This window comes from Carcharhinus amblyrhynchos, chromosome 8, assembly GCF_965287045.1.
Source record: "Carcharhinus amblyrhynchos chromosome 8, sCarAmb.v2.hapA, whole genome shotgun sequence".
In the NCBI taxonomy this organism is placed as follows: Eukaryota; Metazoa; Chordata; class Chondrichthyes; order Carcharhiniformes; family Carcharhinidae; genus Carcharhinus; species Carcharhinus amblyrhynchos.
This window is the reverse complement of record NC_137331.1, coordinates 64,680,653-64,752,741: the sequence shown is the minus strand read 5'-3', so window position 1 is coordinate 64,752,741 and position 72,089 is coordinate 64,680,653. Positions and strand designations below refer to the sequence as shown.

At 41.0% G+C, this 72,089-nt stretch overlaps 1 protein-coding gene and 1 long non-coding RNA gene across 2 annotated transcripts; one reads left to right on the top strand and one right to left on the bottom strand.

The window, feature by feature from the left end:
- Positions 1-21,482: 21,482 nt before the first annotated feature.
- Positions 21,483-50,995, bottom strand: bpnt2 (3'(2'), 5'-bisphosphate nucleotidase 2). Its single transcript, XM_080194203.1, has 5 exons — positions 50,420-50,995; positions 42,589-42,751; positions 32,842-32,937; positions 28,877-29,038; positions 21,483-24,703 (listed from the first exon to the last, which is right to left on the bottom strand). Exons 1-5 carry the CDS (start codon positions 50,765-50,767, stop codon positions 24,429-24,431), a joined length of 1,044 nt encoding a protein of 347 aa, XP_080050329.1. The 5' UTR covers positions 50,768-50,995; the 3' UTR covers positions 21,483-24,428.
- On the top strand, positions 50,976-57,334 carry LOC145346659 (uncharacterized). The gene is made up of 2 exons (XR_013887726.1): positions 50,976-51,084; positions 57,192-57,334. It is a non-coding gene; the product is annotated as an uncharacterized LOC145346659 (long non-coding RNA).
- Positions 57,335-72,089: the final 14,755 nt, after the last annotated feature.

The following is a 72,089-nucleotide window of genomic DNA, read 5'->3' as shown; positions in this document are numbered from 1 at the left end:
TTGACAGCCTGCTTCAAAATAGCACTGGGTATTTGGCAGTGAGCTGGTGTGGGGTCCAACCCAGGAATGGTCGCTACCCTGCAATCAAGTTTTTTTTCTGTATTTCAGTGTAATTATTCAACATTAGCAATTCATATTCATGGATAGCAATGAAAGAGACATAGAAGATAAATAAAAATAAAGAAGCAAAGTGCGAGATACTGTGAAGAAAGAGAAATATCCCCACTGACTCCACAGGTCTAAAATCAAAGAAATGGTTTTATAAGGAGAGTCTTAGAACCAGAAAGACAGCAGAAATTAGGGAGAAAATTCTAAAGCTTTAGTCTGAGGCAGCTCATGATGAAGGGAGACGCACAAAAGGTGAGAGTGTGGAGGAGACACTGTAGCACTGGGAAAGTTTAAATAGCACAAGAGGGGCAAAACCATAAAGAGCTTTGAACCCAAGGAAGGGAGTTTCAAATTTAAGGCAGCTAACTGAGAACAGGGTGGTGGCTGAGTTGGATTTGATGTGAGTCAGATATAGGCAGCAGAGCTTTGAATCAGCTGAATCTTACATGGAGTGGCGAATCTGAGGCTCGCCAGGGGAGCATTGGAATAGTTGGATCTGGGGGTGGCAAAGATGTGGATCAGAAGTTTAGCAGCAGATGAGATGTGATCGAAGCCATGGAGGGAAGTTTTAAAATAGAAATAGACAATATTTGTAATGGAAATGATACAAGATCAGGAATTTTGCTCCGAGTCAACTAGGATGTGAGATTGCAAACAGTCTGGTTCAGCCTAAGGCAATGGCCATGAAGGGGAATGGGGTTGGGGGGTGGGGGTGGGGTGGGGGGGGGGGTGGGGTAGGGTTCAAATTGTGCTTGAAGTGGAAGCCAAAGCTTATGGTTTTGGTCTTCTAAATGTTTAGCTGGAGGTCAGTACAGCTCATGCAAGATTGGAGATCCAACAGTCCAGATGCGGTGGAAAACTTGAAAAGGTTGGCGAAGAGATACAGTTGGGTGTTATCAATGCAAATATAAACAAGCTCTAATAAATTATTTAAGCAACATTTTTCAGCATGGTATTATTTAAATCCTTAAACTTCTACGATGGTAAGAGGCCAGTTTTGTCTTCCACTTCATCTGATCTGTTGAAGATTATTTGATTATTTCAAGGACGGACATATTACAGCTAGTTTATGCTTGTGTAAGTGATGTGTTATGGAAGTCAATGTAATTACACTCCTGCAGCATTTCTCACTCAGTACATGATCACATAATTTTCAAAAATTGAGTTTCATTTATCATATAGATTATTGGATGTCATACAATACAATGTTTGAAAATTAAACCAATTATCCATCTGAAAAATATATCTAATCAACTGAAATATGTTGATGAACATAATGGATTTAATATCTTTTATTTTACTTACCAGAAATAAATCCCTTCTTTTGCCCCATTTCTGTGAAACGAAGTAGGATTGTGTGAAAGTAGGATTACCTGATCAACCTCTTCTTGGGCAATGCTTCATGAAAGTTTGCTGCCTCTCTGTGACTTTATTTGGAACTGCAGCTTGAGATAGTTTTTTTTATTAGGAGGTTTACGATATATAAGGAGACCACTTGGCCCATCAAATCTGTGCCAGCCAAGAAATGAGCCATTTAGCCACATTGCAGCATTTGGTCCATAGCCCTGCCAGTTATGACTTTCGAGGTACATATCCAGACACCTTTTCAATGAGACGAGAGTTCCTGCCTTCTCTACTCTTTCAAACCGTTAAGTCCCAGACATCCACAAGCCTCTGGGTGAAAAAGGTTTAATGCCCCCACCCACCTAATATTTCTACCAATTACTCTAACACTTTGATCACTGACGTTTTTGTTGAAGTAAATATTCAGTAAATAGCCACTTTATCCAGGCCCCTTACAATTTGAACATCTCAACAAAATCTCCCCTGAGCCTTTCTCTTCCAAGGAGAACAACCCCAACCTATCCAACCATTTTTCATAGCTACAATTTTAACCCTGGCAACATCCTCTGCTCTATATGCTTGATAATGCAATTACATCCTTTCGTAATGAGGTGACCAGAACCGTACATAGTACTCAAATTGTAGCCTAACTAATGTTTTATATAATTCCAGCATTATCTCCTGCTCTTACACTATCTCCTACACTACAACTAATAAATTAAAGCATTCCATATACCTTCTTAACCCCATGTCAACCTATCCAGCTACATTCAGTTATCTGTTTTCATTCATTCCAGAGTGCTTCACTTTCTCCAATCCCCTCAGTATCTCCCATTTATTGTGTAATCCTTTGCCTTGTCTGATCTCCCCAAATGCATCATCTCACGCATCAGTGTTGACTTCCATTTCCCACTTTGCCAGTCCATTGACGTCTTTCTACAAACTACAGTAATCCTCCTCGCTGTCTAGTATGCAGCCATTTTTCGTCATCTGCAAACATCTTGATAATTCTCCTTACATTTATATCTAAATTATTAATTTATACTGTTACAGCCGCTCTCCAGATGAGGTATCCCAAATTTGTTAACCTGGGGAAGATGCTGCAATTTGTTACCATGCAGCTTGGGCATCCTCAAATTATTATACCCTGGGTGAGGAGGAATGAACTGACTTCCTTTCTTTGTTCAACCCTCTCTGCTGGTTGCAACAAGGTTATTCTAAAAAGGATCCTCCCATCTCACAGTTATCTTTGCCCAGTACTAGTAGTTAGGTTTTAAAAGAAATCAATTTAACCAGTCTTTCTTAAGTTGAAAGATAGGGTGAGTTTATTATCTACTAAAGGCAAGGAAATGATAAAACACATGCACGTATACAGGTTAGAAATGAGAACTGAGTCCAAAGTAAGTAATTTGAAAAAAATACAAAACACTCCTTGACTCATGATGATTGAGCATTGCAGCCATTGTGATTGGAGATTTCAACAGTGCTGATTTCAACAGGAAAATAGTTGGTTTTGAGATACCATTAGTGTTGCCCTCAGCAGGCTAATGGTTACTTTTGAGATTGTGATGTTCTGAAGTTTGGTGCAGAAGGTTCCCTGTTTCTGTTTCAGCTGCAGTCTGCTAACGTGGCTTACTTCAACTGAGAGAGATGGAGATATACCTAGAAAAAGCTTTTGTAGGGGTATTGCCGCTGGTTTCTTCTTCAGTGTCATACATGTTCTGACATCCCAGCACTAACACACACACAGACACACACACACACACACACACACACACACACACACACACACACACACACACACACACACACACACACACACACACACACACACACACACACACACACACAGCAACTTTTCAGGTGGCTTTTATCCTAGTCTTTGTATATTCATAGAAAGGGGAATCCACAAATCTATCTGGACATTACTCACAAGATATTTCTTGATGAGATGAAACATTACCCTATTACGTACTATTGTCTCCATCGGTACCTCGCTTCTAAAGATGTAGTTTCCTTGTCTCTCAGAATGTCATCCACCAGCAATTCTACCAGTAACTGACTTTATATCCTCAGCCAGCTTTGGTTTTTAAAAAATTCACAGATCTTGTTTAAAGTTCAATGTTACTAGACATAATTCAGTGTTTTCCTTCATGATTATGACAATACCATAAAAAGCAGAGGTCCTAGTACTAAGTCCTGCAGAACCCTACCAGAAACAGCTTTCAGTCACAAAAACACACATCAACAATTAACTTTTTGTTTTCTGCCACTGAGCCAGTTTTATATCCAGCTTGCCACATTCATTTGGGTCATATGGGCTTTTTTAACCACTTTGGTATGTGAGACCTTGTCAAAAGCCTTGTGAAAACCCCTGTAGACCACATCAACTGCATTAAGAACATAAGAAGTAGGAGCAGGGGTAGGCCATCTAGCCCTTCGAGCCTGCTCCGCCATTCAATAAGATCATGGTTGATCTGAAGTGGATCAGTTCCACTTACCCGCCTGCTCCCCATAACCCCTAATTCCCCTGTCTATCAGAAACCTATCAACCCATGACTTAAACATATTCAACGAGGTAGTCTCCACCACTTCAATGGGCAGAGAATCCCAAAGATTCACCACTCTCTGAGTGAAGAAGTTCCTCCTCAACTCTGTTCTAAACTGCCCCCCCGCATTATTTTGAGGCTGTTCCCTCATCCCTCATCAATCCTCTTTATTGCTTCCTCAAAAAAGTCAGCCATAAACTTCCCCTAACAAAACTTTTGTTCAGATTTATTTTTATTTCCACTCATTGTTGGTGATAGAGAGCAGAAGGATAGCTGGATGAGAAAATGGAATGAATGAAAATGTAATGGACCTGATCATCTTTTCTTATGCTAAGTCCATAAGCAACAAAAGACTTCCATCCATTTACATGGCTCTTTCCAAATCCAGATCCTAAAATATATTAAATTCCTGTATCAATTTATTTCCCTCTTACCATGTTTATCAATGTCGTTACTGTATTAATGTGAAGATGCTGACATTGAACTGAGGTGGGCAAAGCAAGACGTCTCGCAACACCAGGTTAATGTCCAACAGGTTTATCTGGTATTATGAGTTTTCTGAGTGCTGCTTCTTCATCAGGTGAGTAGAGAAGTCGGTTCACAAACATGGCATATATAGACAGAAACTCAATTGCAGATAATGGTTGGAATGCAAGTCTTTACAGGTAATCAAGTTTTTACAGGTACAGGCAATACGAGTGGAGACAGAGATAATCACAGGTTAAAGAGGTGCAAATTGTCTCAAGCCAGGACAGTTAGTAGGATTTTGCAAGCCCAGGCTAAATGGTGAGGGTTACATGAACCCAAGATCCCAGTTGAGGCTGTCCTCATATGTGTGGAATTTGGCTATTAGTTTTTGTTTAGCGATTCTGCATTGTCGTGTGTCTTGAAAGCCACTTTGGATGCGCTTACCCGATGATTGTAGGCTGAATGCCCTTGATTGCTGAAGTGTTTTCCAACAGGAAGGGAATGCTTCCGTCTGGTGATTGTCGCGTGGTGTCTGTTCATCTGTTGTCGTAGCGTCTGCATAATTTTGCCATTGTACCATGCCTCGGGACATCCTTTCCTACAGTATATCAGATAGACAACGTTGACAGAATCACATGAGTATGTACCGTGTACCTGATAGATGGTGTTCTCACGTGTGATGGTGCTATTCCATGTCAATGATCCGGCACGTCTTACAGAAATTGCTGTGGCAGAGTTGTGTGGTGTCGTAGTCACTGTTCTTCTGAAGGCTGGGTAGCTTGCTGCAAACAGAGTCTGTTTGAGATTGTGCAGTGGTTTGAAGGCAAGTAGTAGGGATATGGGGATGGCCTTGGAGAGATTTTGTCTTCATCAGTGACATATTGAAGACTCCGGAGAAGACATCATAGTTTCTCTGCACCGGGGAAGTACTGGATGATGAATGGTACTCTGTCAGTCCTGTCCCATGTTTGTCTTCTGAGGAGATTGATGCAGTTTTTCACTGTGTTGCCCAAAACTGTCGATCGCTGAGTCAAGCACCATATCTCGTTTTTACAGGGTCATCTTTCAGCATCTGTAGATGTCTGTTGCTTTCCTCTTCATCTGAGCAGATCCTGTATATACAGAGAGCTTGTCCATAGGAGATGGCTTCTTTAACATGTTTAGGTGGAAGCTGGAGAAGTGAAGAATCATGAGGTTATCCAACGGGCTTGCGGTACAGTGAAGTGCTAAGATGACAGACCTTGATGGAGATGCATGTGTCCAAGAATGCAATCAATTCTGGAGAGTAGTCCATGGTGAGTCTGATGGTGGGATGGAACTTGTTGATGTCATCATGTAGTCTTTTCAGTGATTACAGCATTATCAGAGCCTGGCAAATATTGGATTGATGTGGAACTGAGTACAGCACTGTCCACACAGTGATGTAAGAAATCATATGATCCACATCCAGAGTCAGCCTACTGTTGGACAGAGCCTTGCATACCCACAAGCATGGAGACAGCTCCTACCTTGTACTGCATACTTGTAATAGTCCTAATAAAGACTTACAGTTAATATACGCATGACTAACAAAGACTTCTTCAAACTTATCAAGCTGTAACCAATATCCTACAACATGGCGGTAGCTTGTGGAAAAACTGAGACTTCACAGAAAATGCAGAGAAAAACAAAAATTCTGGAAGACTGAGAAAAAAGCAGTCTGGCCTGAAAAGAAGATCCAATGGCAGAAGTACAGAGGAAAATATGCCAAAAAGAAGCTTAAAGAAAGACTTGCCAGTTTACGGCAGAATTTTTTTTCCTGCAGCATAAGACTTCAATGCAGTGCCTTTGAAAGTCCAGCTTCAAATCCCAGGGTTATCTGGGTGAACTAACTCTTTTAAAACACCAGGCTGCAATAACGTCTGAAAAATCTTTCAACAATTCAAAGTCAGAAATACAGTTTGAAAAAAAACCCATCACTAAACCCAAATTCCCTAACCTTGCATTGAAATGGGAAAAAATAATGATATTAACTGGAAGAATTATGACATCTAAGCTCAGACGAGTGAAAGCCGAGGTTCAGGGTTCACGACTTTGAAGTAAAACACTGAGCAAGAGAATTCTGCAGGCACTTGATCCATGGAACCGTTGTTGGAAAAACCTATTTTCAAGTTAAGCACGATTGCCATTGCAGCAGAGCCAACAAAAGTTGGCAAGAGTTGGAAATCTCTTTGTCTCCAGGTATATGGTGACACTATCTTAAGCTCTTAAAGCAGAACCTACTTTTCTAAAAATGCAACCAAGGATCACAATCTCACATTTCAAAATTTATTTGGTCTAATCCAAGGCGCAAATCAATCATACAATTGGGGACTTTGAAGGAAAAGATTCTTACGATACAAGATTGTTTCAAGTTTAGTCAAAATATCAGAAGCAAAGCAGGTTAACATACTGCTTTACTCAGTAGGCCTGATGGTGAATGACATTGCAAAACAGGGAATCAATGGAGTTTCTGTTAAATTTGAAGAAGTGCTAAAATATTTCAACATGTATTTTAATCTAAGAAACGACAAAGCACTCAAAATAACTTGATTTAACAAACAAGTCCAGTAACCAGGAGAACCTGTTGGTTCATTCATCCATGACCTGTACAGGATGGCAGAAGGTTGTGAATATGGACACTCAAGATCAGAACTCATGAGAGACAGAATAATGGTAGGAGTACGAACAACACACACTCTGACCTTGTGAAAGCAAAGGAAGGCCTAAACCTGGAAAAGGCAATCCAGATAGTTCGGCAGTCAGAACTCACACAACTGTTTAAAGGGGAGAAAATAAATTATGGTGGAGAAGCCAACCCAAAGTTCAGCAAAAGCAAGCACACCAACGCTGAGAGCAAAAGTGCCCCCATGGGAGTATTCAATGTCCTGCAATTCCAGCACAATGCATTCAGTGCAACAGGATTGGACACTACAACAAACTATGCTGGGCAAAAACCGGGAAACTCACAGAAGGCCCAAAGGTTATCCACAAGATTGAGAGAACAAGTCAGGAAGAGAGAGGATGACATACCCATGTGACTATTCACACCACTCATGAAACAGCCGTGCTGTGGCAGAGTTCCTTCTGGATGATGGCCCAGAGATCCATCTGGGCCATCACCAAGTACAGATTATGGGCCCAATCTGCTGTCCAGTGCCCAGGTACTTCCATGGTAATTGAAGACACCATTGCTGCCAGGTGCGTGAATTGTGGGGCAGGACCAAAGAGAAACCCTCATCCCCACACAATTCCTGAGCAGGGAGTGAAAGGTGATGAGGGGTGGATGGGAACGTAGAGTTAAAGATACAATCAAATAGCATGATCTTATTGAATTGCAAAACAGGCTTGAGGGGCTGAGTGGCTTGCTCCTGCTTCTCATTTGTGGGTTCGTATGTGTGTAGGTATGTTCCAGACCATGGGATAGGTTGAACATTGACCTGTTCACCTTCAACAGCAAATCATTTCTTATAGTGATGGACTACTTCTCCAGATGAGTTGAGATAAAGCAATTATATACAACTACCACTGAGGAAGTAATTAAGGAACATGAATATATGTTTACGAACTACAGCATTCTGGATGAGATCATGTGTGATGATGGCCCACAATTTTCAGATCAGTACTTCAAAAACTTAGCCACCACATCCAGCTTCCCACAGTGCAGCAACTCCCCAAGATACAGACTCGAATGGGGAGATGAAAGAAGAGTTCGTACAATAAAAGCCCTCCTAAAAGTGAATGAGGATTTCCCCACAGCTCCGCTCAGGAACAGATCCACCCCATTACAATACGTCTGTCTGCTCGGCAGGAAGTTCTGTACAAACTTCCAATCCTGCTGAAAAGTTTCATACCAGTTTGATAAGCAAGAAAACAATCCAACAGGCAGAAACAAGCTTCCGCCTACAACAGAAGGTACCACATTTTACACTTGCCACAATTATAGAAAGGTGACAATGTCTGGATTTAAGACCTTAAGAGAGAAGGTACCATCATTAGAAAGAATGTGGGCCAAAACCACTCCTGTCTGGTTGGCACCGCAGATGGCACAGTAAGGAGAAATAGGAGGAGTTTCCTGGTCTGCCCATCCTCACTGTACAATGGAGAGATACCATGGAACATACTCAGATGCCAGAACAATCTCCAAACCTATAAAAAAAAAGCAGTAACTAAGCCTACCACTCCTTTGACAGCAGTGTGAATGGGATATGGAAGGGTTATGAAGCCACCTGAGCCTTTGAATGCAAAGACTTGAAGAGGGGGTGGGGGAGAAGGGGTGGTGATAGCATTCTAATAATTGCAATATATGATGGGAATAACAATGTAAGACATAAGCAAAATTATGGGCACTTTAAACAATGTTGCGGGCTAGGTTGCAGTGTTGGAAAACTGGAGCAGGTCCTCTATCCAGCTGACCTCTACATCCATACTTCTCACAAACTTCATCAAGACTGTCAAAATGCACTGTGAACCTGACCCCATGTGAAAAGATAACATTCCTGGGCAAAGTCACACGAGGTGGGTGTGCACCTTGGAAGGTGCAAAAGTGAGCAAGTCAGGTTACCCTGAAGCCACAGAAAAATCCAACCCAATGAGTATAGTTCCAAAAACACCAAAACACTCAACATCTATCCAGGGCAAAGCAGCCCTTGATCACATGCACATCCAGCACTTAAACATTTATTCCTTCTACCACTGCGACAGCAGTGTGTATCATTTACAAGATGCACTGCAGCAACTCACCAAAGCTTCTTCAACAGCACCTTCCAAATCTACCATCTAGAAGAATAAGGGCAGCAGATATATGTGAGCACCATCTCCTGCTCAATCACACACAATTCTCCAATCACACACAATTCGGACTTGAAACAAAAACGCGATTCCTTCACCATCACTGAGTCAAAATTGTAGAACTCTATTCATGCCACATGGACTGCAATGGTCCAAGAATAAAGCTCACCATAGCTTCTCAAGGGCAATTAGGGATGGACAATAAACGCTGACCCTGCTAGTGTCACCCATATCCCAGGAACATTTTTTTTTAAATCAGCATATGTGGAGTATGGTTGACTGAAAATTCATTATAAATACTAGCAATACTTGGTTTCCCCTGTAGATGGTGCTTAATATTACTGATATTAAGGGTCTCAATCTCCTTTCATATATACCAGCTGCTATTTTATAGACAGACTGTATTATGTTTGCATTCTTTTGACCTCAGCTTCTATTTTAGGAACTAAAATTTATAATGTCCAAAATGAAGGTCTTTAAAATAAACTAAAAAAAAAACCCATTTCACAATAACACGATCTAGTGCGTCCATTGGTGGTTGTTTTGTCTTTTAATGCCTTCATTAAAGATGGTGCGATTAGCACTGCTGCCTCAGAGCACCAGGGACCTGGGTTTGATTCCTGACTGTGCAGGGTCTGCATGTTCTCCCCGCATCTGTGTGGGTTTCCTTTCAGTGTTCCAGTTTTCTCCCACCGTCCAAAAGGCATGCTGGTTAGAGGCATTGATTATGCTAAAATCTCTCTCAGTGTACCTGAACAGGTGCTGGAGTGTGGCGATTAGGGGATTTTCATTGTAACTTCATTGCAGCGTTAGTGTAAGCCTACTTGTTACACTGAGTTTAAGCTTTATGTTAAGGGTTTGGTTTCTTGCAAAAAACCCGAGACTGGATTCAATAGTTTTACTCAGAACTGTGGCTTAGAGCAGAAGTTGAACGATGCAGTCTGGACAAATGCAACATGCTTCATAAACTAGAATGGATCACTGCCAGTCACCCGCACCCACAGAAGATAACGAAAGCATTGCAACCATTTCTGCTGTTTTTTAAAAAGTCAATTCAAGAAATGTGAGACAAATCTGAAAATCTGCATCAAAGTAAAATCAATATTAAATATTCATTGAAAAGTGAGTGTGTGTTTGTAGAAAAAAGACTAAGGCTGGGATTTTCAAAAAGATTACTGATTGTCGTAGCTTTGCTTTGGTATTCTCAGAAGCACCAGAAGTCATTAAGCTCAGAGACATTCTTTCTTCATTTAAACCAGCTCATTTTTTCAAAAAAGTGTAGAATTTACTAGTACCAGTTACATTGACAGTAAGAAAATTTTAAACATTCTAATTGCTAACAGTTGCTAAACAAAGACATCTTTCAACATTATGCTTCATTTGAAAGAATAAAGTTATAATTTGACAGCTTTGTGTGGAGTCAGGAAAGTGAATAGTGTGTATGAGGGAAAAATAATACAAAAACATATAAATAACCCTATTCTACTAGTTCAACCATTTAAAAAGGGAATTGCTAAAAGGCAGGACCCATGAATAGGCAAGATTGTCAACTGGCAGATGATGCTCAAAAATCAGGGCAATATTTAACAAGTGCTTAAATTGGGTTTTAATAATAAGAAATACTAGAGTAGCCAGAATGGATTTCAGAAGAAATAATCATCCTTGATAAATTCAGAATTCTTTGAGGTGGTAACAGACTTTGATTTGATTTATTATTGTCACATGTATCAGCATACAGTGAAAAGTATTGTTGCTTGTGCACTTTCCAGACAAAACATACCATTCATAAGGTATACAGGGGAGAAGGAAAGGAGAGTGTGCAGAACATAGTGTTACAGTCAAAGCTGGGGTGTAGAGAAAGACCAACTTAATATGAGGTAAGTCCATTCAAAAGTCTAATGGCAACAAGGAAGAAGCTGTTCTCGACTCGGTTGGTATGTGCCTCAAACTTTTGTATCTTTTTCCCAAAGGATGAAGATGGAAATGAGTATGTCCAGGGTGCATGGGGTCCTTAATTATGCTGGCTGCTTTTCCAAGTGGGTAGTGTCAATGAATGGGAGTCGGTTTGTGTGATGGATTGGACTACTTCCACAACCCTTTGTAGTTGCTTGCGGTCTTGGTCAGAGCAGGAATCATACCAAACTGTGATACATCCAGAAAGGATGCTTTCTACAATGCATCAGTAAAAATTGGTGAGAATTGTAGCAGACATGCCAAATTTCCATGGCCTCCTGAGAAAGTAGAGATATTGGTGGATATGGCAGATGGCAGAATGAAATGGATACAGTGTAATAACTTTAGGAAACTAGATCTCATATTAGACATTAAAGAGCATAGAATAATGGATTGAATAGTAAACTATTAAACTGGATTAAAAATGGTAGAAGCAAGAAAGCAAGTAATAGGAATCAACAATAGATTTTGCAGTGTATTCTCATCCCAAAATGGATATGGTCTCTTATATTCTAGAATTTCCTCAAATACTACCTTGTTCAAACTTATCTCAGCCACAAGACCTACCTCTGGCTTTCTCAAGTATTCTCATCCCAAAATGGATATGGTCTCTTATATTCTAGAATTTCCTCAAATACTACCTTGTTCAAACTTATCTCAGCCACAAGACCTACCTCTGGCTTTCTCAAGTCCCAGGGGCAAGTATGGATGACACAGTGACAAGGTAACAAGGTTAGCACTGCTGCCTCACAGCACCAATTGTGGCCTTGGGTCACTGTCTGTGTGGAGTTTGCATATTCTTCCCATGCCTGCATGGTTTTTCTCCACGTGCTCCAGTTTCACTCTTACTTTACCAGAGATATATATATATGATTGGATATAACTTTGGGATTTCCAAGGATGCATCTTTAGCCCTCTCATCTGCTTCTTGACAAGAATATCAGAACTTACAGGGTCAGCTTCTAGAGCTATGCCAATGACATACAACTCCGTGGTTGTTCAACCCACAGGAGACCTTCCAATTTCATGTAATTCTCTCCTACACAACCCATCTATACCCATTCCATTCCAATCCTATTTCAGGTCAAATCTCATTTAGCATCGCCAAATCTAATTATTTGTGTTTTCTTGGATGAAATTCATAAAAATTAACTCATCCAAAACTCTATGTCCTGCATTTCATCCCACATCATTATAATTGTTCTTCCAGTGCCTTAAATGTAAATTCTCATCCTTATGTTTAAATGCTCCACAACCTCATTCATTCCTATTTCTTTTAATTCCTCTAACTATACCAGTTCTCGGGTTTTCATCCTGATCAAGCATCCCATTCTACCTTCACCCATCAATGGAGGCAATGCATTTATCTATTTGCTCAGGGAAACTTTCTGGGCTTTGTCTCTGAACTCAACAATTTTCTCTCCTTTTTTAAGTTGTTCTGTAAAATTCATATCTTTGGCATACTTTTTATCATTCTAAGGTTTGGTGTGAGACATTAAAGGCATATGAACGTGAAGGCTTGAAAGATGGTTATGTTTAAACTGTCTTCTTTAAAGTGAAATGGAGAGAGTCATACAACCTCCTATTAATTTTGCCTGGAGACAAGCCTCATTTGATGTACTTGTCACAGAGAATGGATAAGATTTAATTTGACTAAGTCAGGTGCGAGGCATAACAGCTGAACACAAAGGAAAATACAACTGCCTTGCTGCTGCAGACTCTCAGAGTCAGTTCAACAGAAGGATATGGGAGAAGCAACTGCATATATCAAACAGAAGAAAAAGACTGCTATTGGGTTAATCAATCACCAAGTGAAAAGCTGTTAAGGAGGGAACCTATATTCAAGGAAACAAGGATTGTGAGAAGTTGGAGATCATGGTGTCCAGACTGAATCTTACAATGGTAGTCCATTCAATTATGCCCAAAAGGGTTGAGTGAAGACTTGGTTTTAAAGGGCACTAGAAGATTTGCCTTGGCACACCAGGGAGAAGGAATCTGTTAATGCCAGGAGATGCACTTTCAACTTAAGACTACCTGTCTATGGAGAGTGCAGTATGATGCATAAATGCAGGGTGAGGGTTTTCCATAATGTTAACAAGAGGATGCCTTTTCTGTAGTTTAATATATTAGTTGCCTCATGAATAATGTTCAGTCAATGTTAATTTTAGTTGGTTTTAATACAGTGGAAATCTTAAAATGTGATATTGTGCTGTACAAATCTTTGCATTGGTCACTGGGGATTCTAAGAGGATCATCACACAATAAGCATAACAATAACAGAACATGCTGGAAAATTTCAGCAGGTCTGAGAGTATCTACATAGAGGGAATAGAGCTAATGTTTCAAGTCTGTATGACCCTTCATCAAAGTAGGACAGATGCTGTCAGGCGGGCTGAGATCTTCCCGCATTTTCTGTTTTGTTTCAGATTCTAGCAATAATTTGCTTTACTATAAATGTAATTTGTTTTTGCTATGTGCAGTGATTGTCCTTTAGAGGCAACACAGCAGAGATTGGTTATCTGGCCTTGGTGACCAATTAAGAACTAAAGGTGGGATTCCCTAGTCATGCTTGCCTCAAAACCAGAGAATTGCACTTGTGGTCAATGGACCTTTTCATGGCCTGCCCTCCCCAACTTGCTACAATTCCCCTGGCAGGCAGGATGGCAAAATTCTCCCCAAGAGTGTGGAATCACTCAGGGAGAGGAGTTATTTTAGACGGAGGCATTCCAGAACAGCTGCTGCTCTTGTAGATCCTTGTAAATAAATCCTTTGTTGTTCATTAGTTAAATCATTGAAAGTGCATTACATAATTCGGCAACATCAATGTTGTAGGATGCTTTTTTAACAATGATTCTGCGTGTCACATGTAACACATAAAATAAAAGTTAAAATATAATACTCTTCTGGCCACTTCCTTGCAAGAAGCGTACAACAGAAACGTAAAGCTTCAAAATACTGTTCAAATTATCTATATAAGCTCTTTTATTAAAAAATTATGTTACAAAAATTTTAAATATACTACTTCCATTGGTTGCATGTGTCATCCATGGTAACTAACCACACCTAAAATCAGATTTTATTGATGCTGCACAAATGTAAACAGTATATCCATTCACAGTGACATCTAAATCCTTAATTACGAAGTATCAAAGACTCTTGCAAATATCTTTGTGAAATAAAAATACAGATAGTTTTAAAGTGCAACAAACAGCCTATATATTCATCACAACTCTTGACTTCACACATTTGGGTAGGTAATGTCATTTAAAAACATTTAATTGATAAATTTAGTGATGCAAAATTCCTCAATTTATTGTAAAATAATAAATTCTAAACCATAATTCGGGCAATATCTAAGCCTGCCATTTGGATTCTATGAATGCAGTAAGAAAATGTTTTACATAACTGAAGTAATCGGAGGAGGGAACCGAGTGTATGGTGTCGAAATTTGCTGATGACACCAAGATTGGTGGAACGGCAAATTGTGTGGAGGGTGTGGAGAGTCTGCAGAAGGATCTAGTTAGGCTGGGCGAATGGGCCAGGAAATGGCAAATGGAATTTAATGTTGGCAAGTGCGAGGTGGTTCACTTTGGTAGGAATAATGGTAGGAAGGATTATTACTTACGTGGCGAAAAACTGCAGCAGGCGACGGTGCAGAGGGACCTCGGGGTCCTTGTGCATGAGTCGCAAAAACCCAGCTTGCAGGTGCAGCAGGTGGTCAGGAAGGCAAATGGGATGCTGGCCTTCATAGCGAGGGGGATTGAATATAAAAGTAGGGAGGTCTTGCTGCGGCTGTATAGGGCATTGGTGAGGCCGCAGCTGGAGTACTGTGTGCAGTTTTGGGTGCCGTACTTACGCAAGGATATTTTGGCCTTGGAGGGAGTGCAGAGGAGGTTTACTAGGCTGATGCCGGAGTTGAGGGGGTTGAGCTATGAGGAGAGGCTGAATAAATTAGGCTTGTACTCGTTAGAGTTTAGAAGAATGAGGGGAGATCTCATTGAGACGTATAAGATGATGAATGGGATGGATAGGATAGAGGTGGAGAGACTCTTCCTGCTCAGAAAGGACAGTAGGACTAGGGGGCACAGCCTCAAGATAAAGGGGGGGCGGTTTAGAACAGAGTTGAGGAAGAACTTCTTCACTCAAAGGGTGGTGAATCTCTGGAATTCTCTGCCCGTTGAAGTGGTGGAGGCTACCTCGCTAAATATTTTTAAGACGCGGGTTGATCGGTTTTTGATAAGAGAGGAGATTAAAGGTTATGGGGAGAGGGCGGGAATGTGGAACTGAGCCACGACAGATCAGCCATGATCTTATTGAATGGCGGGGCAGGCTCGAAGGGCTAGATGGCCTACTCCTGCTCCTATTTCTTATGTTCTTAAATAAATTATCTTTGTAAATAAAATCTTTAAATCAAATGCAGAAAACCATTTTTCTAATCCTTCAGAACAGTTAGGAAGTAAGGTTTGTCCTCTCACTCTAAATAACAGCAACAAGCAACAGAACAGCGATTTCAAAACTTAGCTTCATAACGTAGTTATTAAAATGCCATTAAGGAAATTCATCCACAAAATCTCCTACCAATCTTTGTGCACTCTGCATTCTGTTGCTGGTGATTTTAAATTCAACTTTAACTCTCAAGTATTTTTTTGTTTTTAATTGAATTCAATCCAAAGTCCAATTCAGAGTCTCAGCAAGTGAGACATTCCCAATCCAAGCTGACAAGAGTGGGCTCTCACCGCCTGTCTTGGACGTGATCTACATGATCCAAGCTGATTGGAGTAAGCATAGCTCCTTCTCCAAGGCTTCATCTCATTTGCATCTTAGCCTAAAGGCCAAGATGCCACTTTTAAAAATTGCTTCAAATGAAGCCACAATCTAACCTCATGATTTCAACCAAGTACAGCATGTCAATACCGTACTTGATCTTAGCCAAAAGGCCAAGAAGTTTTTTTTTGTTTACTTTATTCCAATCCAATCAAGTCAAATTAAAGCCAATTCAGAGTCCCAACAAGTTGAGACATTCCCAATCCAAGCTGACAAGACAGGGCTCTCACCTCCTGTCATGATCCAAGCTGACTGGAGTAGGTGTAGCTCCTCCTCCAAGGCTTGATCTTATTTGCATCTTTGCCAAAAGGCCGAGATGCCACTTGAAAAAATTGCTTCAAGTGAAGCTGAAATGTAAACTAATGACTTCAACCAAGTGCAGCATGTCGATACTACACTTGATCTTGGCTAAAAGGCCAAGAAGCGTGGGATATGGCATCGCTGGCTGGCCAAAAGGCTGAGAAGTGCTTAGATTCCATTTATATAAATGCAAAAACCCAAGTGTTAACCCTTATCCAGTTGATAGGATTTTACTCTTCACTTCTAGATTGGTATTGGATAAGTACTGTTTTCATTATTTCTTCAGACTGTTTAGCACCTTTGTTATGCTGTGTGTGCAATTTATGAGTTCTATTGTATTAATCCAACAATTAACAGATCTAATCCCTTTTTTTCTGTGGCAAGAACTGAAAATTTGTTGATGAAACGCTAATCAGATCTAGTCATTACAGAGATTATAGGGATATGTTGCACTTTGTTGCAAAATGTATAAATGAACCCTGCATAAATTACAATTACCAGAAGAGGGGATTATGTAGACACACAATTCAGAAAAGCCAGTTGCATGAAGAGCACCATAATGAAGTACAGATGCAAACTATGTTATAATGAATGCCAGCTCCTATCAATATTGATCTTAAAACATTGATTAAAACCTTAATGTCATAGTACAGATGCTGCTTATGCTTCTCTATTTTTCAATGAGCAATGTGGCCCAATACAAGATAGATTGCACATTTGTATAAACACATACAGCAACACTCTATTTCTGCCCTTGATTATAACAGTAATGTTTCTAATAATAATTAGGGCATTATGGTTAACAACTTTAGCTTAATGATAATTCATATAGGACTGAAAATGGACTAATTTCCTGCAGAGTGCAAAGTAATACAGTACTTTGAAGTGCAACATGCAGTGTTCAGAGCTGAAAGATCAGTACTTTAAATCACATTTCTGAAACAATATCCAAAAAGTTTGGAACATTGTCATGAATGCCTATTAACTGAATTCTAAAACTCAAAAAAGGAGGCACAAGAGAGGGGACCTAGGAGACATGAAAGATACTAAACAGAATAGAAAAAAAAATCAAATCATGACTGAAAGATATTGGGAAGCAAGTACAAACTAGTAAAAAAAAATTGCAAATCTGAAATAAAACAACACTCAAAGATTTAATGGGTAGTTTGGGGAGGGGAGAGATTTTGGCAACATTCAACATATTATAATTGGGAAGTGAAATAAGGTTTCTATAGAAGGATGATCTTTTATACATTTGTACATATCTGTGACCAACCCCTAAAGCATTTATTCCAAGTATTTTAAGTACATTAACGAAACAATGCATTTTTGATGATTTAAGACCATTTTTATTTCACTAAAAGTGAATTAAGATTTATTTTAAAGATGTTTTAAAGCAAGCATTAATGGCAACTAAATGTTACCTTTATGTAGCCATAACTAATATATTCAGTTAAAAATACTAAACCACTGGCAAGAGATTCCGGTCTGCATGCTACTGCCCTTATTTTAGATGGTAGCTATAGTGTTTTAACTGTCATCGGACCAACAGGTGTTTAATCCACATCTATGGAGGTGGGATTTAGGAAAAAATTTTGGCAAAGCAATTTAATGGATCATGTCAGATCTAATGGCAAGAACTTTATTAGTTTGAGTACTTTGGCAGTCTCCGCGTCCCTGTGGGCACCTCAGTGTTGCTGTTTGCTTTTGTGACATTCTGGATTGCTGGCCAGAGTTGTTCTATCTGAAGCAATGACTCAACGATGTGAAGGTGCCTACCAGTTTGGCGACATTAAAAAGTCCTCTCTCACAGTTATAAAGTCAATGTGCCAAATGGACAGGGCAAGCGCTTAATCTATCTCCTCGCTTGCTCCAAAACACAATTCAAATGGAATCTAGTTCATGGTCCCCACAAGAGACATATTTTATCCAAGCTGACAAGAACATATTATAGTTAATCTTGGGCTTGATATTAACCAAACTTACAGCATTAATCAGACTTGGAGAGATAAAATTAATGCACAGAATGTGTGTATGCATTTGTCAGCCCTCATATTTTACTGTAAGTGGTAGTTGAATTTGTTCCCAAATTTTCTCTCTAACAAATGGGAGCTTCAATAGTGACCAGACCCTAGAAATGACAGGCTAGCCCTTGTGTCCAACTACTATTCCCCATTCAGCTGCCCAAATTCTTGTGCATGTAAAACTGCTATTTATCTATTCAAGATCTCTTAAAAACCATGTTGAAGAAAATACACAATTACATAAATAGCTAGGCTAGAGAACAATCATAACCTTTGTACATAGTTTTACTTCAGTTTGTTTGGCTTCTATAGAGATTGGTTTTACGAGATAAGATTTATTTAAAAATTAGTCTCAAGGTTGAAGGTGATTTTTTTAAAGAAAATATGTAGTCATTTTATAAAGTTGTTAGGAATTTAAACATTGAAGTTTCATTACAATCATTTCATTAGAAAAGTGACATTATTTCATAATAACTGATTTCTGTAGATTTTAAATGGTCTTCCATTTCAGATATTGAAATTATAATTCATTATGTTTTACAAGACTTTTATAAACATTATAACACAAAAACACAATTACATTTTGTGCCTTTATTCCCTTTTGAGATAATAATGTCACATTTCACGATCTAACAAATTTCAGGTCATGTTATTGCCCCTGAGTTTCCAAAACAAACAGCTTCTGGGAATACTGTGGATTCAGATGAGGCATCTGAAGCTTTAAAGTTTATTTTGTTTGTGTCACAAGTAAGCTTACATTAACATTGCAAGTTACTGTGGAAGTCTCCTAGTTGCCACAATGCAGCATCTGAGAGAGAAATTAGCATGACTAATGCACCTAACTACATGTCTTTCAGACTGTGGGAGAAAACCCATGCAGATTCCACAGAGTTACACAAGCCAGGAATCAAACCTGAGTCCCTGGTGCTGAGGCAGCAGTGCTATCTAAAAGATCAGGTTGAAAGACTGGATATGTGCTTAAAATTTTGTGTATGGGAATGACTTTCAAAGGAGCTTAGCAAGGTGTATGTTGGAGACCAGAGATAGGAAGGTTTAACTAGCAACTGCACTAACCTATTGCTCAACAAACAGAAGTATTTGACTTACCAACCAATTTGCTAAGGTCACCCCAGAGGAAGGAGGAGGAGAAAAATGAACTTTGAAAGTTTAGTATCAGTCAGTTTTGGATAAATTTCTGCTCAGCAAAGTGTATTTAGCCAGGGAGATAGAGTTCCATGTATTATTGAATTATCAGTGTTTAAATGTAATGACATTCCACCGACATAGTTTATTTTATACATCTGGGAGCAAAATGAGTAATCTGGTTGGTTTGTAACTGGCATCATTGTGCTAGTTTGTATCAGCACAATTCTTAAAATATAAAAAAATCTAGGATCATATGTGAAGTTGCAATATCTAGGTCACATACAAGAAGCTTTAGTGTTAAGCAATAAAGATAAACTTCTTAGTGCTAAGAATGCAGGGTCCATTTTTGGAGTGGCCACTATTGTCCCCAAGTCAGCCAATTGTGGTTTGAGCCCCATTCCAGCACAACAATCTAAGTTGCCACTTCAGTGCAGTATTGAGGGTGCACTACATGCTGCCTTTCAGATAAGGCACTAAACCGAGGCCCGAACTGCCAAGACACTAAATCAAAGAACAGGGTAGTTATCCTTGGCGTCCTGGTCAATATTTATTTCTCAATTATCATCATAACAAAGTAACTTGTCAGCATCCCATTTCTGTTTGAGTGTTTATTGTGCACAATTTAACTGCCCTTCCACCTACTTTGCAATAGTGACTGCCTTCCAAAAGTATTTCATTGGCTGGCTGGAGTGCAGATCTGAAATTTTAAGAAGTGTAAAAATACACAACATTTGCTGAAAATCCTATGTGCGTACTGCATACGTATACAGCCCAACAGAAGTGCAAGGCATACCCTTTAACCGAATGGCATCTGTGCTGATTAAATTTTAAGGCATTTCCAGTATTTACAGAGACATTAGGATTCAGCAAACTCAACCTAAATTTTCATAATGTATTCACGCTCACTTGCATCGAGAAAAATACAAATTTTTATTGGTGAAATAAAAGCCTTAGTCATAAAATAATTTAGCTTTTTTCACCTAATCAGGAATTTGTCCTCTAGACATAGAGAGCAGTCTCTCTTCTCCAGTTTCACGATTCATTCTTTTGACCCACTTATCACCTTTGCATGGAGCTCTTCCTGCTGTAAAGTTCCACAATGCCTTATTCCAATGAACTATTATTCATTTGAATCTTGATTGCGTCCACAGGGTATTCCACTCGTGCATAGCAGAATCCGATGCTGTTGTCATGAGTGCCACACTTGTCCATTTCCAGTAGGGGACACTAGATGGTAACAGGCTGCAAGAATTCAAAGTATGAGCTAGATGTGGTACGTTGCTCTTTTTTCTAGGCGTGATTTGTGACCCAGCTGCTTCCAGCATGTACCATATGGGTTGAGGGCAGAATGGCACACACAGAAGATGCCAAACAGCTTGATCCTATGTTATTCTGACATCACACAGCCAAACTGACTGATGGAAATCGAGGATTTAAACATACTTTATACAGCTTCAGCTACAAATTTTTGTGTCCTCACTAAAAATGAAGTAGTAGGTATAAGAGAACTTGTACCTGTGCAAATTAAAGGGGCATGCCCCAAGTTGCAGGTGAGATGGTTTCCAATAACTTTTCCTTAAACAGTCGATGACAGTTGTCTGTTGGGATCCTAGAAGAGTTGTGTGCAGCTTTCAGACAGCTGAGAGATGACTGCTCTGATGAAGGGTCATCAACTGAAATGTTAACTACTTTTCACAGATGCTACTTGACTTGCTGAATATTTGCAGCCTTTTCTGTTTTCAATTAAAACAGATGATTTACCTAACAAGTTTATAATTGGTCACTGGCCTGGAACAGCACCAGGAAGTGTGACGGAGCAGGCAGTGATGTCAAGCTCTTTGAAGAGAGGGGGGATGAAATGCAGGAAGGAAACATCCCGGATCTTTTTATTTTGGGCCGGGGGGGGGGGGGGGGGGGGGGAGGAGGAGGAGAGAAATGGCAGGAAGTGAGTATAACTGGAGGAGTTCACACAATGCATTGTGGGGCTCTGCTTCAACTTCAGACAAATTCTCCATCTTCATGCGAAACCACCAATTCTCACCCCCAATTCACATTCCATAATCTCAACATCCTCGTGCCCAACATTCAGGAATAAAGCCATCATAAAATTCTTAATGAAACATTTATGCAATAACACATCCAACTATGTAAACAGCAATAAAACTTTAATTCTTATGTATTCCTTTACGGCCTATCTTGTCCTTGCCTGTCGTAGTGCTCCTACACTATAATATCCACTTGGCTGAGGATGGCTGTGGATTTTCATTGGGGGAGCCCACAGATGGCCTGCAACATGCCCTCAAGCAGCTCTGGCCTTAAGATCCTGGTGTCGGTCGGACTGCACCAGCTCAGCACCGGCAGCAGCAGTCTAGACTGGCCGGTTGACAGACACCATAAGAACATAAGAAACAACAAGGACAGTGGTGGTGTTGCAACTGTACTCCCACCACTGCCATCATCCCAATATAAAGGAGCGGTCAGATTGTCCATGGGACCATGCCACTAAGTGGCATCTCTGCAATTCTAATTACCTGCTGGAGCAGATTGCTGGGATGCTGACAGCCTGCATGTTCTCCAGTACTGACATGCACATCATGATGGCAGCAGTCTGTACCTGTGTAGTAGCAACCATGGATTTCATGACTTCAGATTGAGCTTTTACTGCAGCACTAATGCAGCATCTCCTGTACCTGCTGAGATAACTTGAAATGATGTATCAGCATGACTTCAGGTGACTTCCTTTAATTAGACAGTGAGCCTTTAAGAGAAGCAGCCTGCCTGGAGCACAATATCAGCAAACAACGCTGCCCTCCTGCAGGGTGGAGTGGTTGTTGATAGCTTCGAGATCAGAGGAACCATGCAGGAGCAGTAAGGCCTAGCATCACAATTACGGAAATGAGGTGGGTACACCAAATTTCTTCGTATGGATTTTGTTTTCAGTGGAAGCCCTAGCTCCATGCCCCTTCCTTAACACTAATGAGTCACTAAGGCTAACTGCGATGCTTGAACCACTGGTCTGAATTTGGTCATTTACTACGACAGGGGAATAAACCTGGAATTTGCTGGTCTGGCTATCATACTGAATGCTTTTGGAGTCATTCAAAAGGCTCAGATGTGAACTTTTATCAATGGTACAATCAAAACTAGAAGTGTTTATCTGTTACATAATTGGAACAAGAAACATTTTCAAACTGTAGAGAACTTAAGCTAATAAAAAAATAGTATGACACAATGCAACCATTGCAAAGAGCTGAAAACTAAAGCACTTTCTACTTCAGGTCTTAAGCTGTGCAAGAACACAAAATTGGAACGCTTTAACAACTGAAAACTGTTATTGTACGGAAGAGATCTTTAAAAAATGGTGCAAGGTCATCAGTTGTATTTTTAAGCAATAGCACACAAAATGAAAGCATTATTCCTAATGTCACAAATGCCTCAATCTACATAGAAGAACTAGGCCAATGAATAAATATGCAGCTTTGTCTGAAAACACAAATAGCATACAGACAGTAAGACAAATAACGAAAGGATACAAACAAAGCAACAAAGTCAAAACAAAGATTTGCTGCATTCAGTTGAAGGTGGCACTACTACGAGTAGAATAGCAACGTCTGCTCAATTACAGATCTACAAAATTCCCAGGACATGCACTCAATCGTTTGATCCAAGCTTCAATTCTCCCAGCTTTGTGCCTTTTTTTTGCAATTGCTCATTCAACATTTACTTTCAACAATTATTCAAAAAGTCAAAAAATTGTGCTTGAACTACAAGTTACATCTGTAATGGACTTTTTTTTTAATATTGAAAAAGTGACCACATAACAAGGTTTTTAAATGCAGAACAATCCCTGATGAGTGCCTTATACAGCCTGTGTTAACGTGTCACTTGAAATGGCACTGAACTGAAATGGTATGTAGCACAATTCTCAACATTCAGTTCTCAGTGTGTGCAGAGTTGGCTGATTTCAAAGGGGGCAATAATAGAAGTTCTACAGCTGGTTTCAAAGTTCCTGCTCCTAGTCATAACTCAGAAGTGCCCTCTAAAAGTGTTAACAGCCTGTCACAAACTGAAGGCTCATTCACAAAGACCAGCATTTGTGAAAAGTACCAAAGGTAATCACAAAGTAAGCAGCATCTTCAGTTAATGGGGGAACCGCAGAAGAAATCCTGGGTTTGCTAAGACTACCCTCTCCAAGGTGCTCACATATCTCTTCATTCATTATTGCCCAACTGGAACTTGCTAAATATTCAGTAATAGTTTAAACAAAGCAGTAGTGCTGTAACAAATATTGAATTTCCATATAACAAGTCATGAATTTTGAACATTTAAAAGAAAGCTTTGAGGAATAGTTCAGCAACAGAAAATCTTATGAGTTTTTACTCATCTCAAAATGTTATGGGGCTTGTGTTATATGACATAACAAACAAAAACATTTCACTATGTGGTTCATTTAAATACCAGTCTGTGTAGAGGTCTTTTAAAAAAAAGGTTTTTAATCTTAACAGTCATCTCTCTGAGTTAGAAGAGGGAAAAAAATCTAATTCTTGAAACAGTAGCTTAAACATCAGCTAAATCTAATGGACCTAGAACTATAGGTTCCATAATTCTGCAACCATAAGTTATTAACTTAAACATTTTATAAACATTCACATTAATACATTAAATTTAGCGAAGTTCATATAAAATTCGGGTCAAACCTGCAATTTTAAAGTCAGGATTGGGTCCTACGAAAACCTAGATTCTTGCTCTACATTGCCATTCACACCTAATCTTGCCTTCACACACACATACACACACACACACACCAGCATAACGATTCCAAAAGAGAACCAGGATAAAAGTTAATTCATGACAATTATGAACACTTTTTTGCTTTTACATTGCAACAACTAGTTGGGAAACTCTACAGGGTTTTAATAGATTTCAAGTTTGGCAACCTTTCAAGCAATGTCTTGTGGGAGACACCAATGCTAGCAACAATTCCACCGTCATTCAACTCAGTATCAGCATAGTCAATAGCTTTTCCTTCGAGAGTAGTCATCTGACCACCAAGTGCTTCCAAAAGGGCATTGCCAGCACAGATGTCCCATTTCTTGATATTAGTTACATGAAGGTAAACATCAGCATGGTCAGGCTGTTTATCATCAGGTATGTTCAGCAAGGACAGCACTTTATAACCTAAAAAAAGACAAGATTTTGGTAAATTTTCTTCTGGCAGAAAACTTTATGAACTCAAAAATTGAAGCAGATATAATAAAAAGTTCTGAATGGTTTGGATTTTGCTCCATTATTCACAAGCAAAGGATTTGAACATTTGCCCAGTATGCTTGATCTTAGCTACATCAGCATTTGCACTGCTTTTACATGACAATTAATCAGTATACAAAATGACATTCAAATGCCACCAGTGACACTCAAAAAAATTAAAGATGAATAGGATGCCAAGTACTCAAGCAGTAATGCACTTGAAAATGTGGGCCAAAATTTTCCAGTCTCTGGATCAGAGATGGGATGGATGTATGTTGGAAGATGCGTGTCAGGATCCTGTGGAAGCAACACGAGATATACCTGGGAATTGTCAATCTTTGTGACATCCACAAACTTATCATTCCCCATTATATATATTATAAACCATTAGGGACCAAGTACTGATCCCTGTGGTCATGCCACTGGACACTGGCCTCCAGCCATACAGTCTTCTCCTACCACCTTCTGTTTCCTACTGCTAGGCCAGTTTGAGGTCTTGCCAATTTATCCTGAATCTCATGTGTACATAGAGCCACAGGATCAAAAAAGACAGTAGGACTAGGGGGCACAGCCTCAAGATAAAGGGGAGGCGGTTTAGAACGGAGTTGAGGAGGAACTTCTTCACTCAAAGGGTGGTGAATCTCTGGAATTCTCTGCCCGTTGAAGTGGTGGAGGCTGCCTCGCTAAATATTTTTAAGAAGCGGGTTGATGGGTTTTTGATAAGAGAGGGGATTAAGGGTTATGGGGAGAGGGCGGGAAAGTGGAACTGAGCCACAACAGATCAGCCATGATCTTATTGAATGGCGGGGCAGGCTCGAAGGGCTAGATGGCCTACTCCTGCTCCTATTTCTTATGTTCTTATGTTCTTATCACTACAGTGCAGAAAAAGGCCATCTGATCCATCTAGTCTGCACTAAATCTCCGTGTTCTATCTTTGTAGCCCTGCACATTTGCCATGGCAAATTCACCTAACCTACACATTATTGGACATTAAGGGGCAATTTAGCATGGCCAATCCAATTAACCAGATGAAGTGATGCTTCAGTGTGATTTGGACTGGCTGAGCGTGTGGGCAAATGCATGGCCAATGCAGTATATTGTGGATAAATGTGAGGTTATCCATTTTGGTAACAAGAAAGGAAGACAGATTATTACTTAAATGGGTGTAAGTAGAGAGATGTGAATAGTCAGCAAGACCTTGGTGTCCTCATGCACAAGTCACTGAAAATAAGCATGCAGGTATTAAAGGCGGCAAATGGTGTGTTGGCCTTTATAGCGAGAGGATTTGAGTATAGGAAGAGGGATGTTTTGCTGTAAATGTACAGGATGTTGGTGAGGTCAACAAATTGAGTAGTGTGTGCAGTTCTGGTGTCCTTATCTTTAGGCTGATTGATTGGGTACTAAATTGTCCCTAAATTGGACCTCCCTGATCCTCGCACATTAGGCGTAGACTAAAATCATGAATAGGTCACTGAGACAGTGGGACGGCGGCGCGGGCTCGTTGGGCCGAAGGGCCTGTTTCCCATGCTGTGTTGTTCTTTGAAAGATGTCCTTGCTGTAGAGGGAGTACAGCGAAGGTTTACCAGACTGATTCCTGAGAATTGCAGATCTGTCATGTGAGGATAGACTAAGTCGGTTAGGATTATATTCACTGGAGTTTAGAATAGAGAGAGGAGATCTCTTAGAAACTTATAAAATTCTAACAGGATTAGACAGGATAGATTCAGAAAGAATGGTCCCAATGGTGGGGGAGTTCAGAACTAGAGGTCATTGTTTGAGGATAAGGAGCAAAACTTTTAGAACTGAGATGAGAAGAAATTTCTTCACCCAGAGGATGGTGAATGTGCGGAATTCACTACCACAGAAAGTAGTTGAGGCCAAAATTTTGCCTGATTTCAAGAAGAAATTAGATATAGCATTTGGGGTTAAAGGGATCAAGGGATACAGGGGGAGGGGAAAGAGAGAGAGAGAGAGAGAAGAGAACCAGGATATTGAATTTGATAAGCCATGATCAAAATGAATGGCAAAGCAAGTTTGAAGAGCCAAATGGCCTAATCCTATTTCTAGTTTCAATGACTGGCATAACTTTGAACTTTTACTATTTTTTAAAAATCAGTCTCCCATGTGGGGCCTTGTCAAAGACTTTGCTGAAATCCATATAAATTACATCAACTGCATTACCCTCATCTACACACCTAAATCACTTCCTTGAAAAATTCAAATTCATTAGGCATGACATTTCTCTGACAAAGCCATCCTGACTGATCAAACCTTGCCTCTCCAAGTGGAGTTTTCTTCAGAATTTTCTCCAATAGTTTCCCTACCACTGTTGAGAGACTTACTGGTCTGCAGTTCCCTGGTTTATCTCTGCCACTTTTCTATCCTGAAAAGTGAATTAAAAATTTGGGTCAGAACACCTGTAATTTCCTCCCTTGCCTCCCACAGCAGCCTGGGATACAACTCATCCAGACTTTGGGATCTATCCACTTCTTAGCATGCCAAAACCTCTAATATCTCCTCACATACTATGTCAAACTGTTCAAGAACCTCAGTCCCTTTCCCCAAACTCTGTACCTACATCCTCACATTCTGGGTGAAGACAGGCATGAAATACTTGTTTAACACCCTACCAATGTCCTCCGGCTTCATGCACAAATTGCTCCCTTGGTCCCTACTCTTTCCCTGGTTATTCTCTTCGCCCCCAATATGCAGAATATCTTGGGATTCTGCCCAAGCTTACCCACCAGTACTTTTACGTGTCCCCTTCTTTGCTCTCCTAACTGCTTTCTTAAGCTCAACCTGCACTTTCTATACTCCACTAAGGCTTCTGCTGATTTGCTCCCTTTGTATATGCTAAAAGCCTCTTTTCTTTCTTATCAAGTCCTGAGTATTCCTCGCTCTCCAGATTTCACTAGACTTGTAGCTCCCACATTTCATCCTAAAGGTAACATGTTGGGCCTGTACTCTCCCCATTGCCTTTCTGAACACCCCCTCACTGCTCTGCTGTAAATTTTCTCACAAGCTGTTCCCAATTTACTTTAGCAAGATCCTGTCTTGTTTTAATAAAATCTGCCTTTCCGCATTTCAACACTTTTTTTGCAGGCCATTGTTTTACTGTCCCATATCAAAATATTGCCCTTCTTTACTGCAGTGAATGATTACTAACTCATAACGCAATTCTACCTCCTCTTTTACACTGTTCACTGCCTTGCCTGAAGATCCTATAGCCAGAAAGTTGAGTTACCAATCCTGCCCCTCCCTCAACCATGTCTCTATGATGGCAACAATATCATAATTCCATGAGCCAATTCAAACCCTTAACTCATCAGTTTTACCTATAATACTTCAAACATTAAAGCAGAGGCCATCCACCTCATCTTACTCCCTTGGAACTCAACATAACTGAACTCCCTCTGTCCTAGTTCCTTTACTATAGTATGCTGTGTCCCTATTGCATTAATGCTCTGATTAATGTCCCCTCTCCCTGCCAAATCACAGCCAACTACTCATCATGCCACCCACCGCCCCTCAGCAAAACCCAACTAACAGTCCCTGACCAGCACCTCATGACTAGACCCAATGAGCGCTTACCCACCACACCCACTCAGTCGATTAAACTTACCTGAATATGGCAGCTACAGTCGTGAAAAGCGGACGTTTTCTCCTTCCTCCAAATTTACTATACTTGCTGGAGTTTATCTTAGAGACTGCACTGATCAATTTCTGCTTCAGCCAGGATCAGAAGCTACAGCTGAAAATGGGTAGTGTCATCAGGTGATAGAAAACTTTGCAGGCAACTGACTGGAAGATCTAGACCATAGTACCCTTACCTGACTATCAGCGTTTCTGCAAACTAACAGCATGTAGTTTTGCCACATTGAACTCAACAAGTCTGATCAGATTTGTCGCGCCAAAGGGTACACACATTACTTTTCTCTGGACCAATGAAATTGCGGGAACAAAATCATTCATCACCTTTTGTTTGTATTGCTATCATCTCACTACATAAATGTCAGCTACTGAATTGATCCAATATAAAATTTTCAATAATAATATTTTAATGAATTACAATAAAAAAAATTCTGATTTCCTAACCAATCTTACCTGCCCCTCCAGCTTCTTTAATGTCACTGTCATTTCCAAATGCATTTTGGGCAAATGCTTTTGCTGTGCCTGTGTGCGACCGGGAAATTATAATTTTTGGTTTCTTCTCATTATATGATTTACGCATGCTGACATTTGATCCTCCATGTACCATTCCCCAGGCTGTCAGACAAAGAAAGAATTAACGTTCAAGTAGCAGGAGATTCTGTTCTATATCGTAGCACAATGCCTTTCTAATATTGAGAAACTGTACATGCTATCAATCTTATGTAAACGTAAAGCCCATTTAAGTTTTGCCTTAAAAAACTGAATTTTTCATATACCTTGTGTAAAAGTCAATGTTAGCTTTCCAAGGATCAAACTGAATTATGATTATTAATTCTCACCAGTAATTTAAAGGCATGTGCGGGAACCTTTAAGATCTTCCCTCTAATTCTAGCAGCTACTTCTCAATCAGTGTATATCACATGATCATTTACTATGCCTCTGAGAAAGACTCAAGTACACAGCTCAATTTGAAATGCAAACTGTAGTATCCACTAAGAAAGAAAATAATTGAAGGCTAGAGAAAAATATCTAACCAACTAGGAAAGATGCTGAAGAATAAGTGCATCAGTGGACGAAGACTGAGCAAGTGGTCTGATTTGAAGTAGAGTGGCAGAATGAGTTAACAAGCATCAGTTAAATAATATTATCACCCACAGAGCCACCTGACAATGCCCTCAGAGAAGCGAAGGAAGACAGTATTTCAGAATTCAGCACTAGACTCAGGAAATGCACAAAATTTGTGAAAAGGCACAATTCACTACCATCAGAAAACAAACATTTCAGTGTGCCACCTGACTTCAATGATAAAATAATCAAATTCCATTGTTTTGACATCCAGCATCTAGAGAAGAACGTACATCAACTGAACTGCACTGAAACACTACTGAACCTGCCAGCAAGACTGCTACCAAGATTGGTGGAAAAAACCCTCCTTGTAAAGACTATTAGCCACAAGAGGGCACAGTCCACAGTTGGCACATAGCACAAAATTAAAGCGGACATTGTATTCAAGCACAAAACACTCCCCACAGAGAAATTTGAGAAAGATGTTGTCACCAATATTCAGGAGAGAGATCAACTTGATGAAGATGTTTGAAAGAAATGGATCAAAAGGAATGTGGAATTTGAGACCAGGAGTGTTACATAAAGAAAAAAGTTTGCTCATCTGGGATATGTTCAAATCTCACGTTGTTGATGAAATCTCTGAGAACAGTAACATTAAAATGCGAAACAACTGGATGTTGAAAGACAAAAAAAAAATCATTAACTATAGGGTGGAAATATGCAAGGGCCCTCATTACCAATATCATGTCAATGGATCATAGGTGCATCGAACGAACTTGTCAAAAAATCATGTACAGGCTTTGGAATATATGTGTCTTCATCAGAGGATGACTATTTGATGAATGGTGATGCCAAAGTTACTGGTGCTATGAATGATGATGACCATTTTGAAAAAGATCCATATGACGATGCTATGTAATCAGATTACATGGCCCAATTATTTGGCAATTCAAATGATGATTGGGTATTTTGAAAGATTTCAATCTTTTCTAGATAATTTATGGTATTTACATTGTGTTGGATGAAATGTATAAATATTAAATAATCAATTAAGTGTCATTTTCGTTCAATTTATTTCATTGTGACCGTCTTTTTAGACCCAAGTCAAGAACCCACTTACAGCAATCAAAAACATTATTTTTGTGTAAAAGTAAATTCCACAAGCTGAATTCCACAGGCACATCTGCCCAAGTTTCATACAATCATGCCCGAGGACAACGGAAAATGCCATTCTCTGAGCCTCACCCACCCCCAAAATCAGGGTGGGTGTGCGGGTGGAATTCTGGCCCATGACTTTTGACCTAAAAAATTGGTTTCAGAAATTTGATTTTTACATGAGCTAGTGCAGTATCAACTAATTTCCCAGACATTTTACAAAGTTTCACCACTGAGTCCAGAGATCTGACTAGATTTAAAATTGAGGAATAAGAAATAGGAAATAAGAAATAGGAGCAGGAGTAGGCCATGCAGCCCTTCGAGCCTGCACCGCCATTCAATAAGATCATGGCTGATCTGTCACGGCTCAGTTCCACTTTCCCGCCCTCTCCCCATAACCCTTAATCCCCTCTCTTATCAAAAACCCATCAACCCGCGTCTTAAAAATATTTAGCGAGGCAGCCTCCACCACTTCAATGGGCAGAGAATTCCAGAGATTCACCACCCTTTGAGTGAAGAAGTTCCTCCTCAACTCCGTTCTAAACCGCCCCCCCCTTTATCTTGAGGCTGTGCCCCCTAGTCCTACTGTCTTTTTTGAGCGGGAAGAGTCTCTCCACCTCTATCCTATCCATCCCATTCATCATCTTATACGTCTCAATGAGATCTCCCCTCATTCTTCTAAACTCTAACGAGTACAAGCCCAGTTTATTCAGCCTCTCCTCATAGCTCAACCCCCTCAACTCCGGTATCAGCCTAGTAAACCTCCTCTGCACTCCCTCCAAGGCCAAAATATCTTTGCGCAGGTGCGGCGCCCAAAACTGCACACAGTACTCCAGCTGCGGCCTCACCAATGCCCTATACAGCTGCAGCAAGACCTCCCTACTTTTATATTCAATCCCCCTCGCTATGAAGGCCAGCATCCCATTCGCCTTCCTGACCACCTGCTGCACCTGCAAGCTGGGTTTTTGAGACTCATGCACAAGGACCCCGAGGTCCCTCTGCACCGTCGCCTGCTGCAGTTTTTCGCCCCGTAAGTAATAGTCCTTCCTACCATTATTCCTACCAAAGTGGATCACCTCACACTTGCCAACATTAAATTCCATTTGCCATTTCCTGGCCCATTCGCCCAGCCTATCTAGATCCTTCTGCAGACTCTCCACACCCTCCGCACAATTTGCCGTTCCCCCAATCTTGATGTCATCAGCAAATTTCGACACCCTACACTCGGTTCCCTCCTCCAGATCATCTATATAAATGGTAAAAAGCTGAGGCCCCAGCACCAACCCCTGGGGCACTCCACTAGTCACCATCCGCCAATCCGAATAGCACCCGTTGACCCCCACTCTCTGCCTCCTATTTGACAACCAATCCTCTATCCACGCTAACACCCTACCCCCAACTCCATGTCTCTCGACCTTCTGCAATAACCTCTTGTGAGGTACTTTGTCAAACGCCTTCTGAAAATCTAGAAAGACCACATCCACCGGCTCTCCTCTATCCACCGCCCTAGACACATCCTCATAGAACTCCAGTAAATTTGTCAGACACGACTTCCCTTTAATGAAACCGTGCTGCGTCTGCTCTATCAAGCAATTCCCTTCAAGATGCCTTGCAATTTCCTCCTTAATGACAGATTCTAACATTTTACCTACCACAGACGTTAAACTAACCGGCCTATAATTCCCCGCCTTTTGCCTGGCACCCTTCTTAAACAACGGCGTAACATTAGCCGTTTTCCAATCATCCGGCACTTCCCCGGAATCCAGCGACGTCTGGAAAATAACCACCAAGGCATCCACTATCACCTCCGCCATTTCTTTCAGAACCCTTGGATGCATTCCATCCGGTCCTGGGGACTTGTCCACAATCAGCCCCTCCGGTCTGTCGAGCACCGCCTCTCTAGTAACAGTAATGTCATTAAGACCCTCCAGTCCTACCATCTTTCCATCACTAACACCCGGCAAATTATTCACGTCCTCCTCCGTGAAGACAGAAACAAAAAAGTTATTCAATACTTTAGCCATATCCCCATCCCCTACCACTAGGTCCCCTTTCTCATCCTCTAAAGGACCAACGTTCGCCCTAGCCAGCCTCTTCCTTTTTATATATTTATAAAATGGTACCTATAATTCTACAAATACAGTAGGAAAAAACATTGAAAAAAATCAGTAAAATGAGTATAGAATTGCTTTTCATACCTGTAAAATCAGCAAACGGCTTATGGATTACTCCAATCACTGGTTTTCCATTCACAGCTACACACACCATAGTGGTGACATAATGTAAAAGTTTTTCTGCACAAAGATGATAAAAAAAAAGCGATGTTACCTATATATTTTTTCGGTGCTACAAAATGCAATTCATTTTAAATTCCAATTTATTCCACTGCAGCCAGAAATTGCATCTTAATTTTCTACTTCCATTTAAAGATAACACTAAAAATATTCAAATCATGCCTTAAGAAAAGCTAATTCACACTTTAGAAATGCAGTGTTGGATTCCAGAAGTTCAATTAAGTCATGTGAGAACTGGAGCTCAGACTACAAAGATTTTCTACGCGCAGCAACTAAGTTTATTTCTGAGCCTTGCAAATTCACACTTGATTTTCTCAGGCCTAAGAATTTTACACAGACTGTTATAACAGTGAAAGCAGTAGTACTATCTTCTTCAAATAGCAGTAAACATCTAGTTAATAAATTTAGTGAGGAGGATGTTCACATCAGGATTCCACTTGAACTGCTGCAAAGCCTGCAGTAGACGCACTGTTTCTGTCAGGCACTGGAATCTAAAACATGAGCGTTGTTGACCTGCAACTCTGTTTCTCTCTCTACAAATGCTGACTAAGCCACTGAGTGTCTTCTACTTTTGTTTCAGATTTCCAGCATCTGCACTAATTTGCTCTTGCACTGTAACCTGATATTCTGCAGAACAAAACCTGCTGTAATGTAATAAATAAAGTCCAATTTCCAAAATTATGTTTGTAACATATACCGAATGTAGTGTGTTATTTGTATACTGCAATAAGTAAAAATTAGTGATCCCACCTTCTTCCCATATAAAGCATTCTATTTTTGCTTTGTTCTTGCTAGAGGCATACACTGCATTGCGGACTGACAGACAGATAATTAATTCCCACGCAATTAAGCCCGAGATGACACACATGATTAGGGGCAAGATTGTATCAGATCTATTTCAATGTTTGATATGGTTTCTGCATATTACTGTGCAAGTAATTAATTTAAAGGTGCATCTCCACCTGTTTTCAACATGTCAGAGCTGGATCCAAATTTACGGAACGTATCATTAATATGCGACATATGCATATGGAACAAAAAGCACTTTACAAACATGGAAGGAGAAACTATTACTGGTAGCATAGTGGTACTGTCACTGGCCAATCAAGGGTAATACACTGGCGACCCGAGTTTGAATTCCATCATGGCAGAATTTGAAATGTGAATTATAAAAACCTGGAATTAAATGTTTAATGATGACCATGAAATAACTGTCGGTCATAAAAACCCTTCTAATTCACTAATGCCCTTTAGGGAAACAACTTTGCCGTCCTTACCTGGTCTGGCCTACATGCCAGACCAGGTATATGCCCACTTTTAAATGCCCTCTGAAACGTCCCAGTAAGCCATTCAGTTCAAGGGTAATTAGAGATGGGCAATAAAGCGACATCCACGCCCCATGAATAAAAAGGCGTACTTGTTGTGTTGGAGCAGGTAGATCTGGAACCATTGCATGTTAAAAGCTGGAGGAAGGCCAGGAGCATACACTGACTTTCACCGGGATAACAGATTAATCAGACTAAATTACACTATTTAAATACCAAAGCTATATAACCAGAACCAACTGGATGTCTGAATCAAGTCTTATTCATTACTGATTAGTAATTGTTGTGATTAATTGACCACATTTATCCAGAAGTATTTTCTGCAGCAACTCTCATTGCATCCCTCAGCCCAAAATGTTGTATTTTTATAAGAAGTTGTCACAGCACCTGGTTAAACTCCAACAGGTTTAGCTGGAATCACGAGGTTTTGGAGTGCTGCTCCTTTATCAGGTGAATGGCTTCCTACTTACCTGATGAAGGAGCAACGCTCTGAAAGCTCGTGATTCCAAATAAACCTGCTGGAGTTTAACCTGGTATTGGTGACAACTTGTTACTGCGCCCATCCCAGTCCAACGCCGACATCTCCACATCTTGTATTTTTGTGGGAGACTCAATCCCACACCCCTCACAAAATAACAGTATAAATTAAGAAGTACCCCATTCCCACATTCACCCTGGAAACGAGCACCTCCAGTGAAAATTTCAACTTCATACTGATTAAGGAGCAAATAATGGAAGAACTAATTATAATTCTCAATGTATGTATTCACAATATTGGTTGCTCCAAAGCATCATTTGTCTCATTCACAATGAAGGTCACATTGATTAAAGGAAATCTAAATGTCCTCCATTGCCAGGTTTTCATGGATGATATGAGCTGCTTAGGGAAAACAACCCACACAATCAAAGAACAGCCTTAAAATCTTGGGGTTCCACTCTGCTGGGGGCAGCAAACAGGAACTCTTGCCCAAAGTCAGAGGTCCCCTTCCAAATTCCAGAAACAGAATTATTTACATTGCCTGAGCTTGCAAAGGATCAACAGTGAAAGCTGGTCTAAAATAGAATTCTCCACAGGGCTAAGATTTTATAAAATGTATTACTTACCTCACATTGGAGCTACTCCAGCTAGGGAAGGCAATCAGTCTTCTCCAGGACGGATTGGTACAGCTACCTCAAGCGAATAGCTGCTAAATAGGACCACTGCCAACTCTGATTTTGCAACAGTCAATCTTCCACTGGTCCACCATTCAAACCTGACACAAACTTGTAAAACCAAAATTCATATTCTCTCGGCTATGTTCCTCAGATGTGTCTCAGTTGATATGCTGCTCACTAATGCTCAGTTTGGGTTCCACTAGGGCCACTCAGTTCCTGACCTCATGAAAGCACTGGTCCAAACATGAACCAAAGAGCTGTCATTCGACACATGAATGGGAATGACATGAAGGCAACATTTGACTGAATGTGGCATCAAGGAGCCCTAGCAAAACTGGAGTCAATGGGACCATGGTGGGGGATACTCTCCACTGGCTGGAGTCATTGCTAGCATAAAGAAAGATGATAGAGGATTGAATTGAAACAGCCACTCAGTCGCAGGTCATTGCTGCAGGAGCTCCTCAGGGCAGTGTCCTCAGGCAACCATCTTCAGGTGTTTCTTCAAAGGCAGTCCTTCTATAAGGTCAGAAGCGGTACATTCACCTACGATTACAGAACACTCAGTACTATAGGCCCTAGAAATTTGATCAAGCTTAATATATAACCTGTATTCTTTTATTCTCCCTTTCGGTACTTTATTTCTAATCAAAAAAGCCGATTCCAAATAAACCTAATCATGGTCCCCACTTGAGGAAGAAACAAGATCTACGCTGACAAGACTCTGTATCTCATCTTGGGCCTGATCAAACAAAATTCAAGCTGACAGGATGAGGCATTGCACTCCCTCCCGGGCTTGATCTAATGCTTCATCTTAGCCAAAAAGTTGATTAGAACATAAGAAATAGGAGGAGTAGGCCATCTAGCCCTTCGAGCCTGCCCCGCCATTCAATAAGATCATGGCTGATCTGTCGTGGCTCAGTTCCACATTCCCGCCCTCTCCCCATAACCCTTAATCCCCTCTCTTATCAAAAACCCATCAACCCGCGTCTTAAAAATATTTAGCGAGGTAGCCTCCACCACTTCAACGGGCAGAGAATTCCAGAGATTCACCACCCTTTGAGTGAAGAAGTTCCTCCTCAACTCCGTTCTAAACCGCCCCCCCTTTATCTTGAGGCTGTGCCCCCTAGTCCTACTATCCTTTCTGAGCGGGAAGAGTCTCTCCACCTACATCCTATCCATCCCATTCATCATCTTATACGTCTCAATGAGATCTCCCCTCATTCTTCTAAACTCTAACGAGTACAAGCCTAATTTATTCAGCCTCTCCTCATAGCTCAACCCCCTCAACTCCGGTATCAGCCTAGTAAACCTCCTCTGCACTCCTTCCAAGGCCAAAATATCCTTGCGTAAGTACGGCGCCCAAAACTGCACACAGTACTCCAGCTGCGGCCTCACCAATGCCCTATACAGCCGCAGCAAGACCTCCCTACTTTTATTTTCAATCCCCCTCGCTATGAAGGCCAGCATCCCATTCGCCTTCCTGACCACCTGCTGCACCTGCAAGCTGGGTTTTTGCGACTCATATCAGGCAAAGTCTCTTATTAATCTCATAGGCTACGCAGATCCTTTACTATACCCTAGCCTGGGCAAACCACAATCGCAGGCCTCCAGTGCAATGGACTAGCCTCATCCTCTGCCTGGTCATACTAACATTAGATATAGAAAAACTGAAGTAGGCTAGTAGTTATGTTGACTGAAACCAGTCGGGGTTAATCAGCATTCGGAAAGATAAGTGGGACTCTGGAAGGTTAAATAGAATCAAATTAGGCAAGACAAGATTATAATAGAATCAATTAGTTGAGAAAAGATTATAGTAGAAACAAATAGTTGAGACTAGTCTGAGGAACACAGAATCATATAGGCAAAAGGTATAAATAATGAGCTCTCAGTGCTCAGAGATGAGGACCTGAGGACAATATTTGAAAGGAGGACCCAAAGCCCAGGACTCAATACACAACCATGATGAGACTGATTACCTCCACATGAACGGATGGTATTATTCTGTACAAGTAGTAAGTGAGCTTATGCATTTTTTTTTGGCTAACAAATAAAAGTTTTATTCGGAATACTATTTTCCACAATACTAGTGCAGTAAGGGGTTTATTACCATGCAAAGGTCACTCACCTTCCTTGGCAAATTAGGTGCAACAGTACCAATCGCAACTCTTTAAACACTAAAGCTGTCCGAGTTCAAAGCGGTAAGTGGCAAGTAACGTTCACACCACACAAATGGCAGGCAATATCCATGTCCAATGAGAAAGACTCTAACCACGTCCCCTTGAATTCAGTAGCATTACCGTCGTTAAATCCCCCCAGCCATATAAATACTGCAGCTACAAGAACACGTCAAAGGTTAGGAATTCTGCGGCACGTAATTCATCATCTGCCTCCCTAAAGCCTATCCACCATCGACAAAGGCACAAGTCAAGCATTCTCCACTTGCTTGAAAGAGTGCAATCCAACAACACTTAAGCATCATCATCCAGGACAATGTAACTGTTACCCCATCCACCATCTTAAACATTAATTCCCTCCACCAACACAAACAGTGACAGCAGAATGTAATATCTACAAGACGTACTGTAGTAACTCACCAAACAGCATCTTTCAAACATGTGACTTTTACCACCTTGAAGGACAAGGGGAGCAGACACACAGGAACCTCTCCTCCAAGCTCTGTTCCTTCAGTGTCACTGGGTCAAAATTCTGGAACTCCCTTCCTAACAGCACCATGGGTACAGCTGCACCACATGGACTGCAGAGGTTCAAGGCAGCAACTCTGCACAGCTTTCTCAAGGGCAATTCGGGATGGCAATAAATGCTGGCTTAGCCAGTGATGTCCACACCCCATGAAAGAACAAAGTTGTGCAGCTTTTCCACTACATAGAGGTTATTGCTTTCTCTGTCAAGTGCCAACCCAGAAAGATCTAGTGCAAAAGAAAACAGAACTGCAGGTCCATCAGAGGAACAGTCAACCAGAAAGGAACTGAACAGCCTTGTCAGCAGGTGAATACCTCTGACGTGAAATAAGTATTCACTAGAACAAGCAGGATCATAAGCCGCAAAAACTTCAAGTACATATAGCAAAAATAAGCAGGGTAGGTGACATCGGATAAGTGACCCTCTGATTTTATCATAAAATCCCTTCAGTACAGAAGGGAGCCATTTGGCCCATCAAGTCTGCACCAGCCACAATCCCATCCAGACCCTATCCCCATAACCTTATGCATATACCCTAGCTCATCCCCTGACACCAAGGGGCAACTTAACATGGATAATCCACTTAACCCACACATCTTTGAACTGTGGAAGGAGGCAGAGCTCACAAAAGGAAAGCCACGCAGACATGGGGGAATGTGCAAATTCCTCACAGAGTGACCCAAGCCAGGAATCAAACCCAGGTCACCTTGTGAGACTAACAGGCATTTTAGCCTAACTGTGCACCTTACCGCATAGGAAATACAATGCCATTTGCTTTCCTTCCCATGACTCACATAAAATACAAAGTCTTTGGGCTCCTCGGTCTCTGCCAAGCAAAATTCTATTCCTGAGTATTCCCTCATCTTTGCTAAACTATTCAATTAAGTTGGAGTAACAAGACTCTTCTTTCAAGGCAAAACAACTTAAATTTATTTATCTTAAGGTATTTGCAGTTGCCAGAGTGACACGCAAAATGCACAAAGGTTGTGTTATCGCTCACACCCTAATCAGGATGGACAATTAAATGCTTGCAAAGGGCAAAGTCACCAAGCTGGACGTGGCATGACATATCATTTACAACACTGAAACGGGATTCATATGGTTCTGACTCTCAGGAGATAATATCAGACACTCAAGTTATGTATTGTAGGACTAACTGCACACTTGCACAGTGCTCTCACTAGACAAAGAAGGCACTGACTGAGTGAAGTGGGAATTCTTGTGAATTGCAATTAGATGAATGGGCTTCAGCTTTGTCGTGGATGAAAATTTCACAATGGAGCCCCACATCTGCCAAATGCACAAATTCCCTCATGGCTCCAATGCTCTTCTTTCACCAGAAAATAGATAACAGTTCTTTCTTGCCTCCAATTCAGGCAGAGGCATTCAACGATGAGGTTACAGAAATAAGCATAAAATAATGCAATGACATCCCACACATACTGCAGCAGGCGACGGTGCAGAGGGACCTCGGGGTCCTTGTGCATGAGTCGCAAAAACCCAGCCTGCAGGTGCAGCAGGTGGTCAGGAAGGCGAATGGGATGCTGGCCTTCATAGCGAGGGGGATTGAATATAAAAGTAGGGAGGTCTTGCTGCAGCTGTATAGGGCATTGGTGAGGCCGCAGCTGGAGTACTGTGTGCAGTTTTGGGCGCCGCACCTGCGCAAGGATATTTTGGCCTTGGAGGGAGTGCAGAGGAGGTTTACTAGGCTGATACCGGAGTTGAGGGGGTTGAGCTATGAGGAGAGGCTGAATAAACTAGGCTTGTACTCGTTAGAGTTTAGAAGAATGAGGGGAGATCTCATTGAGACGTATAAGATGATGAATGGGATGGATAGGATAGAGGTGGAAAGACTCTTCCCGCTCAAAAAAGACAGTAGGACTAGGGGGCACAGCCTCAAGATAAAGGGGGGGCGGTTCAGAACGGAGTTGAGGAGGAACTTCTTCACTCAAAGGGTGGTGAATCTCTGGAATTCTCTGCCCGTTGAAGTGGTGGAGGCTGCCTCGCTAAATATTTTTAAGAAGCGGGTTGATGGGTTTTTGATAAGAGAAGGGATTAAGGGTTATGGGGAGAGGGCGGGAAAGTGGAACTGAGCCACGACAGATCAGCCATGATCTTATTGAATGGCGGGGCAGGCTCGAAGGGCCAGATGGCCTACTTCTGCTCCTATTTCTTATGTTCTTATGTTCTTATATGAAATTAACCTCACCATGTCACTGCCTGACATCTTCCAAAAGTTGTTTTCTGCAAGTTACAAAAGATCATAGGAGTATAGCAGATCTTCAGGAAATAACAAGCTGCTTTTAAACAGAGGGCATGCCCCCACCACCCCCCCTCCCCATATTGACCATGCCTTATCATACATCAGCAAGTCCCATTCATTGCATTGTCAAAGTCAGACTTCTAATACTTAAGAACAATTGCAACCTTTCTCCCCCACGCCCCACCCCTATATCTTGGTAGTGGGCAAACAAATGGAACAAACTATTAATGTTGCTTCAGGCGTGAATGGCCACAATAAAAATGAATACCTCCTCTAACCGTTTCAGATGCTGCAACCACGTGGGTTCATCTTTATAATTCTGAAACCATGGACTAGAACATCTCCATTTTCTTAATGGCAGGCAAGATGCGTAAAAATGTCAGTTCCTTCAATATGAAGCAGAGTTCAGTTTTTTCATGTCATTGTTGCACAAGAAAACAAGGGAGTCTCAGACAACCTTAATGCTACCCAAAGAATCACAATGTCAAAAACCCAAAAGTGCCCCATAACAATAGTGGCATGAAAAACAATAAGATCTGTGCCTCCTTGGAAATCCTTCAGATCTTTTTATCTTTGTTGAATGCCATACAGCTGAATTTGAGTTGGGCCAGTGAAGGGGGAAGATTTCATTCAAGCGAAAAGCAAAATGAGGAGACATTTGAGAGTGGAGACAGTCAAAAACCAAACAAATATTTTCCTGGCTTCCACCCCATTCTTCTGCCTTTACCTTTCAGAAGTTAACTGCTTATTCACCACTGAAGATGATAAATGCTTCGTAGTAAAAGATCGTGACTACAGCAGAAAACTAAAAGCATGACAGACAAGCTGGGATAGCAAATTACACATGAGCACATCTTGGTTCATTACTGGACTAGTTCAGCAAACTGCCATATATAGGGGAAAATACACTTTAGTTTACAGTCTGTGCAGGCATTAAATGACAGAAAATAATCTCTCTTTTAAATAGCCTTAATTCTGTTTTCTTTCTCCTTTCCCCTAAGCTTTCATTCATTTTAATGAACTTTATTCTCCAATGTGTTTTTCTTTTAAGACCATTCTGTGCTATTGACTTCCACAACTCTTGTTAAAGAAAATCTCACTTTGCTTCACAAAATTCTTAAAACTTTTTAGCAAGCTGAAAAGAATCTTTAAAATAACAGTTCTCAAAATCCATATCATTTTAAAACAGCGCGTCCTCCAAGCCCCATTAACAGGGAATAACATGGGAGATCTTAATTAAAAATCTTGCAGTTAGCAGCCAGTTCCTGTCCACAAACTTTGCCTCCTGCTGTCTGGCAAAAGATTACAATGTAAAATCTGTGCAATTTATTATGGATTTTTTTTATATGCAAATTATTGTGCATCATAATGTTTTCTTTTAACATTTTACTCCATCTTAAAGTTACAAAGCCAATGCTTAGAGTGGACTGGGCGACCAAATCCATTCCTTGCTTGCTTTAAAAACCACATCAAAATCTAATTTCCAATTCATGCTCCCCTCAAAACAGACAAAGCTGATAAGATAAGGTCATCACAGCGAATCTTGGGCTTGATCCAACACTCAACCTTATCCAACTACCTTTTGGCTATCAGATGGCATACAGACTCAAGTTTCCTCATGGTCACCTGGAATTTCCAGGACGGTTTGTCCGAGAATCTACTGAAATGTTCAAGAACCCAGAGCATCATCATTTTTATATCGTATATATCAATAAACTGCTGGTTCTTAGCTTCGTAGGGCAACGTTGTAGCATTTTGGTTTGCACTGCCGCCTCACAGCACCAAGGACCTGGATTCAATTCAATTCCCGGCTTGGGTCACTATCTGTGCAGAGACTGCACATTATCCCCGTATCTGCATGGGTTTCCTCCCACAGTCCAAAAGATGGGCTGCTTATGTGCATTGGCCATGTTAAATTCCTTCTCGAACAGGCATTGGAGTATGGCAAGTAGGAGATTTTCAAGTAATGTCATCGCAGCATTAATGTAAGTCTACTTGTGACAATAATAACACACCCGCGATTTACAAAAAGCACCCACAGGCAGTTCAGCGAAGACCATAAATGTAGAATCTAAATACCACATTTTGTCTGATATTCAGACACACGTCCTGAATACCAGACAAAATGTAAATAATTCTGTTTGATAAATACTGTTTTATTGCTTTTTTTTAATTTCCAGACACAAAATTCAATAATATAGATTGTACCTGTATATTCCTGAGTGGCATCAAGTGGATCAATCCAGACTGTAATGCTGTCAGAAGACACTTCTTCAGTCATGGATGTCTTGTCCAGGATTTCCTTTGGAATTGCATGATCCCATGAAGCAATCTCTGGTGTGGCACCAACATTCCGTTCTTCAGAGAACACCTAATGCAAATTCAACTTCCATAAATTGATTTGTTTGGCCAATGTGTGCCATTCCATTAAAGAAATTAATACTATCACTTTTCATACTTATGGTACTTCAGCTCAAGTCACAGTGTACAAATGCATCAGATGTTATCAAAATGTAAATAAGGTTCCTCTGTGGCTGAATGGGTAAATACATCACCTGACATGATGCTGAGCTACACAGTAGGAAGATGGCGATCCAATCTTTGCGCTATGATAAGTGAGCATATCTCACTCAGCACTACAGTTAATCTGGGTTATTTTAAGGCAAGTTAGATGAATCAGCCTCAGATTTGCCTCTGCTGATCTCAGTCCAACACTACCTGTTGGAAGTATGCAAACGTAAACTCTCAGGTGATACTGTAGCAAAACGAACAGGAGAGTTTGGACTTGCCTCATCAGTAGTTCAGCCTCAAGTATAGAATTTTTTCATACTTGTATGAAGCAATGATACATAATTTGATTTGAGTGTGCGCACACTTTGGCAGTTGATTCAAGCAATCTTCATTTCCAAGTCAAATGTTTTTAAAATAACAATGCAAGTGTCCCTCGTGATTTTTAACGAAGTGTGTTATTTATACCATCATGGGTCCTCAGTGTATCAGCACATTTGCACTATGTACACCAAAAATTAATACTCTGAAGAAAAAACTCTGTGTTCCATTGTAAGTAGCCACACTCTGCTGCATCATAAAAGTGAAAGGTTTCAGGATCATACACTCCAAAAATTGGTAGATGGTTCAGGACGCAAGGGTAGCGTTTAAGCAGAGAAGTACTGACCATTGCCAGGGGCAGCAGAGGGAGGCAAAACACACTGGTGCAGGGACAGCTGAGCAACATGATCGATTCAGTAGGTGAATAATACTGGACTAGTGTGAGGTAGACAATGACAGCAACAGAGGGCGGTGGTCCTGAGCACATAACAGTGGACACGAAGTGAGAAACTGATAGATTACAAGAATAAGAGAGCAATAAAGGAGGGAAATTTTGTTGTCAAGGGGATTTTTTTTGTGCAGTCACGTCCAGGATTTCCTTTGGAATTGCATAACCCCACGATTGGGGTCAAAGCGAAGGAAATCATGGAACGGGTGGAAACATTTTGGAAATCGATTGGGAGCAATCAATAATGGTGATGCACATTGGAACCAATGAAATACATAAAAATATACTGAGGTTTTCTAGAGGGTTTTTAAACAGAGTTCAGCACTAGATTTTTTAAAAAATAAGAGTTCAAGGAAGATAATCTCTGTACTTCTGCCTGTGCTACATGTTGGCCAGGCTAAGAAATTTAACAAGGCCCAAGTGCATAGCTTCAGAGCTGTTGTAGGAGTGAAAGGTTCACATTCTTAGGACAGTGGGTAAACAGAGCAGAGGGGTAGAGAAGGTAAGCAAGATTAAAATACCAAAGTATAATAACCTTCTAACCTCATAATAATAATGATATATTTAAGGGAAAATTAGTTAAATTATTCAACCATAAAAAACTAGTAGAAAAATTAGTATTAGGAGATTGTAGCAAAACAATTAGTATTAGAAGATTGTAGCAAAGAGCCAACACAGATGCACTGGAGTGAATCTTAACTCCCAAAATCAGGTATCGAGCTAAGAAGGCATGTTAGAACGTCCTAAAATCTCAAACCTGACCTCAATCCAACCCATCCAATTCTGGGTTTAATGGAAATGGGACAACAAAAAAGGCAGCCAAGTCCCTCCCAGGAAGCAGTGCACAATTTAGTCACCTCAAATTTAAGCTGGTTGGCATGGTTAACCCTGGCCAGCAGATTCCACAAACACAGCAGCTTGAGAGGGAAGAAGACAGCTTCAGGGAAAAGGTAAGTATCTTTATAGCATTGCTTGTAAATCAAGAGTGCAGGAGTGCTGCCCTTGATCCTTTCAAGCTCCCTTGCACCCCATAATCAGATGCCCAGGATTAGGGATTGCAACAGAACCACCTCCACAATACCCCCCCCCGCAACTCCCAAACACATGCACTCTCAAGAGCAGCTAATGGCTTCTTGCCCAGTTTGTGGTCCGCTCCCCTACTAGCTAGGAGCTACACCTGTCCATCAAAAAGATTTCCAATTTGGAAATTACATGAAAAATCACTATGTGCAGTCACTCTTTAGGACTCCTGACTTTCCAGAGTAAGGCTCCACCACAACCACCGAACCCTCCCCACCCCAGCAGATGAAATCTTTTCTCATCAAGATCAGGATCAATGGTTTCATTCTGTACTGCAAACACCTGACTCTAAACATAGATACTGGTCAAGGACAGGATCGTGTTTATACTTTCCCGAACAGGCGCCAGAGTGTGGTGACCAGGGGATTTTCACAGCAACTTCATTACAGAGTGAATTGTAAGAAAGTTGTGACTAATAAATAAACTACTTTACATCTTTCAACAAGCTAGCACATGATTTGATTCACATTTTGGCACTTGCATGAAAAATGGCCGCTCAAGTTCCAGAAGATTGCTATTTTCTACAAAATTTTACGCTAGCATAAAGTAGCACGTCCAAGACAGGAGATTAAAAACCCTCAGCAGGAAGGGAAAACACTAGAAGAAAATGAGTAATTCCATATTACAAATTCAACTGTAAAAATCATCTATGAGGACACAAGGTTGAATTGTGTTGGAGAGGGAAATCCATCCTGGAAGAGCATCAGTATTACAATGGCCCAGATTTTACTTCAGGAGTCCACATACAGGCAGAATTATGCAGCATTAGAATTACTAACAGCAGCTTCTCTAAGTTCCTGCAGAGGATGCGCTGCTCAGGTTCAGCAGTATACAATCCCAAAGTTTTCAATGAATTGTTGAAAACTTCCACTTTTACATTGCTTGTGTCATTGAAAAGTCTGTGGAAAATGTTAACTGAGTTGTTTTAATAGTGTATTAACGTTATAATTATTGGTCCTGAAAAGCTGATTTTATATTTGCAATAATATCATGTCTTTCTAATGATAAAAAAAAAGCACATCATTCTTAATAATGTTGATGTTTTGAAAGTTAACGATACAATAGCTTCTGTCTTCATTCAATCAAAACGATTTATTTCACAATTTGAATATTTAACCCAGAAGTGAAAGATAATCAATACTTTTAACTTTGTGTTGCTGTTGACCACAAAATCCAACTCAATACATCACAAAATGTGAAAAGGCCAGCAGTATATATGGACAAGTTGGTGACACTTGCACGAATGCGTGTAGCGAACAGGATAAAATTAATATGTTTCAAACATAAATTCAGCTTAAAATGAGGAAATTGGAAGAAAGAAAAAATAGATGCAACTTCTTCACCTAAAAAAAATACCTAATGCTGTGTAGGGAAATCTAGCTAGGGGTAGCAAAGCAAATAGCAGAAACTACTTCCAGAAAATTGATTACATTTCTGAAGAAGGAATTAAAGGATATAAGGAGAGCTCTCAATTCCAATTAACTTCTAAGAAAAAAAAAGCATAAACATTTATAAATTACTTAATTCTTTTGAAGTCAGATAAAGAAAGTGCTATTTGTTTGAGATTCCACTGGAAGGCGATACTGTATTATACTAGATATTATGGCCCCCAAGAAGGTGTAGAATTGGACAAACAGGAAATATCCAGTCTTGGGAACTTAAGCACCAGAGAAAAAAAATTAAAGGAAGCTAAGCTTATTCTTGTAAGAGAAGGGATGTTTACATGTTGTAATAAAAATATTGAAAATTATGAACGCCTTCGATAAAGTTAATCCAAACAATCTGTTAAAGTTGATGAATATCTCAAAAAAAAGGAAGACATTACTTTAAATTAGGAAATAAGAACTTGGACAATGACCTCATACGTATGAAAAGCTTGGCTCAGTTGGCAAACACCAGGTTCTTCATCAAAAACTGGCTTGAAGCCCATTCCAGAATTTGAATATTTAAGCCCAATGTGACAGCAAACACTAAAGTCGAACTATCTCCTGCTAATTTAATCAGCATATACGCATTATTAAACCAATGACATCTATTCTGGCTCAGCCTCCTTCCTTGGATGGATGACAGCTTATACTCAGACATTCCTTATGGTGAACTGGTCACGGCATCACGACCCGCTTTATGTCCATATTTCTGTGAGCAAGACATGAAGATGGTGAACTGGGATACAGTCACCAATCTCCTGACTGTCTGGAGATGCATTAGAAGAGTTTGGGTGGGGGGGTGCAAGCCTGCGCCATCTAAGCTTTCTGTTTTCATTTGTAGTAAGTGCAGCAGAGGCTGCCAAGCTAGAGTGAGCTCCTGAGCCACGCCAGCGCTGTTCAAAATAGACTGGGTGATCACTTTGCTGAGCACTTTCTGTCTATGCGTAATCAGGACCCTGACCTTCCCATTACTCGCCATTTTAACACATGATCCTGCTCCCATGCCCGCGTCTGTCGCACAGTGGCAGGAGGTTGGATGGTGGCACAGTGGTTAGTACTGCTGACTCACAGTGCCAGGGACCTGGGTTCGATACCTGGCTTAGGTCAGTATCTGTATGGAATTTGCACGTTATCCCCGGGTCTGCGTGGGTTTCCTCCAGGTGCTCTGGTTTCCTCCCACAGTCTGAAAGATGTGCTGGTTAGGTGCACTGACATGAACAGGCGTTGAACGTAGCGACTAGGGGAATTTCACAGTAACTTCATCCCAATGTTAATGAAAGCCTTAATCATAGAAATCATAGAAACCCTATAGTGCAGAAAGAGGCCATTTGGCCTATCAAGTCTGCATCGACCACAATCCCACCCAAGCCCTACGCCCATATCCCTACATATTTACTGTTAATCCCTCTAACCTACACATCTCAGGACACTAAGGGCAATTTTAGCACGGCCAATCAACCTAACCCGCACATCTTCGGACTGTGGGAGGAAATTGGAGCACCCAGAGGAAATCGGAGCACCCAGAGGAAATCCATGCATACACGAGGAGAATGTACAAACTCCACACAGACAGTGACCCAAGCCAGGAATCGAACACAGGTCCCTGGGTTTCTTACGTCGATTTTTACTTGTGACTAACAAAATAAGCTTTTGGCTTGCTGCAACGTTTCAGTGTAGCGCAACACAAACTAGAGGAGCAGCATCTCATTTTCCAGTTAGGCACATTACAGCCTTCTGGTCTCACCATCAAATTCAATGACTTCAAATGATTAGCTCTATCCCACTTCAACCCCTTTGTTTTCATTTTATTTAATCTTTAACTTTTCTTTACCTTTTATTTCTTTGTCTTTATTTTCTTCCCCCTACTCTTCCCCCTATTTTATCCCCTTTCATTACTTTTACTCCCCATTTTACTCCTCTCCAACCCATCTCCCCCCATGTCATCATCTATCACAGTTTACCCTCAGATTTCAGCTTCTCTGCCGTTTGACTATTTACACCTTCTATTCTCTCCATGGACTGCCATTAGTAGCCTTCCCCTTGTTTTTGTGGCTATGACTCATCTTTCATTCGATCACCCTATAGTATAAATATCTCCACTTTCTATGCCTTTTAGCTTTGACAAAAAGGTTGCCTGGACTTGAAATGTCAGCTTTTTCTCTCTCCTTACAGATGTTGCCAGACCTGCTAAGATTTTTCAGCATTTTCTCTATTGGTTTCAGCTTCCTGCATCTGCAATAATTTGCTTTTACAAATTAAATAAAAATTGTTCACAACGGAGTTGACCTCCAAAGGCCTAAACCATTAGGTCAAGATGGAAAACTGCCAAGTGGGATATTCTGATAAAATTATGAACTGTTCTTATTGCTATTCCCTTTCCAACTTTGGTAAAGGTCCAGGAAAAGGAACAGGAGGTCCAACATTTGATATGAAAAATTAATTAAAAAACACACATAAACACCTACCTGAAGTTGACAAGGGAATAATCTGATTAGCATTTTCAACAATTTGACATGCCCCATTGGGGCTTCTTCTGTTGTGCCACAGTAACTTCTGTGAAAGTGCACTTTTTATGCAAATAAATGGAGATTTTATAATACGTATAATGGAGTAGATGAGAAAATAATTCCCTCCAAAGCCTATAAAAAAGTGGTTAAGGAAAACCAAAAAACAAGTAATGGAGGTTCAATCCCAAAAGGAAGATCAGCAATGTAACAGAACACATCTTCAAGATTTCCTCCTAATTTAACACCATTCCAGTTGGATTAGGCAAGCGAGTGGCATTTGCTGAGAGCCGGCATGGACCAGATGGACCAAGTGGTCTCTTTCTGTGCTGTAACCATTCGGTGATTCTATGCATGTGGTATTTTTCAAATAACAGGCCAGTCAGTTTAATATCAGTGGTGGGTAAGGTTTAAGAAGCAATAATCAATGAGAGGTTTGAGTTAATTGACAAGCAGCACAGATTTATACAGTACAAGCCAGATCATGCTCAACTATTCTAATTTAATTTTTTGATGAAACTATGAGTTGGTTGATTAGGGGAATGTGGTGGAGGATTGGATTCTAAGAAAATATTTGACCAAGTCCCCTATTAAAGGCTGGTTCATAAAATTAAAACCCATAGAACAGGAAGGTTAGTGTGTCAGCTTGGAAAAAAAATTGGCATAAGGCCAGAAAACAGGCATGGTAAATGGGTGTTTTTCAGACTGCAGAACAGTGGTTGCAAGGTACTGTTGTAGGGCCCTTGATATATGTTCAAAATTTGCCAATGATACCAAACTAAACCAACTGACTGCAACACTGATAGGCTAGCATACAAAAGACAGATGGAATTAAATGCAGCATTTTTGGCAGAAGAGTCAGAGAGGTAATACATACTAAATAGCACAGGTTTAAAGAGTATGCAGGGACAGAGACCTGAGATTCATGTGCCTGGATCTTTGAATGCAGCAGTACATATTGCGAGTAGTTAACAAAGCTGTCCCTGATGGTGAGGTGTGGGGCGGGAGTATGGACTTAAGGTTTTGTGCAAGAGATTAGGGCTGGGGCTGGGTGGTGGTGAGAATTTTTTTTTAAGAAGTGAAAGACAATTAGCTGGAATCTACTGTCTTCTAGGATATTGGGAGGAGAGACAAGTAATAGTTTTGAAAGAAAATTGAATGCATACTTTATAAACTTGTAGGGTAATAGGGATAGGAGGATGAGACTTACTGAAGTACTCTATACACAGACAGCACGAACGAAATAGGCCTTCTGTGACCCTATGACTCCAAAACAATGTATTTCTGACAATGGCATAGGAGATAAATGTCAAGCCAAAAATCAACTACCAAGTGCAAAATAAAAATGGCTAACAATGAATAGTTTAAACTACTCATTTTAAAGCATTCCGACGAGAACAAATCATCTCTTCCGAAATATCCAACTTGTTCTGTTCGAAGCTATTTTAAACCAGAAACTTACGTGGTCTAAAAATAAGTCTCAAGACTACAGAACTTTAAAATAAAACCCGTGATTAGTTGTTACACTTACTATCGACAACAGTGTAAGTGTTTTAAATTACTCCCACCACAATTATTCATCTCTGAGGAAGTAGAACTGTTACATGAACAGGGGCAAGTGTTATAAGCCTCAATGCTGCAGATATACTGCCAAATGAATGAAACATAGAGGGCAATCTCTTTTCCTAATATTTGTTTATTTTCCCCGTTTATGCCGCATTTCCTTTCGTGGTTCTTGTGGCCGAGCTCACCTGTATGGATGGGAATGTATTTTTAATTAAATTGTACATCATCTGATGTGACAGCAAGTCTCCGGTGGTGAGCATCTCATCGGCTCCTTCCTTAGTTTTTCCTTTGCTTTTCCCGTGGAGTTCTCCCCCTTCCATCACTCGCTTGACCTCTTCCCCTCCCCGCACGGCGGCCTCCACCGACAAGGCCAGCAGCTCCCTCAGGTCCACCCGCTCCGTGCCCGGCAGCTTCCTGAAGATGGCGAGCCTGCCAGCCAGGAAGCCTGAGTAGAAATGGTAGAGGACTCCGACAGCGAGCAAGGCAAACACGGCCACGCCGAGCGGAGACAGCCGTATGCCCATAGGAGCCATGGCGGGTGCTGATGAAAGGCTGCCGGCTGCTCCTCTGCTGCTGATTGAGGAAGCTCGAGGCGGACCGCTCCCGGGCTCACGTTCCAATCCCAAAGCGCGAGGTCCCCTCCCCGGACACCGCGCCGCCGATTGATCCCCACCTTTCTCAACAATTGCTACACATCAAGTATCAAACTGCAACTTCCTCTCGCTACAATTCAGCAGCGCAACCTCCTCTCCACAGCCCCCTCCTCCTCCTCCAATCGGTCACAGGGTAAAGGTAACGGGAACTGTTTCTGGGTCAGCTGCAAACTCATTTCACTCCGGAATGGCAAGAGGTATTTCATAACTGTGCAAAATCATCAGCCCTCTGTGTGTTTAAATGAGATTTAGTACGATTTGTTATTCAGTTAATGTTTGGCGTGGGTGTTTTGAGGAACATCGATAGGTGATATTTCTTGCAATACCAAATATATAAAGCGAATTTCTTTACAAGAGGAAATCTGTCACGTTTTTGTGCTGACGCATACATTCCTTTTACCAAAAGAAAAAAATACTGCGAATCTCAAATAAAAGACATGGAGGTAAAAGGTTTAGAAAGATATGGGTCAAATGCAGGCAATAGGACTAGGTCAGTTTAGGAAACCGGGTACGCATGGACAAGTTGGGCCGAAGAACCTCTATGACTCTGAATGTTGGACATATTCAGCAGATCAAAGTAAAGTTAAAAGTTAATTTGTTAGTCCCAAGTAAAGCTTATATTAACATTGCAATGAAGTTACTGTGAAATTCCCCTAGTTGCCACACTCTGGTGCCTGTTCAGATCAATGTGTGTCTTTCAGACTGTGGGAAGAAACTGGAGCAGCCAGAGGAAACCCACACAGACATGGGGAGAACATGCAAACTGCACACAGACAGTAACCCAAGCCAGGAACCTGGGACCCTGACGCTGTGAGGCAGCTGTGCTAACCACTGTGCTTTCACCACCCCCCCACCCCTCACCCCTGGCAACATCACTGGAAACAGTTTCACATTTGTTATTTTTCATCAAAATTGCTTTCAACTGAGCGTTTGCAGCATTTTCTATTTTTATTATCCCGAATGAATGTATGGATATCCATACAATTTTTCTGTTAGCCCCCAAACCCCATTCCTCACTCGTTATTGGAAGGTTGGAAATACTTTCCCCCCCCAGAGACATGTTTTAAGTACTCAATCTCTCTTACAGGATAACATAATGAAAGATGAGAATTACACTTGTTTAAACTTTCTCACCTATACATAGACTTTAAAAAATTTCATCCTTTACATAAACAGAGATTATCCATTTGTCATGACAGTGACTAAACAGGAATGTAAAATGTATAACTTTTATCACAGTAAATGATCTGTGCTTTACTTCAGCAGAAATGCACTCCCCAAAGTAATAGATATTTGCCAGTTATTTGTTATTATATACCAGTTATTTGCCACAATTAATGTTTATACTTCATACAAGGGAACGTACAAGCACTTGCACATTTCCAATCACCCTGTAAATCAGAAACTTGCTTTTTTTATTTTGTCAGCATTTATTTAACAAAAATGCAAGCTCTCATATCAAATACAAAACAAAATATGCAAGCTAAAAAGAAATAGAAATTGACAGATAAATGTAGTGGTCCATATATGTGAAAAATTGAAAATGTCATATCTCATCGGCCTGGATTTCACAGTCGCAGGCAGCACTGTTAGCCGTTCATTCCACTTACACTTGAACATGATAAATGGAGTAGATTTAAAACAGAGGTACTGTGGGCCAACAGCAGCAGAATTGTATTCTACAACTATCTATAATCTCATAATCTGTCATCTCCTTGAGCGATGTACATAGTTTTAAGATGCGCTTAAGAAAAGCACTGAAAGCTAACAGAAGGTGCAACAAGCAATTAGAAAAGCAAATGGTATAAATAAAAACAGAAAATGCTGGAAAAACTCAGCTCGTCTGGCAGCAACTGTGGAGAGAGAAATACCGTTAACATTTCAAGTCTGTATGACTTCTTCAGAGCGAACTTCTTGGATTTTATTGAAAGACGATTTGGTACTGGAATAAAGAAGTCTTGGGTGCAATTGTGGAGAGCCTTGGTGAGGCCATACTTGGAGTATTGTGTACTGTAACGGGCCTAAGACTTCACAAGATAATTTTATGAAATATATATACATTGTGACTAATTTCTAAAATTTATAAACTGGACAATGACTCTATAAAATGACTGAAGTTATGTCTGGCTATGACCCTAAGCAAAATGACTATCAGGGCAGTAGTCCAAAGGCTTGTGCCTCATCACCTTTAAGAAATGCTAATGATCCCTGTGCCCTGCAAAGACCAAATTCAAAGAGAATAATACACAGGCCATCTTTATTTCATAAGCCAAGCCTGGCCAGCAAGAACAGACAAAGGACCCTTCAACCTTCCTTTTAAACTCTTAATAGTTAGAACACAAACAATCTTAGGAATACTGACAAAGAAATTTACATCCTTTATCAAAGCCACTAGCTGGGAGAATCAGTTATACTAACTTGCTGTACTGCACATCAGTCTGCACCCACTAAGCAGCAACACAGAGGAGGAGGTCTGTCCAGATTTGAATTCCTAGACCCATCTGCATTATTTCTACTGAAACTTCTGAATTTCCATACCTTTGCCAACAAGACTAATTCACCTGTGTGCCTATTTCCTCATGGAGATCAACTCTAATGGAAATGTGAATTATCCCAAATTAGTTTAGTCTGCTGACCTCCGTGAAGGATTTCCTCATTGGAGATTTGAATCTGGACTCAAGTGAAACAATAGTTCTTTGCTCGATGGTATTTTCCCTCCAAATCTTTCTTCCTGTATCCCTTGTTTAATGTATGAATGCAGAGGGAGTTATGTAATGACAGTCCCACTCGTGTTTTTAGTATACGCGAATAAACTAACCCTCTTCAGTTCACCCTATCATGAATATGCAGTAGGGTTATTATAGAAATTGGATCACACCAAAACTGAGGGGTTGGAAAACACACCTTCACTTATAAAGGGTGGAAGCAAATCAAAAACACTTTTCCATTTACGGATAGGTGGTGAGAGGTAAAATCAAATCTCCCCCTGTCCCTATCTGTACAGTTTTGGTCCCTTTACCTAAGGGAGAATATACTTTCACAGGGAGAGTGCAACAAAGGTTCACCAGACTGATACCTACATTGGTGGAACTGCCCTATGATGAGACTGAGCCTATATTCTCTAGAGTTTAGAAGAATAAGAAGTATTGAAGCATACAAAATTCTTACAGGGTCTCAACGTGATAGATGCAGGAAGGAAGCTTTCCCTTGATTGGAGTCTGGAATGAGGGGACATGTCTCAGAATAACAGGTAGGTCATTCAGGACTTGGAATGAGGAGGAATAATTTGTCTCACAGGGTTGCGAATCTCTGGAATTCTCTACCGCAGAGGGCTTGATCGTTGATAGATTTATAGGTATTACAGATATGGGATGTGGGGGTAGTGTGGGAAAGTGGCACTGAGGTAGCAGATCAGCCACGATCTAGTGGAGTGGCAGAGCAGGCTCAGGGACCAAATAACCTACTCCTGCTCCTATTTCTTATGTACAAAGAAAATTTTCCTATGATGAAACAGGATAAACAGATGGAGCAGCATCCAAAAACAGCCTAGGAATTGGTAAACTGGTGTAATCTGACTGCAGGGAACAATTTTTGTGCCTGAATATGTAGGCTCTAGATGCAACCAATATCGGGGCTTCAGGACTTGTTTGCATCAGAACATGGCGGAGGTGATAGTGGATGCCTTGGTGGTTATTTTCCAAACGTCGCTGGATTCCGGGGAAGTGCCGGATGATTGGAAAACGGCTAATGTTACGCCGTTGTTTAAGAAGGGTGCCAGGCAAAAGGCGGGGAATTATAGGCCGGTTAGTTTAACGTCTGTGGTAGGTAAAATGTTAGAATCTGTCATTAAGGAGGAAATTGCGAGGCATCTTGAAGGGAATTGCTTGATAGAGCAGACGCAGCACGGTTTCATTAAAGGGAAGTCGTGTCTGACAAATTTACTGGAGTTCTATGAGGATGTGTCCAGGGCGGTGGATAGAGGAGAGCCGGTGGATGTGGTCTTTCTAGATTTTCAGAAAGCGTTTGACAAAGTGCCTCACAAGAGGTTATTGCAGAAGGTCGAGGGACATGGAGTTGGGGGTAGGGTGTTAGCGTGGATAGAGGATTGGTTGTCAAATAGGAGGCAGAGAGTGGGGGTCAACGGGTGCTATTCGGATTGGCGGATGGTGACTAGTGGAGTGCCCCAGGGGTCGGTGCTGGGGCCTCAGCTTTTTACCATTTATATAGATGATCTGGAGGAGGGAACCGAGTGTAGAGTGTGGAAATTTGCTGATGACACCAAGATTGGGGGAACGGCAAATTGTGCGGAGGGTGTGGAGAGTCTGCAGAAGGATCTAGATAGGCTGGGCGAATGGGCCAGGAAATGGCAAATGGAATTTAATGTTGGCAAGTGTGAGGTGGTCCACTTTGGTAGGAAAAATGGTAGGAAGGACTATTACTTACGAGGCGAAAAACTGCAGCAGGCGACAGTGCAGAGGGACTTCGGGGTCCTTGTGCATGAGTCGCAAAAACCCAGCTTGCAGGTGCAGCAGGTGGTCAGGAAGGCGAATGGGATGCTGGCCTTCATAGCGAAGGGGATTGAATATAAAAGTAGGGAGGTCTTGCTGCAGCTGTATAGGGCATTGGTGAGGCCGCAACTGGAGTACTGTGTGCATTTTTGGGCGCCGCACCTGCGCAAAGATATTTTGGCCTTGGAGGGAGTGCAGAGGAGGTTTACTAGGCTGATACCGGAGTTGAGGGGGTTGAGCTATGAGGAGAGGCTGAATAAACTGGGCTTGTACTCGTTAGAGTTTAGAAGAATGAGAGGAGATCTCATTGAGACGTATAAGATGATGAATGGGATGGATAGGATAGAGGTGGAAAGACTCTTCCCACTCAAAAAAGACAATAGGACTAGGGGGCACAGCCTCAAGATAAAAGGGGGCGGTTTAGAACGGAGTTGAGGAGGAACTTCTTCACTCAAAGGGTGGTGAATCTCTGGAATTCTCTGCCCGTTGAAGTGGTGGAGGCTGCCTCGCTAAATATTTTTAAGACGCGGGTTGATGGGTTTTTGATAGGAGAGGGGATTAAGGGTTATGGGGAGAGGGCGGGAAAGTGGAACTGAGCAGCGACAGATCAGCCATGATCTTATTGAATGGCGGGGCAGGCTCGAAGGGCTGGATGGCCTACTCCTGCTCCTATTTCTTATGTTCTTATGTTCTTAACATTGAACCAACATGTATTTGTTGGGCTTTCCCTAGTAGCTAGCGGTTCTTCCAGTTCACAGGCTCCCAAGCGTGCCCTTTCTGCAACCCTGTGGAATCCTGGACCGTGTCTACATTACGTGTTATAGGCTGCACAATCGTTTCATTAATGCTTTGTTTGCTCTTCAGTCCCATGCTCCTGATTTACGGACACCCAATGGGGAGAGGGGATGGGGGGGGTGGGGAAGGAGGAGGACCTCCTCGTGAACCTGCTTCTGGGCCCGGAAAGCATTCCATCTAGGTTCAGGCAGTGGACAATCAAGAGGGTTGTCCAACCTGACTGTCTGCCCCTTTACCAAGGCTATAGTGGCTGGGTGTCCCTGGAAAGGGAGCATGCGGTTTCCAAGGGTACCACTAATGCCTTCCATGCATGCTGGGTGCCACAGGGACTGGGGTGTATTATTGTCTCCTTTAATCACATTTTAATTTGATATTTTAAGTTTCCTTTCTGCTATGTTCTTTTTTGTTTTGGGTGGTTCCCCTCCTTTTAGGGAGCTGCCCTTTTTGAGTTGTCCCTAAGTCAAGTTGATTTTGTTTATTCAGATGAATGCAAAAAGATGTTTCCATGTAGTTAGCTCATTAGCATAGACAATTTGAAATTCAGGTGCAGCAGCCGTCAGATAATCCGTAGAGGTACATAATCAGGTGAAGGGTTAAATTAGAAAGTAAGACTGATGAATGAATCAGCATGTAGAGATTAGGAGGATCAAAAACTGATGGTAGGGGAGGAACAGGCCACTGCTGCCTTGGTGTTTGGTTACTTTCTCAGTTGTATTGTCTGAAAAGGCAGCACTCACCTGATCTGCAGGTTTTAAAAAAATCATTGTTTGAGCATATGCTGAAAATATATTTCTGGGTCTGGCCAAGAGAACAGAAGAGTCATATTTTTGCAGGCATAAATAAATTGCTTCACAGCAATTGTTTATGAAATACATAGCAATTCAAAGGCACCTGCCTCAGTTACATAGATTCTAAGTTTAACCACCATTTTTCATTGATGCTCAAACTACTGTTACTCTAAAGATGTTGAGCTCCACTTCACAATATGTTATTTTTTACAGCTTCGACATGTTGTGGGAATCAGATGAAGAGAGCATTGTAGCATGGATTTACCAAATATTCTGTCACGCTCACACATTATGGATTTATAAAGATAAACTCAAAAGGGATTTGAAAACAAAACTTGAGAAGTCAGTAACTCGTTGTTAACAAATACAGTGATCAATTTACCTCCATTTCCAATTCAATCATTTAATGTTCACATCCTGTCCCTGAGCCACCAATCTGTTATGGATAGCAGAGTGATGATAGGGATGATTCCCTACCCATGTAACACCTCTTGACTGACTGAAGACAATGTGTTTTTAAAAGAAAAAGTGCTGTAACTCATCTGAATGATGGAACTGCCAGGAACAGACAAATGGCAGATTTTCTTGTAAAAGAAAGATAAATGTTTATTATTCAATATTTAAATACAAATGCAACCACACCCACTTGCGCGCGCGCACACACACACACACACGTATGCACTCGAAAGGATTGTGATTCCAAAATGTAACACATTTAGGTCTCAAGGTTTGAGAGTTCTTTGTAACATTTGCTTTTCCCCAGATGTAATCTTGAAATGATGCAGGTCTATAATCCTAATATTTGGAGGTTCGGGGAGCTAATTTGTTGTTGTTCATTGAACCTTGACGTGTATGGCTGAGTCACACTTGTAAAAGTATGTTGTTGACTGTAAAATGCTTTGTGACATCCTGAATTAATGAAAGGCACTATATAAATGCAAGTTGTACTTTATGTTGCCTTGTCAAATATATAATATGTTAGTCTGTAATGGTCTATATAACCTTCTAACTCAATATTTTATCAAGTTTATCTTAAATATGTTGATTGACACAGCATTAAAAGCACTTGCTAGAAAATTTTTCCACACATTACCTGATACGAGGTTGTTATGGTGAACCCTTTTCTAACTAACCACAGGAGACGCAGAGACAGGTTACACTTGTTCACTCATGATTCAAGCATGGAAATCAGTGCACTACTCCAGAGAAACCTACAAATCGGCCCTCACAGAGAGAGCACATTAATACAGCACTCTCAGCTCTAAGTCACAGATACGCTGTTTTATGTAATTAGCACAGAGAACACTATTTAAAATTCCCATCTTGTCTACATATTGTTAACTTTTCACGCAGGGCTTGGCTGTTATCTCTTCCTGACAAGAGACTATTTGCTCTGATGTAAACAACCAAAGCCTTGCTGGAGTGTTCTGGCTGATCCCAGATCCCTGTGTAAAGTTCACTTGGGTATAAGCATTTAACTAGCATGTAATTTTGCTCTTAGCTCTAAACCCTTTTGTATAAATCTAACAAGGGGGAGGGAAGCAACTCATTTCTGGTCTTGCTTGATATGATAACTTGTTGCTTGTAGAATCAAGGATACCTTTCATTAATGAATTGATATACACCAGAGCTGGGATTTATTGATATTGTTTGGTTAAAAACAACAATGAAGATATGAAAGAAATATTTGTACAGGTACAAGATTTATATGCCAACAGATCTATTTTATTAGGTTAAAATAGCTTGAAACACTGAACAATTGATAACGAAGATTGATTATTGTCAGTAATTTTTGCACCTATTTCTAAAATGAAATTATATATTGGAGTTGGTACTGTGGTTTGTCCAAAAAGGTGTTATTGGTGTTGGCAGGCACATGAGGCTGGTTATGTGGTGGACTGACCGTCTTTGACTTAATTTAAATAACTTGATTTCCCTGTGCATGTTTTACATATACCACTTACCTGGGAGGGGCACACCAGTCAGATACTCAAAACCAGCCCGCAATGCAGTTGAAAGGATAATGAAATAAAATCTAAATAGTAACATCACAGGAGAACCATAAGTTCATTGGTTGGTAAGAATCTGTTATTAGAGACTGTCCTAAAATTGCTGGAAATTAGAGAAGCATAATATTTTAAAACAGATAACTATGCTTAGATTTAACTAAGAGGAGCCAGGAATAAGGGAAAGTCAGAGCTAATACAATAGGGTAATAGATGTAATCCAAAGGGGAATAAAGTTAACACAAGGGAAGCAAAATTAAGACATGGCAGGGCAGCTTAGTCGAGTGGAATACGTGTCCTGTAATATGTGCAAAGTCACATGTTACCCGTGTCCTGGACAACCACATATGCAGGAAGTGTACCAGCTCTAGATTTCAGAGCATAAGCAATGGAGTAGGGCACTGTGACACATCCATGAGGCTGAGAGTTACATGGATATCATGCTCAGTGAGATGGCCACACTGCAGTTTAAGGGCCTGGAGGCAGAGAGGGAATCGGTGACCACAAAGCAGTCCAAGAGAACTAGATAGATAGCGCAGGAGTCCCTGTGCTCACAAATCAGATTTCTATCTTGAAAACTGGTGAAAACACTGGTTCCTGAGTGCAGCCGCAGCCATGTTTATGACACCATAGGCAGCAGGGCTGTACAGGAGGGGAGGGAGAAGAAAGGAAGAGCAATAGTGATTCATTAGTTAGGGGAATGAACGGCATTGCTGTGGTCCTGGACATGACTCCAGTATGATGGATTCCCTCTCTAGTGTTAGGGTCAAGGATGTCGCAGCTGCAGGACATTCTTCTGGGGAAGGGTGAACAGACAGAGGACCATATTGGTACCAATGATTGGGGACTATGTAGAAAGTTTCAGCAATTAGGACCTCGAATGTAGTAACCTTCTGATTACTGTCAGTTCCCCACATAAGTGAGCACAGAAATAGGAGAATGTGTGCTAGAAAGATGGTGCAGGAGTGAGGTCTTAAGATTCCTGGGACACTGGGATTAGCTCGGGGGTGAGACAGTACCTGTAAAGAAAAGGCAAAGTATTAGTCACAAGCAAGGCTTACATTAAGACTGCAATGAAGTTACTGTGAAATTCGCCTAGTCACCACAATCCAGTGCCTGGTCGGGTTGATGAACCTAACCAGCAAATCTTTCAGAATGCAAGAGGAAACTGGAGCATCCAGAGGAAACGCATACAGACATGGGGAGAACATGCAAACTCCATACAGTCAGTGACCCAAGCCAGGAATTGAACCCTGGCACTGTGAGGCAGCAGTGCTAACTACTATGCTGCAAGCTGACAGGTTGCACCTGAACAGAGCTGAGACTGAGTTCCTTGCGGGTTATTTTGTCAGTGTTGTTGGGGGGGACTTTGAACTAACTCAACAGGAGTGTGGGAACCAAGAGAATATATTAGAAAGGAATATTAGAGAGGAATACCAGGATACACTGTTATAATTCAGGGCAGAAACTCCAAAATGTTTTATGAAGTTTAATTGGATCATAAGTTTTGCACTTTGAATTTGGCTAGGGTAAGCATGAGATGCTTCACTGCAGGTATAATTCAACTGACCCACTAAGCAGCTTTTATCAAACAAAGTTTATTCAAGTATTCAGTTAAAATGTATAAAAAGAAAATTAGCAGTAACTTTTACCAATTACAAATAAAAAACATAGTGTTGTAAAACCCTTAATAGCTAAACACCATTCTAACCAAACAAATCCCATAAACAAAATCCTTGCCACAGGTTTAACACAACAAATATGAATGCTCACATGATGTTGAAACTTAATCCTTTGTGTGGAGAATTGAAACTCTGACTTCACAGCCTTGTAAGATCTAGCAGTCCTCTTAATATACCCATAGACTAGCTTGAGGTCAGAACAGCTTCCCAGAACACAGGCAGAGAGAGAGACTTCAGGCAAGCCAACCACCAACAGTAGACTTTCCACTCCAGGAAGGCCAGAAAGCCTTGCTTCCAGCTTATCAGCAGAGTTTCCAAAACCAGGGAAAGGAAGAGAAACATTGCTTTTCAGCCAGTGCCACAATGAAACCAAAAGACCAGTTTACAAACTGCAGAGAACATGATTTAAAAAAAAATCTTAAAAGTATACAGGCATCACAACACAAAATACTGGGAGGGACAGATAGCTTAGAGAGTAGCAAATTAATAGGTGAAGTCAGAGTAAGGGAGAAAGTAATGATATCTATATCAGTGTTATTGTGCATATATGTGAATGCATGGAGCATCATAAGTAAGACTGGGGAGCTATGCAATGTTGAAATATGATGTTGTGGTAATAAAAGGGACCTGACTAAAGGAAGGACAGGACTGGGTGCTAAATATTCCTGGGTATAAGATGTTCAGAAAAGATAGGAAAGGAGCAGGGGTAGTGGCATTGGTTAAAAAAAAATGCAGTGTAATGAAAGAGAATCTCGCAGAGGGTTGAAGGAAGAACAAATTTGTCTAGAGCGAAGGAACAAAGAAGAGTACAATTGCATTGTTCGGTGTAGTCAATAGACTGATAAAGGTGCTGGGGCTTCAGCCTTTCCAATTGTTCACATGTTCAAGGTGCTTGCAACCTATATGGATGAAAATTGGGTCACCACATAGAAAGCTAAGAACATTTCCAGTGCCTGGGGCCAGCATGTGTGTAGGAAGTGTCTCCTGGAAGCCCAAGTTTCAGAACTGGACAGATGGCTGGAGGCACTTGGAGCATCCACGAGGGGAAGAGTTTCATGAATAGCACATCTAGAGAGGTGTTCATACCGCAGGCTTAGACTCCACACACAGGAAGGGTGACTACCAGGCGGAACATAAGGACTAAGCAAGCTGTGCAGGAATCTCCTTTGGCTATTTCCCGACAAAACAGATATACATCTTTAGATACTGTGGAGAAGAATGGCTTCTCAGGAGAAAGCAGCAATAGCCAAATTTGTTGCACCATCGTTGGCCCTGTCGCACAGCTGAGGAGTAAAAAGTGTTGGAATTCAATAGTTATATGGTATTCAATTGTAAGTGGATTGGATAGTTGTTTCTGCAGGCACAAGCATACTCCAGGATGGTATGTTGCCTTCCTAATGCTGGGGTCAAGGATGTCTCAGAGCGGTAATAGGACATTCTGAAGTGAGAGGTTGAATAGTCAGTGATGGTGGTACAAACAACATAGGTGAAAAAGAGATGACATCCCAAAAGCAGAATATTAGGGTCTAGGAAGCAAGATGAAAAGTAGGACCTCAAAGGGCACGATCTCAGGATTACTACCATTGCCACATGTTAGAGTAGAACTAGCAGGATGTATTGGATGAATACATGGCTGAAGAGATCACATGAGTGAGAGGGTTTCAGATTCCTGGGATATTAAGACTGGTCTGAATTAAGATCCAAGGAAAGTGGGACCAGTAGAAACTGAATGGGTTATACCTGGGCAGGATCGGGATTTGATGTCTTAGGGGAAATATTTGCTAGAGTGGTTGGGGGGGGCGGTTTAAACTAAATGGCAGGGAATGGGAACCCATGCAAGGAGTCAGAGGAGGGGGAATCAAGGACAAGAACAAAAGTTAGGGGAATAAGAAAACCGATAGGCAGAGAAATCAAGGGCCAGAATCAAACAGGAAAAATAATGTGAATGGGACAAGTTATGTTAAAAAGAGAAGCCTTAAGTCTTTGTGCCTTAACACACAGAGCTTTTGCAATTAAAGTGGATGAATTAGATGTAAATGAGTATGACATTGTCAGGATTATGGAGACAGGGCTGCAGGGTGACCAGGGATGGGAAATGAACATCTAGGGGTACTAGTATTTAAGCAGGACAGCCAATAAGGTAAAGGCAATGAGTTGCATTTCTAGTTAAAGAGAAAATTTACGCAATAGCGAGAAAAGATATTAGTTCCAATGATGCAGAATTTGCATAGGTAGAGCTGAGAAACACTAAGGGGCAAAAAACTTTAGTAGGGGTGTTATATAAATCCCCAAACTGTAGTGGTGATGTTGAGAATGACATTACAAAGGAAATTAGAAATGCATGCAATATAGGAACATCTATAATTATAGATGACTTTAATCTGTATATAGATTGGGCACATAAAATTAAAAATACCATAGCGGAGGAATTCCTGGAATGTGTACAGGATGGTTTTCTGGACCAATACATTGAGGAGGCAATGAGAGAATAGACCATCTTAGTCAATACCAATCCTGGGTATTATGTAATGAGAAATTAATAATTAGCCATCTAGTTGTGCGAGACTGTTGGGGACAAGTGATCATCACATGATAGAATTCTTCAAGATGGACAGTGAAGTAGTTGATTCTGACACTTGGGTCCTGAATCTTAATAAAAGAAACTATGATGGCATGAGATGGTTATGATGGATGGGAAATGTTACTTAAAGGGACGACAGTAGATGGGCAATGACAAACATTCATGGAGCGCATGGGGGATCTGCAACAATTGTTCGTTCCTGTCTGCTGCAAAAGTAAGATGGGAAAGGTGGCAAAACTATGGTTTACAAGGGAAATTAGAGATAGTATTAGATCCAAGGAAGAGGTATACATTCCCAGTTTGGTGACTGCCTGTGTGGAGTTTGCACTTTCTCTGTGTGGGTTTCCTCCAGGTGCTCTGGTTTCCTCCCACAGTCCAAAGATGTACAGATTAGGTGGATTGGCAATGCTAAATGAAGCCTAGTGCCAAGGGAATCAGCAGGGTAAATGTGTGGGGTCATGGGACTAGGGCCTGGGTGGGATTGTGGTCAGTACAGACTTGATAGGCTGAATGGTCTCCTTCTACTCTGTAGGGATTCTATGAGATTCTGTTAGCAAGTTTCCCTCCATGTCATAAACTATCCTTACTTGGAAATATATCATTGGTCCTTCATCATTGCAAGATCAAACTCTTGGGACACCCTACTTCAGTACTGTGGGAAGGACTGTGCAGAAGTTCATGAAGGTGATTCAAAATCATCTTCTCAAGAACAATTAAGGGTGAACAATAAAGGCAGGTGTTTCCAGAGAGACCCACATTCCATGAAAATCCACCTCAAATATTGAAATCTGCTGAGCTAGATACTTCTAGGACACTCAGGCAGCCACCTCTCTTCCAACAGCCATCTTTCTTCTTGTATTCGAAGATTTGAGGAAACCCTTCTGTGTCAGTAGGTTCCCACCCTAACCCCTCTATTTATTTCCCCCTTACCCATCCTCAGTGCATACAATTACATTTTTTTTTAAACTGTGAAACATTCTGGATTATCTACTTACATATGAAAAGTATTATTATATAAATGTAAGTTCTTGTTGTAGCTGTACTGCAGATTCTCTTTGAAATTAAGATAAGTGTTATTTAGGTTCAATATTGATGCAAAAGAAAACAGTGACATGACAGTATGTATGAAGTTATGGATTAAGTTTACTGAGGCAGCTAATTGAAATCAATAACTGATTTAGATACGGATATTTAAGTAATGTAACACACTAAGCAAAGTATTTTGTGCCAATATAGTGATCATTTTTGAAAACAGATGACAACTGGATTAAAAATTAAAATTAATGAGAAATGTATTGTTAATTTAAAGCGTTCACTTCAAATCATAGTATAAAACTACTTTCTGTCTCAGAAACAAAACAAATACCATTATGGGCTAGGTGGCCTACTCCTGCTCCTATTTCTTATGTTCTTATGTTCTTATGATAATAAAATCATCACCAAAAGACAGTACCAGACCAAGCTAGAATCGAGCTAAACAGAACCCTGCTGATTATGGTAAGGTTTGCAAGACATAATAGACTACAAGATGAAGACATGTAAAATAGCCAGCTCCAACGCCCCCGCCCCCCCACCCAGATGAGTTCAAAGCATTCTACACCCATTTTGAAGAAGAGGTCAGCGAGAGGATGCCCTCCACCTTGGAAGCCTTGGATGAACCTGTATCTGAGATCACCACTGCAGATGTCCTTGAAGGTCAGAAAGTGACTGGGCCGGAAGAGCACTCAGATTCTGTGTGGATCAGTTGGTGGAGGTATTCACAGACATTTTCAACCTCTCCCTTTTCAACAGTCTGAGGTCCCTATCTGCTTCAAGAAGATGACCATCATCCCGGTATCTAAGAAAAGCCAAGCAGCATGCCTTAATGACTATCAGCCAGAGACTCTGACATCCATCAGTATGAAGCGCTTCGAAAGGCTACAGATCAATTCCAGCCTCCTGGAACGCCTGGATCCACTACAGTTCACCTACCGCCACAACAGGTCCACAGCAGACGCCATTTCTCTGGTCCTGCACTTAACCCTGGAACACCTAGATAACAAAGACACCTATGTCAGATTCCTATTTATTGACTGTAGTTCAGCCTTCAACACTACTATTCTTACGAAACTCATCTCCAAAGTCCATGATCTGAGCCTCAGTTCCTCCCTCTGGGACCGGATCCTGAACTTCCTAACCCACAGACCACAGTCAGTAAGGATAGGCAACAACATTTCCTCCACGATCATCCTCAACACCGGTGCCTTGCAAGGCTGTGTTCTCAGCTCCCTACTATGTTCCTTATACAGCTATGACTATGTCACCAAATACTCCTCCAACTTGATTTTCAAGTTTGCTGATGACACCACCATAGTCAGTTAGATCTCAAACAATGATGAGACAGAGTGCAGGAATGAGATAGAGAATCTCATTCTCAGGAGAACATGCCACTGTTTATATCAACAGGGAAGAAGTAGAAAGAGCCGAGAGCTTCAAGTTTTTAGGCATCCAGAGCATCAACAACATGTCCTGCCCCCCCATGCCAACACAATAGTTAAGAAAGCCTACCTTCCCTCTACTTTCTCAGAAAACTAAGAAAATTTGGCATGTCAGCTACGACTCTCACCAACTTTTACAGATGCACTCTAGAAAGCATTCTTCCTGGTTGTATCACAGCTTGGTGTGACTCCTGCTCTGCCCAAGACCGCAAGAAACTACAAAATGTCATGAAAGTAGCCCAATCCATCATGCAAACCAGCCTCCAATCCATTGACTCTGTCTACACTTCCTGCTGTCTCAGCAAAGCAGCCAGCATAATTAAGGACCCCAAGTATTGGGAAAAAGATACAAAAGTCTGAGGTCACATACCAACCAACACAAGAACAGCTTCTTCCTTTGCTGCAATCAGACTTTTAAATGGACCTACCTTGCATTAAAAGTTGATCTTTTTCTACACCCTGGCTATGACTGTAACACAATATTCTGCACTCTTGTTTCCTTCTCTATGAGCGGTAAGCTTTGTCTGTATAGTGAGCAAGAAACAATATTTATCACTGTATCCTAATACATGTGACAATAAATCAAATCAAATCATCAGTTAAGCTTTTGTTTTTAATATTCTTCACCTATTAGCAGTTGTAGCAACATGCATAACAACTAGGATCTTGTTAGATTCATACATTCTAAACTTTAACATGTGAAGATGTATGCCTGTGCTTTACAATGGCATATCATATTTATATTGCTACCATATACGAAGTATTAATGACTTATATATCCTGTGGGTGAGCGTAAAAGCCATGGCTAAGACAAGGTACATGAGGTTTACTGTTAGATTAGGTTGTTGAGCAAGCAAGCTTTTGGTTATACTCAAGCAGAAGATTATATGGAAATGTAACCACAATTTCAGTGCTTGTATACAGTGGCACTGGTAGTCTAAGAAGGTAGATTTTGGTCAAATTTATCTTATTAAAATGAGTTAATGTGCGCAAGTTTGAAGCTTAGGCACAGAGCTCATTAAAGGGGCAACTTAATTTTAATGTCTTGCTCTTTCCTTGATTTTTGGACTGGTCTCCTTCTTTACATTCCAGAAACAGAAACGCAGAAAATAGGAGCATGGGTAGGCCATTCAGTCCTTGAATCTGCTCCATCATTCATTATGACCATGCTGATCATCCAATTAAGTAGTCTGATTCCGGCTTCTCCCCATATCTTTTGATCTCCTTCAAGAGATAAAGAACATAGAACATTACAGCGCAGTACAGGCCCTTTGGCCCTCAATGTTGTGCCGACCAGTGGAACCAATCTAATGACTGTCTAACCTAAACTATTCCAATGTTATCCATATGCCTATCCACTGACCATTTGAACACCCTTGAAGTTGGTGAGTCCACAACTGCTGCAGGCAGGGCATTCCACGCCCTTACTACCCTCTGAGTAAAGAACCTACCTCTGACATCCGTCCTATAACTACCACCCCTTAATTTAAAGCTATGTCCCCTCATGTTAGCCATCACCATCCGAGGAAAAAGGCTCTCACTGTCCACCCTATCCTTTGATCATCTTGTATGCCTCAATTAGGTCACCTCTTAACCTTCTTCTCTCCAATGAAAATAACCTCAAGTCCCTCAGCCTTTTCTCATAAGACCTTCCCACCATACCAGGCAACATCCTGGTAAACCTCCTCTGCACCCTTTCCAATGCCTCCACATCTTTCTTATAATGCGGCGACCAGAACTGTACGCAATACTCCAAGTGCGGCTGCACCAGAGTTTTGTACAGTTGTAACATGACCTCACGGCTCCGAAATTCAATCCCTCTACTAATAAAAGCTAACACACCGTACGCCTTCTTAACAACCTTATCAACCTGGGTGCCAACTTTCAGGGAGCTATGCACATGTACTCTGAGATCTCTGCTCGTCAACACTACTAAGAGTCCTTCCATTAGCCTTATATTCTGTATTCCTATATATATATGTATATATATGAATATATATGTGTATATGAATATATCCAACTCTTTCTTGAAAACATGCAATGTTTTGGCCACAACTGCTTCCTGTGGGTGGATTCCACAAGCTTACCACTCTCTGGGTGGAGAAATTTCTCCTCACCTCAGTCCTATAAGGTTTACCCTGTATCCTTAGACTATGACACCTGGCTCTGGACACCCCACAATCATTCCTGCATCTATCCTGTTTAGTCCTGTTAGAATCTTGTAGGTTTCTATGAAATGTCCCCTCATTTGGGGTGGCACAGTGGTTAGCATTGCTGCCTCACAGCTCCAGGGACCCAGGTTCATTTCTGGCTTTAGGTCACTGTGTGAAGTTTGCACTTTCTCCCTGTGTCTGCGTAGGTTTCCTCCTGGTGCTCTGGTTTATTCCCACAGTCCAAAGATGTGCAGGTTAGGTTAATTGGTCATGCTAAATTGACCCTAGTGTCGAAGGATTAGCAGGGTAAATATGTCGGGTTATGGGGGTAAGGCCTGGTAGGATTGTGGTCGATGCAAACTTGATGAGCCAAATGGCCTCCTTCTGCACAGTAGGGATTCTATGGATTCCATAATGCTTCTAAACTCCAGTAAATATAATCCTAATCAACTCAATCTCTCCTCATATGTCAGTATCCCCATCCCAAGAATCAGCTTTGCTGCATTCCATCTATAGCAAGAACATCCTTCCTCAGATAAGGAGATCAAAACTGTACACACTATTTCAGGGCTTTCACCAAGGCGCTATATAATTGCAGCAAGACATTCTTGCTCCTGTAGTCGAACCCTCTCACTAGGAAGGCCAACGTACCATTTACCTTCTTTACTGCCTGCTGAATTTGCACTCTTTCCTTTAGCGACTGGCCTATGAAGATAACCAGGTCTCATTGCACATTCCTCTCTTTTAATTTATAGCCATTCAGATACAGCCTTCCTGGTTTAGCTATCAAAGTGGATAACCTCACATTTATCCACATTATACTGCAACTACCATGTATTTGCCCACTCACTCAGATTGTCCAAATCGCACTGAAACATCTCTGAATCCTCCTTACAGGTCATGCTCTCAACCAACTTTGTGACATCTGCAAATTTGGAGATAGTACATTTATCTCCCTCGTCTAAATCATTAATATATATTCTAAATAGCTGGGCGTCGATCCTGCGGTAACCCACTAGTCACTGCCTGCCATTTGGAAAAAGACTTGTTCATTTGTTTCCTGCCTGCCAACCAGTTTTCTATCCATCTGAATATACTATTCCCAATCCCATGCGCTTTAATATTACACAATCCTCTCTTATGTGGGATTTTGTCAAAAGCCTTCTGGAAGTCCAAATAAACAATATCCACTGGCTCTTCCCCAAGAACTTTACTAATTACGTCCTCGAAGAATTCTAATAGATTTGTCAAGCATAATTTCTCTTTCGTAAATTCATGCTGACTCTGTCTGACTCTACCACTGTTTTCCAATTGCTGTGCTATAAAATCTTTGATAGTGGACTCTAGAATTTTCTCGACGACTGATATCGGGCTGACTGGCCAATAATTCCTTGTTTTCTCTCTACCTTCGTTTTTAATTAGTGGAGTTACATGACCTACCATACAAACTGCAGGAACTGTTCCAGAATCTATAGAATTTGGAAGGTATCCACCAATGATACTCTTGGATGTAGATTATCAGGCCCTGGGGTCTTCAATCCCATCAGTTTCCCCAACACCATTTCTCTACTAATATTGATTTCCTTCAGTTCCTCCCTCTCACTAAACCCAATGTTCCCCAACATTCCTAGTACGGTATTTATGTCTTCCTTTGTGAAGACAGAACCTAACTATATATTTAGTTAATCAGCCACTTTTTTGTTCCCCATTATACATTCCCCTGTTTCTGACTGTAACCAATCCTTCTTTTTCTTCACAGAACTATAGAAACTTTAACAGTCAGTTTTTATGTTTATTGCAAGCTTACTCTCGTACTTTTCCTGTCTTAATTTTCTCCTTCTTAACCAATCCCTTGGTTCTCCTTTGCTGAATCCTGAACTGCTCCCAATCCTCAGATCTGTTGTTCATTGTGGCCAATTTGTTTAAGTTTTTAAGCTTATTTATTAGTGTCACAAATAAGCTTACATGAACACTGCAATGTCATTTTGCTCTGCAACAGAGGGGGAGGTCTGTCAGGAGCATCATGAATCTGTTTGGGTGATTTAGCTGGTGGAATAGTTGGCAGTGTCTTCAACCTGTGAATTGTGAGTATGAGGCTTATACATAACAGGTTTATTCGAAGAGCTCTGGCCGGTACAGAGTAGAAACTGAAATTAAAAGCAGAAGTCTCTGAAAAATTCCAATAAAATCACATTCAAATCATGTGCATTGCTCTTAAAGTGTATGAGAGTGTAGTGGAATATATGACTGTGAACCATGAGTACTGATTGCCAGAGATGACTGGCAAGTGAGTGATGGCACTATGAAGGTTTGAGCAATGGCTAGCAGTGCACATGGTAGGAAATTGAACTTGAAGATGTATTCACTGACATTTGCCACTCATATGAGTTCATTGAATTTCTTGTGACACTGCATTGAAGTTGACTCCTAGCTTTGTCCTTGGTGACTCTCTGCTCTCATTTCCTTCTAAACCTGGACCGGTAGGACCTCCTGATCCCATGAATAAAGGATATCTCTCCTCCTGTCCATTCAAACAACCATCAATTTTGTAACTTCAGGTATAGACAGCATGGTGGCACAATTGTTAGCACTGCTGCCTCACAGCATCAGGGACCAGGGTTCGATTCCTGGTTTGGGTAACTGTGTGGAATTTGCACATTCTTCTACGTCTGCATGGGTTTCCTCCCACAGCTCAAAGCTGTGCTGATTAGGTGCATTGGCCATGCTGAATTCTCACTCAGTGTACCCAAACAGGCACCGGAGTGTGGCGATTAGGGGATTTTCATGGTAACTTCTTGCAATGTTAATGTAAGCATATTTGTGATACTAATAAATAAATTTAAACAAATGGAAGTGCAAATCATAACACAGAATTTGGTTATAAAGCACGTATATTATTGCATGAAATTCCACATTGTGGGCTGAATCTTTCACTCAGGGTTAGAATCCCGATTGCCTAGTAAGTTTGTAAGTCGGTTAGAGTGGATAAGGGATAGGATGAATGAAGGGGTAGTGTTGGCAAGTGGTCAGCAATGCCAAGTATAAGAGTACTGCAATGTCAGTAGATAAGAAGATGGAGTGGCAGGTTGGTAGGGTAGCAGGATGATGGAAAGAGTGTTAGTTGGGTAGGGTGATAGGTGGATAGAGTGGCAATTGGCTACAGTGGTAGGTGAATAAGGTGATACAGTGACTAGTGGGTAGGTGTCTGGTTGTGTGGTCAGAAGGTGGCAGTTGGGTGAGTGGGTAGGAGGATGGTCAGGTCGGGAGGACTTGTCAGGTCAGTGGTTGTGGGTTTTATATATAAAGAAAAAAATGTAGTTTGTAAACATAGATTCAAAGTAACACACAACAGGTTTATTCTAAGAGCTCTGGCTGGTACAGAGTAGAAACTGAAATTAAAAGCAGGAACTGAAAAACCCCAATGACATCACCGTCAAATCATGTGACCTGCTCTTAAAGCAATCCTGCAACTACTTTAATATGTAACAGGAGGGGAATCAGGTCAGATAGTGGCTCCTGGTCCAGTTGGATCAGGGGGATTGTCGATTTGTGGTGGGCTAGTAAAGTTGGATAACGGCTAAGTCACCTCCGTGTGGTGGGGTCTAGTCAAGTCAAGTTGGGGCCAGTCAGGTCAGGTAAGGCGGATTGGGAGGTAGTGTCAGGGTATCAGTGTGAGTGACTGGGGGAAAATGGTCCATTGTATAAATATCCAGGAATTAGAACATAGAACACTACAGCACAAACAGGCCCTTCGGCCCACAAGTTGCGCCGATCATATCCATACCTACCAGGTCATAGACCTATCTATAACTCCCAATCCCATTAAATCCCATGTACTCATCCAGAAGTCTTTTAAAAGACCCCAGCGAGTTTACCTCTACCATCACCGACGGCAGCCGATTCCACTCACCCACCACCCTCTGAGTGCAAAACTTACCCCTGACATCTCCTCTGTACCAGCTTCCCAGCACCTTAAACCTGTGTCCTCTTGTAGCGACCATTTCAGTCCTGGGAAATAGCCTCTGAGAATCCACCCTATATTAGACTAGGTTTTTCTCAGCCTGACATTTCCTGGGTATCTATCCAGGTAAGTAAGTCAAAATCATCAGAAGTCTCCGACTCTAACTCAGAATTAGAGACTTTTGCAGATGGTTTGGGGAGCATGGGAATTGCCCATCAGAGGTTTAAACTTCTCAGACAATTCCCAAGGAG

Bases quoted from the DNA above. Each gene is read 5' to 3' on its own strand.
- bpnt2 (XM_080194203.1), bottom strand. From the start codon at position 50,767: ATGGCTCCTATGGGCATACGGCTGTCTCCGCTCGGCGTGGCCGTGTTT. The intron at 42,752-50,419 runs GTGAGCTCGGCC...AATTTGCATTAG, and splicing joins ATACATTCCCATCCATACAG to GTGTTCTCTGAAGAACGGAA. The intron at 32,938-42,588 runs GTACAATCTATA...ATCTTTGTGCAG, and splicing joins TGCCACTCAGGAATATACAG to AAAAACTTTTACATTATGTC.